The sequence below is a fragment of the Mchenga conophoros genome, linkage group LG19 (assembly GCF_057382185.1).
Source record: "Mchenga conophoros isolate Kocher_MC1m ecotype Shallow Benthic linkage group LG19, M_conophoros_male_GT1.1, whole genome shotgun sequence".
Taxonomy (NCBI): domain Eukaryota; kingdom Metazoa; phylum Chordata; class Actinopteri; order Cichliformes; family Cichlidae; genus Mchenga; species Mchenga conophoros.
In genome coordinates, this window is record NC_140544.1 from 2,804,928 (window position 1) to 2,877,016 (window position 72,089).

At 37.2% G+C, this 72,089-nt stretch overlaps 1 protein-coding gene and 1 long non-coding RNA gene across 2 annotated transcripts; both read left to right on the top strand.

Moving 5' to 3' along the window:
• The first annotated feature begins 22,881 nt into the window (after positions 1-22,881).
• LOC146551463 (uncharacterized) lies at positions 22,882-26,482 on the top strand. The gene is made up of 3 exons (XR_014889953.1): positions 22,882-22,974; positions 23,470-23,508; positions 26,273-26,482. It is a non-coding gene; the product is annotated as an uncharacterized LOC146551463 (long non-coding RNA).
• Positions 26,483-26,659: 177 nt separating this feature from the next.
• On the top strand, positions 26,660-30,207 carry LOC146551464 (uncharacterized). Its single transcript, XM_085257327.1, has 4 exons — positions 26,660-27,310; positions 27,404-27,559; positions 28,914-29,003; positions 29,609-30,207. The coding sequence occupies exons 1-4, from the start codon at positions 26,960-26,962 to the stop codon at positions 29,927-29,929; spliced, it is 918 nt and encodes a 305-aa protein (XP_085113453.1). The 5' UTR covers positions 26,660-26,959; the 3' UTR covers positions 29,930-30,207.
• The last annotated feature ends 41,882 nt before the right edge of the window (positions 30,208-72,089 follow it).

A 72,089-nucleotide genomic window follows, 5' to 3' on the forward strand; every position in this document is an offset into this window, starting at 1 on the left:
TATTCACATAATGAAAACCTATACTTTGTCTCGGGCGAGTTTCCCATTCAAATGCATGTAACAGTGAGAAACACACTGTCTTGGCGAAAGAAAGCGTTTTCGTACAACTTCATATAAATCGCTGTAACTTTTGATAGAGGACTCAGACAAACATGTTTATGGCTTTATCTTATAGAACTCAATATCCCCGTGCTGGGCAAACAGGTTTGGCAGCTGTTTGAGCTAAGATTTCCAAGTTATTCACATAATGAAAACTACTTTGTTTCGGTCGAGTTTCCCATTCAAATGCATGTAACAGTGAGAAACACACTGTCTTGGCGAAAAAAGCGTTTTTGAACAACTTCATATAAATCGCTGTAACTTTTGATAGAAGACTCAGACACACATGTTTATGGCTTTATCTTATAGAACTCAATATCCCCGTGCTGGGCAAACAGGTTTTGCAGCCGTTTGAGCTAAGATTTTAAATTTATTCACATAATGAAAACCTATACTTTGTCTCGGGCGAGTTTCCCATTCAAATGCATGTAACAGTGAGAAACGCATTGTGTTGGCGAAAGAAAGCTTTTGAACAACTTCATATAAATCGCTGTAACTTTTGATAGAAGACTCAGACAAACATGTTTATGGCTTTATCTTATAGAACTCAATATCCCCGTGCTGGGCAAACAGGTTTTGCAGCTGTTTGAGCTAAGATTTTAAAATTATTCACATAATGAAAACTACTTTGTTTCGGTCGAGTTCCCCATTCAAATGCATGTAACAGTGAGAAACACACTGTCTTGGCGAAAGAAAGCGTTTTTGTACAACTTCATATAAATAGCTGTAACTTTTGATAGAAGACTCAGACAAACATGTTTATGGCTTTATCTTATAGAACTCAATATCCCCGTGCTGGGCAAACAGGTTTTGCAGCTGTTTGAGCTAAGATTTCCAAGTTATTCACATAATGAAAACTACTTTGTTTCGGTCGAGTTGCCCATTCAAATGCATGTTACAGTGAGAAACGCACTGTCTTGGCGAAATAAAGCGTTTTTGTACAACTTCATATAAATAGCTGTAACTTTTGATAGAAGACTCGGATACACATGTTTATAGCTTTATCTTATAGAACTCAATATCCCCGTGCTGGGCAAACAGGTCTTTGCAGCCGTTTGAGCTAAGATTTTAAAATGATTCACATAATGAAAACCTATACTTTGTCTCGGGCGAGTTTCCCATTCAAATGCATGTAACAGTGAGAAACACACTGTGTTGGCGAAAAAAGCGTTTTTGAACAACTTCATATAAATCGCTGTAACTTTTGATAGAAGACTCAGACACACATGTTTATGGCTTTATCTTATAGAACTCAATATCCCCGTGCTGGGCAAACAGGTTTTGCAGCCGTTTGAGCTAAGATTTTAAATTTATTCACATAATGAAAACCTATACTTTGTCTCGGGCGAGTTTCCCATTCAAATGCATGTAACAGTGAGAAACGCATTGTGTTGGCGAAAGAAAGCTTTTGAACAACTTCATATAAATCGCTGTAACTTTTGATAGAAGACTCAGACAAACATGTTTATGGCTTTATCTTATAGAACTCAATATCCCCGTGCTGGGCAAACAGGTTTTGCAGCTGTTTGAGCTAAGATTTCCAAGTTATTCACATAATGAAAACCTATACTTTGTCTCGGGCGAGTTTCCCATTCAAATGCATGTAACAGTGAGAAACACACTGTCTTGGCGAAAGAAAGCGTTTTTGAACAACTTCATATAAATCGCTGTAACTTTTGATAGAAGACTCAGACACACATATTTAAGGTTTTATCTTATAGAACTCAATATCCCCGTGCTGGGCAAACAGAACAGGTTTTGCAGCCGTTTGAGCTAAGATTTTAAAATTACTCACATAATGAAAACCTATACTTTGTCTCGGGCGAGTTTCCCATTCAAATGCATGTAACAGTGAGAAACACACTGTCTTGGCGAAAGAAAGCACTTTGGTACAACTTCATATAAATCGATGTAACTTTTGATAGAAGACTCAGAAACACATGTTTATGGCTTTATCTTATAGAACTCAATGTCCCCGTGCTGGGCAAACAGGTTTTGCAGCCGTTTGAGCTAAGATTTTAAAATTATTCACATAATGAAAACTACTTTGTTTCGGTCGAGTTCCCCATTCAAATGCATGTAACAGTGAGAAACACACTGTCTTGGCGAAAGAAAGCGTTTTTGAACAACTTCATATAAATAGCTGTAACTTTTGATAGAAGACTCAGACAAACATGTTTATGGCTTTATCTTATAGAACTCAATATCCCCGTGCTGGGCAAACAGAACAGGTTTTGCAGCCGTTTGAGCTAAGATTTTAAAATTACTCACATAATGAAAACCTATACTTTGTCTCGGGCGAGTTTCCCATTCAAATGCATGTAACAGTAAGAAACACACTGTCTTGGCGAAAGAAAGTACTTTGGTAAAACTTCATATAAATCGATGTAACTTTTGATAGAAGACTCAGAAACACATGTTTATGGCTTTATCTTATAGAACTCAATGTCCCCGTGCTGGGCAAACAGGTTTTGCAGCCGTTTGAGCTAAGATTTTAAAATTATTCACATAATGAAAACCTATACTTTGTCTCGGGCGAGTTTCCCATTCAAATGCATGTAACAGTGAGAAACACACTGTCTTGGCGAAAGAAAGCATTTTGGTCCACTTCATATAAATCGATGTAACTTTTGATAGAAGACTCAGAAACACATGTTTATGGCTTTATCTTATAGAACTCAATGTCCCCGTGCTGTGCAAACAGGTTTTGCAGCTGGGCAAACAGGTTTTGCAGCCGTTTGAGCTAAGATTTTAAAATTATTCACATAATGAAAACTACTTTGTTTCGGTCGAGTTCCCCATTCAAATGCATGTTACAGTGAGAAACGCATTGTGTTGGCGAAAGAAAGCTTTTGAACAACTTCATATAAATCGCTGTAACTTTTGATAGAAGACTCAGACAAACATGTTTATGGCTTTATCTTATAGAACTCAATATCCCCGTGCTGGGCAGCCGTTTGAGCTAAGATTTTAAATTTATTCACATAATGAAAACCTATACTTTGTCTCCGGCGAGTTTCCCATTCAAATGCATGTAACAGTGAGAAACGCATTGTGTTGGCGAAAGAAAGCTTTTGAACAACTTCATATAAATCGCTGTAACTTTTGATAGAAGACTCAGACAAACATGTTTATGGCTTTATCTTATAGAACTCAATATCCCCGTGCTGGGCAAACAGGTTTTGCAGCTGTTTGAGCTAAGATTTTAAAATTATTCACATAATGAAAACTACTTTGTTTCGGTCGAGTTGCCCATTCAAATGCATGTAACAGTGAGAAACACACTGTCTTGGCGAAATAAAGCGTTTTTGTACAACTTCATATAAATAGCTGTAACTTTTGATAGAAGACTCGGATACACATGTTTATAGCTTTATCTTATAGAACTCAATATCCCCGTGCTGGGCAAACAGGTCTTTGCAGCCGTTTGAGCTAAGATTTTAAAATGATTCACATAATGAAAACCTATACTTTGTTTCAGGCGAGTTTCCCATTCAAATGCATGTAACAGTGAGAAACACACTGTGTTGGCGAAAAAAGCGTTTTTGAACAACTTCATATAAATCGCTGTAACTTTTGATAGAAGACTCAGACACACATGTTTATGGCTTTATCTTATAGAACTCAATATCCCCGTGCTGGGCAAACAGGTTTTGCAGCCGTTTGAGCTAAGATTTTAAAATTACTCACATAATGAAAACCTATACTTTGTCTCGGGCGAGTTTCCCATTCAAATGCATGTAACAGTGAGAAACACACTGTCTTGGCGAAAGAAAGCACTTTGGTACAACTTCATATAAATCGATGTAACTTTTGATAGAAGACTCAGAAACACATGTTTATGGCTTTATCTTATAGAACTCAATGTCCCCGTGCTGGGCAAACAGGTTTTGCAGCCGTTTGAGCTAAGATTTTAAAATTATTCACATAATGAAAACTACTTTGTTTCGGTCGAGTTCCCCATTCAAATGCATGTAACAGTGAGAAACACACTGTCTTGGCGAAAGAAAGCGTTTTTGAACAACTTCATATAAATAGCTGTAACTTTTGATAGAAGACTCAGACAAACATGTTTATGGCTTTATCTTATAGAACTCAATATCCCCGTGCTGGGCAAACAGAACAGGTTTTGCAGCCGTTTGAGCTAAGATTTTAAAATTACTCACATAATGAAAACCTATACTTTGTCTCGGGCGAGTTTCCCATTCAAATGCATGTAACAGTAAGAAACACACTGTCTTGGCGAAAGAAAGTACTTTGGTAAAACTTCATATAAATCGATGTAACTTTTGATAGAAGACTCAGAAACACATGTTTATGGCTTTATCTTATAGAACTCAATGTCCCCGTGCTGGGCAAACAGGTTTTGCAGCTGGGCAAACAGGTTTTGCAGCCGTTTGAGCTAAGATTTTAAAATTATTCACATAATGAAAACTACTTTGTTTCGGTCGAGTTCCCCATTCAAATGCATGTTACAGTGAGAAACGCACTGTCTTGGCGAAATAAAGCGTTTTTGTACAACTTCATATAAATAGCTGTAACTTTTGATAGAAGACTCGGAAACACATGTTTATGGCTTTATCTTATAGAACTCAATATCCCCGTGCTGGGCAGCCGTTTGAGCTAAGATTTTAAATTTATTCACATAATGAAAACCTATACTTTGTCTCGGGCGAGTTTCCCATTCAAATGCATGTAACAGTGAGAAACGCATTGTGTTGGCGAAAGAAAGCTTTTGAACAACTTCATATAAATCGCTGTAACTTTTGATAGAATACTCAGACAAACATGTTTATGGCTTTATCTTATAGAACTCAATATCCCCGTGCTGGGCAAACAGGTTTTGCAGCTGTTTGAGCTAAGATTTCCAAGTTATTCACATAATGAAAACCTATACTTTGTCTCGGGCGAGTTTCCCATTCAAATGCATGTAACAGTGAGAAACACACTGTCTTGGCGAAAGAAAGCGTTTTTGAACAACTTCATATAAATCGCTGTAACTTTTGATAGAAGACTCAGACACACATATTTAAGGTTTTATCTTATAGAACTCAATATCCCCGTGCTGGGCAAACAGAACAGGTTTTGCAGCCGTTTGAGCTAAGATTTTAAAATTACTCACATAATGAAAACCTATACTTTGTCTCGGGCGAGTTTCCCATTCAAATGCATGTAACAGTGAGAAACACACTGTCTTGGCGAAAGAAAGCACTTTGGTACAACTTCATATAAATCGATGTAACTTTTGATAGAAGACTCAGAAACACATGTTTATGGCTTTATCTTATAGAACTCAATGTCCCCGTGCTGGGCAAACAGGTTTTGCAGCCGTTTGAGCTAAGATTTTAAAATTATTCACATAATGAAAACCTATACTTTGTCTCGGGCGAGTTTCCCATTCAAATGCATGTAACAGTGAGAAACACACTGTCTTGGCGAAAGAAAGCATTTTGGTACAACTTCATATAAATCGATGTAACTTTTGATAGAAGACTCAGAAACACATGTTTATGGCTTTATCTTATAGAACTCAATGTCCCCGTGCTGGGCAAACAGGTTTTGCAGCTGGGCAAACAGGTTTTGCAGCCGTTTGAGCTAAGATTTTAATATTATTCACATAATGAAAACTACTTTGTTTCGGTCGAGTTCCCCATTCAAATGCATGTTACAGTGAGAAACGCACTGTCTTGGCGAAATAAAGCGTTTTTGTACAACTTCATATAAATAGCTGTAACTTTTGATAGAAGACTCGGAAACACATGTTTATGGCTTTATCTTATAGAACTCAATATCCCCGTGCTGGGCAGCCGTTTGAGCTAAGATTTTAAATTTATTCACATAATGAAAACCTATACTTTGTCTCGGGCGAGTTTCCCATTCAAATGCATGTAACAGTGAGAAACGCATTGTGTTGGCGAAAGAAAGCTTTTGAACAACTTCATATAAATCGCTGTAACTTTTGATAGAAGACTCAGACAAACATGTTTATGGCTTTATCTTATAGAACTCAATATCCCCGTGCTGGGCAAACAGGTTTTGCAGCTGTTTGAGCTAAGATTTCCAAGTTATTCACATAATGAAAACCTATACTTTGTCTCGGGCGAGTTTCCCATTCAAATGCATGTAACAGTGAGAAACACACTGTCTTGGCGAAAGAAAGCGTTTTTGAACAACTTCATATAAATCGCTGTAACTTTTGATAGAAGACTCAGACACACATATTTAAGGTTTTATCTTATAGAACTCAATATCCCCGTGCTGGGCAAACAGAACAGGTTTTGCAGCCGTTTGAGCTAAGATTTTAAAATTACTCACATAATGAAAACCTATACTTTGTCTCGGGCGAGTTTCCCATTCAAATGCATGTAACAGTGAGAAACACACTGTCTTGGCGAAAGAAAGCACTTTGGTACAACTTCATATAAATCGATGTAACTTTTGATAGAAGACTCAGAAACACATGTTTATGGCTTTATCTTATAGAACTCAATGTCCCCGTGCTGGGCAAACAGGTCTTTGCAGCTGTTTGAGCTAAGATTTCCAAGTTATTCACATAATGAAAACTACTTTGTTTCGGTCGAGTTCCCCATTCAAATGCATGTTACAGTGAGAAACGCACTGTCTTGGCGAAAGAAAGCGCTTTTGTACAACTTCATACAAATAGCTGTAACTTTTGATAGAAGACTCAGACAAACATGTTTATGGCTTTATCTTATAGAACTCAATATCCCCGTGCTGGGCAAACAGGTTTTGCAGCCGTTTGCGCTAAGATTTTAAAATTATTCACATAATGAAAACCTATACTTTGTCTCGGGCGAGTTTCCCATTCAAATGCATGTAACAGTGAGAAACGCATTGTCTTGGTGAAATAAAGCGTTTTTGAACAACTTCATATAAATCGCTGTAACTTTTGATAGAAGACTCAGACAAACATGTTTATGGCTTTATCTTATAGAACTCAATATCCCCGTGCTGGGCAAACAGAACAGGTTTTGCAGCCGTTTGAGCTAAGATTTTAAAATTATTCACATAATGAAAACCTATACTTTGTCTCGGGCGAGTTTCCCATTCAAATGCATGTAACAGTGAGAAACGCATTGTCTTGGCGAAATAAAGCGTTTTTGAACAACTTCATATAAATCGCTGTAACTTTTGATAGAAGACTCAGACAAACATGTTTATGGCTTTATCTTATAGAACTCAATATCCCCGTGCTGGGCAAACAGGTTTTGCAGCCGTTTGAGCTAAGATTTTAAAATTATTCACATAATGAAAACCTATACTTTGTTTCAGGCGAGTTTCCCATTCAAATGCATGTAACAGTGAGAAACGCATTGTCTTGGCGAAATAAAGCGTTTTTCAACCACTTCATATAAATCGCTGTAACTTTTGATAGAAGACTCAGACAAACATGTTTATGGCTTTATCTTATAGAACTCAATATCCCCGTGCTGGGCAAACAGGTTTTGCAGCCGTTTGAGCTAAGATTTTAAAATTATTCACATAATGAAAACCTATACTTTGTTTCAGGCGAGTTTCCCATTCAAATGCATGTAACAGTGAGAAACACACTGTCTTGGCGAAATAAAGCGTTTTTGAACAACTTCATATAAATCGCTGTAACTTTTGATAGAAGACTCAGACACACATATTTAAGGTTTTATCTTATAGAACTCAATATCCCCGTGCTGGGCAAACAGAACAGGTTTTGCAGCCGTTTGAGCTAAGATTTTAAAATTATTCACATAATGAAAACCTATACTTTGTCTCGGGCAGGTTTCCCATTCAAATGCATGTAACAGTGAGAAACACACTGTCTTGGCGAAATAAAGCGTTTTTCAACCACTTCATATAAATCGCTGTAACTTTTGATAGAAGACTCAGACAAATATGTTTATGGCTTTATCTTATAGAACTCAATATCCCCGTGCTGGGCAAACAGAACAGGTTTTGCAGCCGTTTGAGCTAAGATTTTAAAATTATTCACATAATGAAAACCTATACTTTGTTTCGGGCGAGTTTCCCATTCAAATGCATGTAACAGTGAGAAACACACTGTCTTGGCGAAATAAAGCGTTTTTCAACCACTTCATATAAATCGCTGTAACTTTTGATAGAAGACTCAGACAAACATGTTTATGGCTTTATCTTATAGAACTCAATATCCCCGTGCTGGGCAAACAGGTCTTTGCAGCCGATTGAGCTAAGATTTTAAAATTATTCACATAATGAAAACCTATACTTAGTTTCAGGCGAGTTTCCCATTCAAATGCATGTAACAGTGAGAAACACACTGTCTTGGCGAAATAAAGCGTTTTTGAACAACTTCATATAAATCGCTGTAACTTTTGATAGAAGACTCAGACAAACATGTTTATGGCTTTATCTTATAGAACTCAATATCCCCGTGCTGGGCAAACAGGTTTTGCAGCCGTTTGAGCTAAGATTTTAAAATTATTCACATAATGAAAACCTATACTTTGTTTCAGGCGAGTTTCCCATTCAAATGCATGTAACAGTGAGAAACACATTGTCTTGGCGAAATAAAGCGTTTTTGAACAACTTCATATAAATCGCTGTAACTTTTGATAGAAGACTCAGACAAACATGTTTATGGCTTTATCTTATAGAACTCAATATCCCCGTGCTGGGCAAACAGAACAGGTCTTTGCAGCCGTTTGAGCTAAGATTTTAAAATTATTCACATAATGAAAACCTATACTTTGTCTCGGGCGAGTTTCCCATTCAAATGCATGTAACAGTGAGAAACACACTGTCTTGGCGAAATAAAGCGTTTTTGAACAACTTCATATAAATCGCTGTAACTTTTGATAGAAGACTCAGAAACACATGTTTATGGCTTTATCTTATAGAACTCAATATCCCCGTGCTGGGCAAACAGGTTTTGCAGCCGTTTGAGCTAAGATTTTAAAATTATTCACATAATGAAAACCTATACTTTGTCTCGGGCGAGTTTCCCATTCAAATGCATGTAACAGTGAGAAACACATTGTCTTGGCGAAATAAAGCGTTTTTGCACAACTTTATATAAATCGGTGTAACTTTTGATAGACGACTCAGACACACATGTCTATGGCTTCATCTTAAAGAATTCAATATCCTCGTGCTGGGCAAACAGGTTTTGCAGCCGTTTGAGCTAAGATTTTAAAATTATTCACATAATGAAAACCTATACTTTGTTTCAGGCGAGTTTCCCATTCAAATGCATGTAACAGTGAGAAACACACTGTCTTGGCGAAATAAAGCGTTTTTGAACAACTTCATATAAATCGCTGTAACTTTTGATAGAAGACTCAGAAACACATGTTTATGGCTTTATCTTATAGAACTCAATATCCCCGTGCTGGGCAAACAGGTTTTGCAGCCGTTTGAGCTAAGATTTTAAAATTATTCACATAATGAAAACCTATACTTTGTCTCGGGCGAGTTTCCCATTCAAATGCATGTAACAGTGAGAAACGCATTGTCTTGGCGAAATAAAGCGTTTTTGAACAACTTCATATAAATCGCTGTAACTTTTGATAGAAGACTCAGTCTAACATGTTTATGGCTTTATCTTATAGAACTCAATATCCCCGTGCTGGGCAAACAGGTTTTGCAGCCGTTTGAGCTAAGATTTTAAAATTATTCACATAATGAAAACCTATACTTTGTCTCGGGCGAGTTTCCCATTCAAATGCATGTAACAGTGAGAAACACATTGTCTTGGCGAAATAAAGCGTTTTTGCACAACTTTATATAAATCGGTGTAACTTTTGATAGACGACTCAGACACACATGTCTATGGCTTCATCTTAAAGAATTCAATATCCTCGTGCTGGGCAAACAGGTTTTGCAGCCGTTTGAGCTAAGATTTTAAAATTATTCACATAATGAAAACCTATACTTTGTTTCAGGCGAGTTTCCCATTCAAATGCATGTAACAGTGAGAAACACACTGTCTTGGCGAAATAAAGCGTTTTTGAACAACTTCATATAAATCGCTGTAACTTTTGATAGAAGACTCAGAAACACATGTTTATGGCTTTATCTTATAGAACTCAATATCCCCGTGCTGGGCAAACAGGTTTTGCAGCCGTTTGAGCTAAGATTTTAAAATTATTCACATAATGAAAACCTATACTTTGTCTCGGGCGAGTTTCCCATTCAAATGCATGTAACAGTGAGAAACACACTGTCTTGGCGAAATAAAGCGTTTTTGAACAACTTCATATAAATCGCTGTAACTTTTGATAGAAGACTCAGTCTAACATGTTTATGGCTTTATCTTATAGAACTCAATATCCCCGTGCTGGGCAAACAGAACAGGTCTTTGCAGCCGTTTGAGCTAAGATTTTAAAATTATTCACATAATGAAAACCTATACTTTGTCTCGGGCGAGTTTCCCATTCAAATGCATGTAACAGTGAGAAACACACTGTCTTGGCGAAATAAAGCGTTTTTGCACAACTTTATATAAATCGGTGCAACTTTTGATAGAAGACTCAGACACACATGTCTATGGCTTCATCTTAAAGAATTCAATATCCTCGTGCTGGGCAAACAGGTTTTGCAGCCGTTTGAGCTAAGATTTTAAAATTATTCACATAATGAAAACCTATACTTTGTTTCAGGCGAGTTTCCCATTCAAATGCATGTAACAGTGAGAAACACACTGTCTTGGCGAAATAAAGCGTTTTTGAACAACTTCATATAAATCGCTGTAACTTTTGATAGAAGACTCAGACAAACATGTTTATGGCTTTATCTTATAGAACTCAATATCCCCGTGCTGGGCAAACAGGTTTTGCAGCCGTTTGAGCTAAGATTTTAAAATTATTCACATAATGAAAACCTATACTTTGTCTCGGGCGAGTTTCCCATTCAAATGCATGTAACAGTGAGAAACACATTGTCTTGGCGAAATAAAGCGTTTTTGCACAACTTTATATAAATCGGTGCAACTTTTGATAGACGACTCAGAAACACATGTCTATGGCTTCATCTTAAAGAATTCAATATCCTCGTGCTGGGCAAACAGGTTTTGCAGCCGTTTGAGCTAAGATTTTAAAATTATTCACATAATGAAAACCTATACTTTGTTTCAGGCGAGTTTCCCATTCAAATGCATGTAACAGTGAGAAACACACTGTCTTGGCGAAATAAAGCGTTTTTGAACAACTTCATATAAATCGCTGTAACTTTTGATAGAAGACTCAGACTAACATGTTTATGGCTTTATCTTATAGAACTCAATATCCCCGTGCTGGGCAAACAGAACAGGTCTTTGCAGCCGTTTGAGCTAAGATTTTAAAATTATTCACATAATGAAAACCTATACTTTGTCTCGGGCGAGTTTCCCATTCAAATGCATGTAACAGTGAGAAACACACTGTCTTGGCGAAATAAAGCGTTTTTGCACAACTTTATATAAATCGGTGCAACTTTTGATAGAAGACTCAGACACACATGTCTATGGCTTCATCTTAAAGAATTCAATATCCTCGTGCTGGGCAAACAGGTTTTGCAGCCGTTTGAGCTAAGATTTTAAAATTATTCACATAATGAAAACCTATACTTTGTTTCAGGCGAGTTTCCCATTCAAATGCATGTAACAGTGAGAAACACACTGTCTTGGCGAAAGAAAGCATTTTCGTACAACTTCATATAAATCGCTGTAACTTTTGATAGAAGACTCAGACACACATGTTTATGGCTTTATCTTATAGAACTCAATATCCCCGTGCTGGGCAAACAGGTTTTGCAGCCGTTTGAGCTAAGATTTTAAAATTATTCACATAATGAAAACCTATACTTTGTCTCGGGCGAGTTTCCCATTCAAATGCATGTAACAGTGAGAAACACATTGTCTTGGCGAAATAAAGCGTTTTTGCACAACTTTATATAAATCGGTGCAACTTTTGATAGACGACTCAGACACACATGTCTATGGCTTCATCTTAAAGAATTCAATATCCTCGTGCTGGGCAAACAGGTTTTGCAGCCGTTTGAGCTAAGATTTTAAAATTATTCACATAATGAAAACCTATACTTTGTTTCAGGCGAGTTTCCCATTCAAATGCATGTAACAGTGAGAAACACACTGTCTTGGCGAAATAAAGCGTTTTTGAACAACTTCATATAAATCGCTGTAACTTTTGATAGAAGACTCAGAAACACATGTTTATGGCTTTATCTTATAGAACTCAATATCCCCGTGCTGGGCAAACAGGTTTTGCAGCCGTTTGAGCTAAGATTTTAAAATTATTCACATAATGAAAACCTACACTTTGTCTCGGGCGAGTTTCCCATTCAAATGCATGTAACAGTGAGAAACACACTGTCTTGGCGAAATAAAGCGTTTTTGAACAACTTCATATAAATCGCTGTAACTTTTGATAGAAGACTCAGACTAACATGTTTATGGCTTTATCTTATAGAACTCAATATCCCCGTGCTGGGCAAACAGAACAGGTCTTTGCAGCCGTTTGAGCTAAGATTTTAAAATTATTCACATAATGAAAACCTATACTTTGTCTCGGGCGAGTTTCCCATTCAAATGCATGTAACAGTGAGAAACACACTGTCTTGGCGAAATAAAGCGTTTTTGCACAACTTTATATAAATCGGTGCAACTTTTGATAGAAGACTCAGACACACATGTCTATGGCTTCATCTTAAAGAATTCAATATCCCCGTGCTGGGCAAACAGGTTTTGCAGCCGTTTGAGCTAAGATTTTAAAATTATTCACATAATGAAAACCTATACTTTGTTTCAGGCGAGTTTCCCATTCAAATGCATGTAACAGTGAGAAACACACTGTCTTGGCGAAATAAAGCGTTTTTGAACAACTTCATATAAATCGCTGTAACTTTTGATAGAAGACTCAGACAAACATGTTTATGGCTTTATCTTATAGAACTCAATATCCCCGTGCTGGGCAAACAGGTTTTGCAGCCGTTTGAGCTAAGATTTTAAAATTATTCACATAATGAAAACCTATACTTTGTCTCGGGCGAGTTTCCCATTCAAATGCATGTAACAGTGAGAAACACACTGTCTTGGCGAAATAAAGCGTTTTTGCACAACTTTATATAAATCGGTGCAACTTTTGATAGAAGACTCAGACACACATGTCTATGGCTTCATCTTAAAGAATTCAATATCCTCGTGCTGGGCAAACAGAACAGGTTTTGCAGCCGTTTGAGCTAAGATTTTAAAATTATTCACATAATGAAAACCTATACTTTGTCTCGGGCGAGTTTCCCATTCAAATGCATGTAACAGTGAGAAACGCATTGTCTTGGCGAAAGAAAGCATTTTCGTACAACTTCATATAAATCGGTGCAACTTTTGATAGACGACTCAGAAACACATGTCTATGGCTTCATCTTAAAGAACTCAATATCCTCGTGTTGGGCAAACAGGTTTTGCAGCCGTTTGAGCTAAGATTTTAAAATTATTCACATAATGAAAACCTATACTTTGTCTCGGGCGAGTTTCCCATTCAAATGCATGTAACAGTGAGAAACACACTGTCTTGGCGAAATAAAGCGTTTTTGCACAACTTTATATAAATCGGTGCAACTTTTGATAGAAGACTCAGACAAACATGTTTATGGCTTTATCTTATAGAACTCAATATCCCCGTGCTGGGCAAACAGGTTTTGCAGCCGTTTGAGCTAAGATTTTAAAATTATTCACATAATGAAAACCTATACTTTGTCTCGGGCGAGTTTCCCATTCAAATGCATGTAACAGTGAGAAACACACTGTCTTGGCGAAATAAAGCGTTTTTGCACAACTTTATATAAATCGGTGCAACTTTTGATAGAAGACTCAGACACACATGTCTATGGCTTCATCTTAAAGAATTCAATATCCTCGTGCTGGGCAAACAGGTTTTGCAGCCGTTTGAGCTAAGATTTTAAAATTATTCACATAATGAAAACCTATACTTTGTTTCAGGCGAGTTTCCCATTCAAATGCATGTAACAGTGAGAAACACACCGTCTTGGCGAAAGAAAGCATTTTCGTACAACTTCATATAAATCGGTGCAACTTTTGATAGACGACTCAGACACACATGTCTATGGCTTCATCTTAAAGAATTCAATATCCTCGTGCTGGGCAAACAGGTTTTGCAGCCGTTTGAGCTAAGATTTTAAAATTATTCACATAATGAAAACCTATACTTTGTCTCGGGCGAGTTTCCCATTCAGATGCATGTAACAGTGAGAAACACACTGTCTTGGCGAAATAAAGCGTTTTTGAACAACTTCATATAAATCGCTGTCACTTTTGATAGAAGACTCAGAAACACATGATCATGGCTTTATCTTATAGAACTCAATATCCCCGTGCTGGGCAAACAGGTTTTGCAGCCGATTGAGCTAAGATTTTAAAATTATTCACATAATGAAAACCTATACTTTGTTTCAGGCGAGTTTCCCATTCAAATGCATGTAACAGTGAGAAACACACCGTCTTGGCGAAAGAAAGCGTTTTCGTACAACTTCATATAAATCGCTGTAACTTTTGATAGAAGACTCAGAAACACATGATCATGGCTTTATCTTATAGAACTCAATATCCCCGTGCTGGGCAAACAGGTTTTGCAGCCGATTGAGCTAAGATTTTAAAATTATTCACATAATGAAAACCTGTACTTTGTCTCGGGCGAGTTTCCCATTCAAATGCATGTAACAGTGAGAAACACATTGTCTTGGCGAAATAAAGCGTTTTTGCACAACTTTATATAAATCGGTGTAACTTTTGATAGACGACTCAGACACACATGTCTATGGCTTCATCTTAAAGAATTCAATATCCTCGTGCTGGGCAAACAGGTTTTGCAGCCGTTTGAGCTAAGATTTTAAAATTATTCACATAATGAAAACCTATACTTTGTTTCAGGCGAGTTTCCCATTCAAATGCATGTAACAGTGAGAAACACACTGTCTTGGCGAAATAAAGCGTTTTTGAACAACTTCATATAAATCGCTGTAACTTTTGATAGAAGACTCAGACAAACATGTTTATGGCTTTATCTTATAGAACTCAATATCCCCGTGCTGGGCAAACAGAACAGGTCTTTGCAGCCGTTTGAGCTAAGATTTTAAAATTATTCACATAATGAAAACCTATACTTTGTCTCGGGCGAGTTTCCCATTCAAATGCATGTAACAGTGAGAAACGCATTGTCTTGGCGAAAGAAAGCATTTTCGTACAACTTCATATAAATCGGTGCAACTTTTGATAGACGACTCAGAAACACATGTCTATGGCTTCATCTTAAAGAACTCAATATCCTCGTGTTGGGCAAACAGGTTTTGCAGCCGTTTGAGCTAAGATTTTAAAATTATTCACATAATGAAAACCTATACTTTGTCTCGGGCGAGTTTCCCATTCAAATGCATGTAACAGTGAGAAACACACTGTCTTGGCGAAATAAAGCGTTTTTGCACAACTTTATATAAATCGGTGCAACTTTTGATAGAAGACTCAGACAAACATGTTTATGGCTTTATCTTATAGAACTCAATATCCCCGTGCTGGGCAAACAGGTTTTGCAGCCGTTTGAGCTAAGATTTTAAAATTATTCACATAATGAAAACCTATACTTTGTCTCGGGCGAGTTTCCCATTCAAATGCATGTAACAGTGAGAAACACACTGTCTTGGCGAAATAAAGCGTTTTTGCACAACTTTATATAAATCGGTGCAACTTTTGATAGAAGACTCAGACACACATGTCTATGGCTTCATCTTAAAGAATTCAATATCCCCGTGCTGGGCAAACAGGTTTTGCAGCCGTTTGAGCTAAGATTTTAAAATTATTCACATAATGAAAACCTATACTTTGTTTCAGGCGAGTTTCCCATTCAAATGCATGTAACAGTGAGAAACACACTGTCTTGGCGAAATAAAGCGTTTTTGAACAACTTCATATAAATCGCTGTAACTTTTGATAGAAGACTCAGACAAACATGTTTATGGCTTTATCTTATAGAACTCAATATCCCCGTGCTGGGCAAACAGGTTTTGCAGCCGTTTGAGCTAAGATTTTAAAATTATTCACATAATGAAAACCTATACTTTGTCTCGGGCGAGTTTCCCATTCAAATGCATGTAACAGTGAGAAACACACTGTCTTGGCGAAATAAAGCGTTTTTGCACAACTTTATATAAATCGGTGCAACTTTTGATAGAAGACTCAGACACACATGTCTATGGCTTCATCTTAAAGAATTCAATATCCTCGTGCTGGGCAAACAGAACAGGTTTTGCAGCCGTTTGAGCTAAGATTTTAAAATTATTCACATAATGAAAACCTATACTTTGTCTCGGGCGAGTTTCCCATTCAAATGCATGTAACAGTGAGAAACGCATTGTCTTGGCGAAAGAAAGCATTTTCGTACAACTTCATATAAATCGGTGCAACTTTTGATAGACGACTCAGAAACACATGTCTATGGCTTCATCTTAAAGAACTCAATATCCTCGTGTTGGGCAAACAGGTTTTGCAGCCGTTTGAGCTAAGATTTTAAAATTATTCACATAATGAAAACCTATACTTTGTCTCGGGCGAGTTTCCCATTCAAATGCATGTAACAGTGAGAAACACACTGTCTTGGCGAAATAAAGCGTTTTTGCACAACTTTATATAAATCGGTGCAACTTTTGATAGAAGACTCAGACAAACATGTTTATGGCTTTATCTTATAGAACTCAATATCCCCGTGCTGGGCAAACAGGTTTTGCAGCCGTTTGAGCTAAGATTTTAAAATTATTCACATAATGAAAACCTATACTTTGTCTCGGGCGAGTTTCCCATTCAAATGCATGTAACAGTGAGAAACACACTGTCTTGGCGAAATAAAGCGTTTTTGCACAACTTTATATAAATCGGTGCAACTTTTGATAGAAGACTCAGACACACATGTCTATGGCTTCATCTTAAAGAATTCAATATCCTCGTGCTGGGCAAACAGGTTTTGCAGCCGTTTGAGCTAAGATTTTAAAATTATTCACATAATGAAAACCTATACTTTGTCTCGGGCGAGTTTCCCATTCAGATGCATGTAACAGTGAGAAACACACTGTCTTGGCGAAATAAAGCGTTTTTGAACAACTTCATATAAATCGCTGTCACTTTTGATAGAAGACTCAGAAACACATGATCATGGCTTTATCTTATAGAACTCAATATCCCCGTGCTGGGCAAACAGGTTTTGCAGCCGATTGAGCTAAGATTTTAAAATTATTCACATAATGAAAACCTATACTTTGTTTCAGGCGAGTTTCCCATTCAAATGCATGTAACAGTGAGAAACACACCGTCTTGGCGAAAGAAAGCGTTTTCGTACAACTTCATATAAATCGCTGTAACTTTTGATAGAAGACTCAGAAACACATGATCATGGCTTTATCTTATAGAACTCAATATCCCCGTGCTGGGCAAACAGGTTTTGCAGCCGATTGAGCTAAGATTTTAAAATTATTCACATAATGAAAACCTGTACTTTGTCTCGGGCGAGTTTCCCATTCAAATGCATGTAACAGTGAGAAACACATTGTCTTGGCGAAATAAAGCGTTTTTGCACAACTTTATATAAATCGGTGTAACTTTTGATAGACGACTCAGACACACATGTCTATGGCTTCATCTTAAAGAATTCAATATCCTCGTGCTGGGCAAACAGGTTTTGCAGCCGTTTGAGCTAAGATTTTAAAATTATTCACATAATGAAAACCTATACTTTGTTTCAGGCGAGTTTCCCATTCAAATGCATGTAACAGTGAGAAACACACTGTCTTGGCGAAATAAAGCGTTTTTGAACAACTTCATATAAATCGCTGTAACTTTTGATAGAAGACTCAGACAAACATGTTTATGGCTTTATCTTATAGAACTCAATATCCCCGTGCTGGGCAAACAGGTTTTGCAGCCGTTTGAGCTAAGATTTTAAAATTATTCACATAATGAAAACCTATACTTTGTCTCGGGCGAGTTTCCCATTCAAATGCATGTAACAGTGAGAAACACACTGTCTTGGCGAAATAAAGCGTTTTTGAACAACTTCATATAAATCGCTGTAACTTTTGATAGAAGACTCAGACAAACATGTTTATGGCTTTATCTTATAGAACTCAATATCCCCGTGCTGGGCAAACAGAACAGGTCTTTGCAGCCGTTTGAGCTAAGATTTTAAAATTATTCACATAATGAAAACCTATACTTTGTCTCGGGCGAGTTTCCCATTCAAATGCATGTAACAGTGAGAAACACACTGTCTTGGCGAAATAAAGCGTTTTTGAACAACTTTATATAAATCGGTGTAACTTTTGATAGAAGACTCAAACAAACATGTTTATGGCTTTATCTTATAGAACTCAATATCCCCGTGCTGGGCAAACAGGTTTTGCAGCCGTTTGAGCTAAGATTTTAAAATTATTCACATAATGAAAACCTATACTTTGTCTCGGGCGAGTTTCCCATTCAAATGCATGTAACAGTGAGAAACACACTGTCTTGGCGAAATAAAGCGTTTTTGAACAACTTCATATAAATCGCTGTAACTTTTGATAGAAGACTCAGACTAACATGTTTATGGCTTTATCTTATAGAACTCAATATCCCCGTGCTGGGCAAACAGAACAGGTCTTTGCAGCCGTTTGAGCTAAGATTTTAAAATTATTCACATAATGAAAACCTATACTTTGTCTCGGGCGAGTTTCCCATTCAAATGCATGTAACAGTGAGAAACACATTGTCTTGGCGAAATAAAGCGTTTTTGTACAACTTTATATAAATCGGTGTAACCTTGGATAGACGACTCAGACACACATGTCTATGGCTTCATCTTAAAGAATTCAATATCCTCGTGCTGGGCAAACAGGTTTTGCAGCCGTTTGAGCTAAGATTTTAAAATTATTCACATAATGAAAACCTATACTTTGTCTCGGGCGAGTTTCCCATTCAAATGCATGTAACAGTGAGAAACACACTGTCTTGGCGAAATAAAGCGTTTTTGAACAACTTCATATAAATCGCTTTCACTTTTGATAGAAGACTCAGACTAACATGTTTATGGCTTTATCTTATAGAACTCAATATCCCCGTGCTGGGCAAACAGAACAGTTCTTTGCAGCCGTTTGAGCTAAGATTTTAAAATTATTCACATAATGAAAACGTATACTTTGTCTCGGGCGAGTTTCCCATTCAAATGCATGTAACAGTGAGAAACACACTGTCTTGGCGAAATAAAGCGTTTTTGAACAACTTTATATAAATCGCTGTAACTTTTGATAGAAGACTCAGACAAACATGTTTATGGCTTTATCTTATAGAACTCAATATCCCCGTGCTGGGCAAACAGAACAGGTCTTTGCAGCCGTTTGAGCTAAGATTTTAAAATTATTCACATAATGAAAACCTATACTTTGTCTCGGGCGAGTTTCCCATTCAAATGCATGTAACAGTGAGAAACACACTGTCTTGGCGAAATAAAGCGTTTTTGAACAACTTTATATAAATCGGTGTAACTTTTGATAGAAGACTCAGACAAACATGTTTATGGCTTTATCTTATAGAACTCAATATCCCCGTGCTGGGCAAACAGGTTTTGCAGCCGTTTGAGCTAAGATTTTAAAATTATTCACATAATGAAAACCTATACTTTGTCTCGGGCGAGTTTCCCATTCAAATGCATGTAACAGTGAGAAACACACTGTCTTGGCGAAATAAAGCGTTTTTGAACAACTTCATATAAATCGCTGTAACTTTTGATAGAAGACTCAGACAAACATGTTTATGGCTTTATCTTATAGAACTCAATATCCCCGTGCTGGGCAAACAGGTTTTGCAGCCGTTTGAGCTAAGATTTTAAAATTATTCACATAATGAAAACCTATACTTTGTTTCAGGCGAGTTTCCCATTCAAATGCATGTAACAGTGAGAAACACATTGTCTTGGCGAAATAAAGCGTTTTTGAACAACTTCATATAAATCGCTGTAACTTTTGATAGAAGACTCAGACAAACATGTTTATGGCTTTATCTTATAGAACTCAATATCCCCGTGCTGGGCAAACAGAACAGGTCTTTGCAGCCGTTTGAGCTAAGATTTTAAAATTATTCACATAATGAAAACCTATACTTTGTCTCGGGCGAGTTTCCCATTCAAATGCATGTAACAGTGAGAAACACACTGTCTTGGCGAAATAAAGCGTTTTTGAACAACTTTATATAAATCGGTGTAACTTTTGATAGAAGACTCAGACAAACATGTTTATGGCTTTATCTTATAGAACTCAATATCCCCGTGCTGGGCAAACAGGTTTTGCAGCCGTTTGAGCTAAGATTTTAAAATTATTCACATAATGAAAACCTATACTTTGTCTCGGGCGAGTTTCCCATTCAAATGCATGTAACAGTGAGAAACACACTGTCTTGGCGAAATAAAGCGTTTTTGAACAACTTCATATAAATCGCTGTAACTTTTGATAGAAGACTCAGAAACACATGTTTATGGCTTTATCTTATATAACTCAATATCCCCGTGCTGGGCAAACAGGTTTTGCAGCCGTTTGAGCTAAGATTTTAAAATTATTCACATAATGAAAACCTATACTTTGTCTCGGGCGAGTTTCCCATTCAAATGCATGTAACAGTGAGAAACACATTGTCTTGGCGAAATAAAGCGTTTTTGCACAACTTTATATAAATCGGTGTAACTTTTGATAGACGACTCAGACACACATGTCTATGGCTTCATCTTAAAGAATTCAATATCCTCGTGCTGGGCAAACAGGTTTTGCAGCCGTTTGAGCTAAGATTTTAAAATTATTCACATAATGAAAACCTATACTTTGTTTCAGGCGAGTTTCCCATTCAAATGCATGTAACAGTGAGAAACACACTGTCTTGGCGAAATAAAGCGTTTTTGAACAACTTCATATAAATCGCTGTAACTTTTGATAGAAGACTCAGAAACACATGTTTATGGCTTTATCTTATAGAACTCAATATCCCCGTGCTGGGCAAACAGGTTTTGCAGCCGTTTGAGCTAAGATTTTAAAATTATTCACATAATGAAAACCTATACTTTGTCTCGGGCGAGTTTCCCATTCAAATGCATGTAACAGTGAGAAACACACTGTCTTGGCGAAATAAAGCGTTTTTGCACAACTTTATATAAATCGGTGCAACTTTTGATAGAAGACTCAGACACACATGTCTATGGCTTCATCTTAAAGAATTCAATATCCTCGTGCTGGGCAAACAGGTTTTGCAGCCGTTTGAGCTAAGATTTTAAAATTATTCACATAATGAAAACCTATACTTTGTTTCAGGCGAGTTTCCCATTCAAATGCATGTAACAGTGAGAAACACACCGTCTTGGCGAAAGAAAGCGTTTTCGTACAACTTCATATAAATCGCTGTAACTTTTGATAGAAGACTCAGAAACACATGATCATGGCTTTATCTTATAGAACTCAATATCCCCGTGCTGGGCAAACAGGTTTTGCAGCCGATTGAGCTAAGATTTTAAAATTATTCACATAATGAAAACCTGTACTTTGTCTCGGGCGAGTTTCCCATTCAAATGCATGTAACAGTGAGAAACACACCGTCTTGGCGAAAGAAAGCATTTTCGTACAACTTCATATAAATCGGTGCAACTTTTGATAGACGACTCAGAAACACATGTCTATGGCTTCATCTTAAAGAATTCAATATCCTCGTGCTGGGCAAACAGGTTTTGCAGCCGTTTGAGCTAAGATTTTAAAATTATTCACATAATGAAAACCTATACTTTGTCTCGGGCGAGTTTCCCATTCAAATGCATGTAACAGTGAGAAACACATTGTCTTGGCGAAATAAAGCGTTTTTGCACAACTTTATATAAATCGGTGCAACTTTTGATAGGCGACTCAGAAACACATGTCTATGGCTTCATCTTAAAGAATTCAATATCCTCGTGCTGGGCAAACAGGTTTTGCAGCCGTTTGAGCTAAGATTTTAAAATTATTCACATAATGAAAACCTATACTTTGTTTCAGGCGAGTTTCCCATTCAAATGCATGTAACAGTAAGAAACACACTGTCTTGGCGAAATAAAGCGTTTTTGAACAACTTCATATAAATCGCTGTAACTTTTGATAGAAGACTCAGAAACACATGATCATGGCTTTATCTTAAAGAACTCAATATCCCCGTGCTGGGCAAACAGGTTTTGCAGCCGATTGAGCTAAGATTTTAAAATTATTCACATAATGAAAACCTGTACTTTGTCTCGGGCGAGTTTCCCATTCAAATGCATGTAACAGTGAGAAACACACTGTCTTGGCGAAATAAAGCGTTTTTGAACAACTTCATATAAATCGCTGTAACTTTTGATAGAAGACTCAGACAAACATGTTTATGGCTTTATCTTATAGAACTCAATATCCCCGTGCTGGGCAAACACACTGAAAAAAATGTTTTTTTGGCCCTGTAATTATTATTTCAATTAGCTATATAAATTTTACAAAAAATTACAAATTCAGTGCTATTACTTTAAAATAGCAGTTTTTCTTGTAGTGCATTACTTGAGGATTGTTTGTAATTATGTGTCCTCAGTTTTGTATGTAAATTGAATCATTCGATCCAAGTAATATTCACTAAACCAATTCATTGGCTTAATTAGTTGATATTTCCAAGTAAAATGTAATGGAGTGACATCAGTGAATATGGCCACCTTCTCTGCATTCGGAGCATGACGTCAAAGCCCCTCCCCACATTTGAGCGGTCTTTCTTCAGACATACCATGGTCCACATTTCGACGGTTGGCAGACTTGACGGAAACGGGAAGAAGTAGAACCATGAATGTAAGTTTTAAGCGGAACAAACTTTGTACGTTCCTGTTGGCTCACCTACTTAAGTCAGTTTCTCCGCACTGAAAGAAGCTGCGCTAGCAAAAAGTCCTGCTAGACTTGCTGACTAACTTTCCTGGCAGGAGGTATGTCCAGAATTTCCCACAGCACTTTACAGCTTAGATGGCCACCTAAACAACACACGCCTGCTGCCTTAACTAACGTCTTTGTGAATAAAACGACCACGGTCCAGTTTAAAATAATTGCTGCACAGCTGCCATGAGGTGTATTTTGAAAAATAACAAAACAAAAAACGATATACGCACTCGATTTCACTCAAGTCTTCATATTGACCTGTTTTAAATTTGCCACCGAACTAACATATGTAAAAAAAATAATAATAATATCAGTGTGCATCCTTGAGTTAGTAGAAATTAGTTGAAAAGCATATAGATAACCTTTTTTCTTTTTTTTTTTCTTTTTTTTTTCTTTTTTCTTTTTTTTTTACAGAACATAGGACCTTCTGACTGCTAATTTGAACTCCACAAGGTAAGATCAAATTAGTAACGATTAGGTTTAACTTGTCACATAATTTGTCTGTTTAAGGTGCCACAACATGAGATGGATGTGTAAGATATGTAGCTTTGAGTCAGAGAAGAGGTTGGGATTGTTAAAACACTACAGACTAAAGCATGGAAATGGTGGTCGCAGCCAGTCAGTCCCTTGTCTTCACACTGATTGCCCTTGCTCGTTTAAAACATTTAATGCCCTTAAGACCCATTTGTCTCGACACCATGTGAAGATGGTCACACAAAGTGGACCTCTTTCATTTACTTGTCTACTTTGCTGCTCTGTTTTTTTTTAATTCAGAGAAGCAGTATTTTGAGCACCTTAACAACCACTTAAGGAAGTTTGAAGTAGTTGCATGTGTCTTCAAAGATTGCAACTTCAGTACAAATATTTATTCCACCTTTGCTACACATAGACACAGAAAACACCAGTCACACACCCTTGAGGATTTTAAAACTGAAGTATTAAAAAGCAAACCTAATGAACCCATGTTTGCTCAGGATGAGACCTATGTGGAAGAGAGCTTAGAGCTTTGGGATGGGGAACCACAGGAGTTGTCTCAAGATATAAAAGAGAAATTTGGCCATCTATTTTTAAAGTTAGAAAGCATGTTCAATGTCCCAAACAAATGCATTGATGAAATAGTAGATGAGCTTCAGTTTATATCCACCTCTGCATCTGGTCCACTTTTAAGAGATGTGGTGGTGTCCACCTTGAAAAGCCATAACTGTGATCTGGATCCAGCCATTATCTCAGATTTAGTGAAAAATCTTTGTGAGACACACCCTATAAGTACTGCCTTGGGGACAGGTGGCCCTTTCACAACTTATTACAAGAGAAGAGAATTTATGAAGAAGCATTTTTCAGTTGTTGAACCAGAAGAACACATACTTGATTAAAAAAAAGGGCAAAACCTTCCAGTATGTCCCAATATTGCCCTCCTTGGTGCAGGTCCTAAGTAAGTCTTTTCAAGAAAACACATTTGAAGGTGAAAAAAAAACTGAAAATGACTTTAAGTACCAGACATTTCGTGATGGATCTCACTATCAAAACAACAAGTTTTTCTCTGTAGAGGAGAACAGAGTGAGTCTCATCCTGTACATTGATGACTTTGAGGTATGTAATCCTCTTGGGACATCTCGAAAAAAGCACAAAGTCACAGCTGTCTATTGGGTGTTGGGAAACATTCCGGTGCAATTACGTTCCACATTGACATCAATCTACCTTGCAATTCTGTGTAAGGCTGAAGACACCAAGCAGTTTGGATTCCAGCGAGTTTTAGAGCCACTGTTAACAGATATCCAAAGCTTGGAGAAAGATGGTCTTTTTGTTCCAGCGTTAGGGAAAGCCATTAAAGGGACTGTGGTCAGTGTGGTGGCAGATAATTTGGGGGCGCACTCTGTGGCAGGATTTGTCGAAAGCTTTGCAGGGTCATACATCTGCCGGTTTGTGTTGGGGAGCGATCCAAGTTTCAGTCCAATGAAGTGAGATCTGGGTCTTTTCATCAAAGAACCAAAGATCAACATACACTGCATGTACAGACAGCTGTGTCTAGTCCAGATCACCCTCATTGTTATGGTGTAAAAAAACAGTGTGCATTGTCAGAAAAACTTGAGCATTTTCATGTTACATCTGGTTACCCTCCAGATGTTTTACATGATCTGCTGGAGGGTATTGTTCCAGTGGAACTGGCTTTGGCATTTGATAACTTGATCAAGAAAAAATATTTTTCTCTCATGGAACTGAATGATGCCATTTCCAATTTCCCATACAAGTGGAGTGATAAAACAAATCGCCCTCATCTCATTCCTGCTAACTTTTCGACTCGAAAATCAGTAGGGGGCAACGCACATGAAAATTGGTGCTTATTACGTCTTTTGCCTCTGATTATAGGTTTAAAAGTACCCCAACAAGAGCCTGTATGGCAGATGCTGATGACACTGAAAGACATTGTGGACCTTGTCATGTCTCGAGCCCATACTGAAGAAAGCATTTGCTATCTTGACAGCATCATTTCAGAACACCAAAGCAGATTCCTTGATGTTTTCCCCCAACATAAGCTCATTCCCAAGCACCATTTCCTTGAGCACTATCCTCAGCTCATTCGGGAATTTGGCCCCCTAGCTGCCCTCTGGACAATGAGATTCGAGGCCAAACACAGCTTTTTCAAGAAGGTGGTAAGACACACTGGTTGTTTCAGGAATATTTTGCTGTCTCTTGCAAATAAGCACCAGCTCATGGTTGCATATCATCAATCACATTCTGTCAAACCATCACTTGCGGTCACAAAAACAACAGAGGTCTCTTTAGATGTGCTTAAGGATGATCTAAAAGACCTGGTGAAATGCAGATTCCCTGCTGTTACAGCTGTGCATGTTGCCAATAATGTGTGCAGTTTAGGCACCAACTATGCAGTGGGAATGTTGTTGTGTTGTGGTTCCACTGCAGGACTGCCTGACTTTTCTGAAGTGTTACAGATAATGGTGATTTGTAACAAACTGACTTTTTTCGTGAGACAACAAAATACATGGTACAATGAACACCTGAGGAGTTATGAGCTGGAGAACACAGGGAGTGTGCAGTTACTTGAGCAAAGAGAGCTTAAAGATTTTTATCCTTTGGCTTCATACACCCTTGCAGGAAGACGCCTGACAACTTTAAAGCACCACATTTGCCTATCTTTTTGAAATGTGAGGAGAGAAGCTTGTGAATAAATGTCTGTATTTCTCTTCTGTTGTTGCAGCTTCTTCCTGTTGATATGGCACCCTCAGCGAAACTGCGGATAATTTTTGGGGAGGATGATGTCCACAAACTACTTTTACCTGCAGGCATCCCAAGCACACTTCAGGACCTCAATGATGTTCTTCGAGAGACATTTGATATTACAGGACCATTCACTGTTATGTACCAGGACATGGATTTCGATGGTCAGTTCTTCACTTTGACCTCGATTGAGGAAGTACAAGATAAAGCTAACCTCAAAGTAGTAAAAACTGAACCAGTAATCTTAAGTCTCACTACTGTGGACATGTTCTGAGTCGAATCTCCAGTTCCACTATCTACAGAAGCAAGCTCCTCCTCATCTGCATGCGACACAATCCTGTTGTCCTCCCCAGATGAGAGTGGACCATCCTACAGGTCTAAGCCATGGCCATTTAAGTTTGAAATACCAGACTTCTCTTATGATATAGACCTTGCACTGGAAGCAGGAAAGCAAGCTTATGAAAATGATGGCACACTTTTGAACAACCCAAGCGTAACTAGTAGCATTCTTGAGAAGCTTGCAGAGACTATATTTGGCTTCACAGCATATCCAACTGGTGTCCAGATTTTAGCTGTTGCTGAAGCCTTGGTAGCAAAATACCCATGCCTCAAAGAGCCAGGTTCTTTTAATGGCCTATATGGTTGGCAACAGAGGATAAAGTATAAAATGGGCAACTACAGGGCAAAGTTAAGAGGTCACCAATTAGCCATTCCAGAGCTCGAGGTGAACACACTGAAGAGACGATGCTCCAGTGAAGAGGGTTCACTTAAAGGCTTTAAAAGGGCCAAAAAAGCTGAAGTCAACTATCTGCCACCACTGCCATTCGGTGAGACTGAGGAAACCTTAGAGATGGATAGACTAGATTTGCTGAAGGAAATGAAGAAGAAGAACAATGAGAGGGCAATTAATGAGAAAATGGAGAAGTCTTTCGCTATGAGAAGAAAAGAGGTTGTCAAGGATTGCCCCGCAATCCAAGACCTCTTAGAGAGGTGGCCTTCTCTGTTCTGTGAAAATCAGGTAAATCCAGTTCTTGTTCATGCAGCAACTAAGTGTATGTGAGATCTCATGAGTCATCTTTGACATGATTTTGTGTTTTATCTCTCATTTCAGATCAAAGAGGAGTTTAAGCGAATAACCACAATTCATCTGGAGCGAACGTTTTTGTCCAGATTGGACAGGTACACCACCAAACTCCTGGAGATATTTCGAAGGAAGGGCGGGACTGCAGGGACCAAAATAAAACCAATGTTGGACTCACTCAATAAGGTAAAATTTTAAATTATTTTAATTACATAATCTAATGGAAAAGATGAGGTCATACACACTGAGAATGTATCACTCTTATTTAAAGGACAAGTTGACAAGTTTGTTATTTTAAACTTAAAGCTTTGTTTTCAGATTGTTTATGATGAAATCGAACGATTTTGATTGAAATTTGGACACATGCTGCTGGCCGGAGCTTTTTTGGTTTCTGTGGTAGCACACCCCCACCTCCACAATGGCTTCATACAAAGACGTGAAACTCACCGAGTGGTCAGGGGTGTTCACTGATATGTTCACACACAAATCGTTGCAAAAATGCTTTCCAACAGGTGTTTTACCATTTGTTGTAAAACTGGACCTATTTTTTCAAACGCCTTACACCTGTACATTCTTCCACCGAGAGCTTGAATAATAGAATGGAATAGCGGCGGACTAATACCGTACATCACAGCACATCTAATACAAGTCAATGGAGTTGGACAAAAACTACAATAAAAACCAGTTGGAAAGTATCTTTTGCAGCGATTTTTGTGTGAACATATCAGTGAACACTTCTGACCACTCGGTGAGTTTCACGTCTTTGTAAACGACAGTTTTATGCATTTTAGGAAGGATTGTTCCAGTGCACCTATGAAGCCATTGTGGAGGTGGGGATGTGCTACCACAGAAACCAAAAAAGCTCGGGCCAGCAGCATGTGTCCAAATTTCAATCAAAATCGTTCGATTTCATCATAAACTGAAAACAGGGCTTTAAGTGTAAAATACTGAACTTGTCCTTTATTCTGATCAGTGTCTGTGTTGGCTGAAACTGTTCTCCTGATCCTGACACTGTGGCCACAATTAACAATTTATGCACATGATTGTCTCTACAAGTGTATACAAACCTGTCATCTCTCCCTTAATATGCGCTCAAAAGCAGAGAAATTTACAGAATTTTCAAAGTGACCCTCTGAGTGCAACGAGATCCCTTCCTGCTGCCCATAGACTCCAATACAATTATTTCCCAAAATATTACTCTTGTGTGTGGGAATTCCTGTCCTTGACTGGTTAATATTGTGATAGGAGGTACTGATATGTTGCAAAAAATTCATTTGCATGTCCAGTGATGAGGCAGAAAACTTTCCTCACTGGGCAGAGACAGTTTCTGGACCCACAGATTATGACATGCACTGGACTCTTGTCACATCGTTGAGAAATTCATGTTAAGTTGTACACTTCACAACGTTAGAATGTAGCTGCAGGCTTACATTCTCCATGGGTAACTTTCTGTTTACATCTGTATGTGCTGTTATGTATGTATGTTACATATGTTATGTTGTGTATTTTCTGCAATAAATTTTCTTTTTGGGTTTAATAGCATCATGTCGATGGCAGAAGGGACATTATCATTCGTTGCTTAGTTGAGTATCTTGGAGAGAGTGGAGAGGAGCTGATCAAAGACCATCAGGTATCTGATGATCATAATGACTGTATTAAAATTGTCTAACCTTATAATCTGGTCTTCACTTGTGATGATATATTGAAGGTCAAAGATTCTCTACACTCGTGATGTTTTTTAAAAAAGACTCAAGATTAATATTTTCAATCAGGCTTTTAACTAATTTCTTAAATCTTTATGCTCTTACCCTTTATTTTTTAAATCATATTTAATCTTTATCTTATCTGCCTTAAACTTTAACTTGCCTTTTGTCTGGTTTTTTTTCTGACTATTTAACGATCACTTATTAACTTTATTTTATGAGCAAAAGAGTATTTAATTTGATTATACCTTTATAACCTATTTTAATGATTTAATGGTTCTGGTCTACCAACACGCGTGCCGTCCCATGGACAGCTCCAGGCTGGATGGCCCCCAAAAGTGATTTTCTTTGTCTCAGGGTCAGCCTCTGTGAAGCACGTTCTGTAACTTTACGTATGAAAAGTGCCATATGAATATTGTTTGATTTGAGTATACTAAATTTTTTATTTTTACATTTTTTTTTTCTCTTAACCTTTTCTTTTACTTGGAATCTATTCTAGTTATTTCTAATTGTGGTTTGTTTGTTTTCACAGGAGGACGTCAGCCAAGAAGCATTGAAAGAGGACTGCAGTAATCACATGATGAAGATCATCGTAATCCATCCCAATGTGGCACAGGAAAACCAAGATCCTGTGAACGTGTCGGTCATCATTGAGGGGACAGAAATTCTGGAGGACTGCAGAAGTGTGACAAACGCTTGCCTCCTGCTCATGGGTGTCATCTATGCTGTCAACTTAAGTTACCCACTGAAACTGAAATATACGTTTGAGGTATTTCAGAAGCTGTTTCTTGAGCTTGACATCCTTAAAATGTCACCAAAGGTCCGGTCTCTCCACAAGAAACTTTTAGTGTGAGTGTTCCAGTGTTATTTGTGCTTTTGTCCAGCACAATTAATTTGTTTGCATTTTGTCTGTTTTCTGACAGTAATTTCAAATGTTGCTCAGTTTTATACAAGTTCTTTCTGTCCTGAACGTTCTGAGAATGTCTGCAAAGGTAGTGATTGCAACTGTTAATGGACAGAGTTGATGTATGTGTTCTGAAAGTTGATTAGAAGAAAGGGGACAGTGCACACTGAGTTTTTGAATACCATGTTGTTGTTTTTTTGTATATGTGTATATGCTCTGTTTTGAAATTTGCGATCAAGAAGTTCTATGGCCATGTTTTTTGTGGTTATAATGTTATGTAGATATTTTAAATATATCTATGCCATTTCAACTGTGAAATAAAAGTGTCTCTTAAGCTGCAAATATTTGTTTTAGAAAATATTGATTTATTATTTAATAGAATAATAAGAATATTTATTCAATTCGATTAATATTAACTAGTACATTCATAATAAATATTACTTAATAATTACATAGAATATAACAAAGAAAAGATGAGTAAGAAACACAAAGAAATATCAGCAATGTTCACTTGGGTTTTGTAATTGGATGCAATGGTATTCTGAGTAAAAGTTACAACCTAAAATTTTTGCTAAAAGATTAGAAAGTATTCTTCCAGTTATTATAGGGGATGATCAAAATGGATTTGTTAAACATAGACAGGGTTTTCATAATGTAAGACGAGTTTTAAACATTCTTCATAATCAAAGTGAGCAGGACGATACAGCCATTCTCTCGCTTGACGCGGAGAAGGCTTTTGACAGAATTGAACGGTCATATCTTTTTGATGTCATTGTTAGATTTGGGTTTGGAAACGTATTTCTGCATTGGATCAAGCTATTACATTGTCATTCTGTGGCTCAGGTTAAGACAAATGAGATAATCTCTGAACAATTTGATATTAAAAGAGGGTGCCCGCAGGGTTCACCCTTATCTCCACTTTTATTCCTTTTAGCTATTGAACCTCTGGCAATAGCTGTTAGAAACAGCGGACAGATACAAGGTGTTAGGATTGGTAGAAAGGAACATAGAATTGCTTTATTTGCTGATGATATCATAATATTTTTAAAGCAATTAAAAAATTCTGTGCCCGCTGTAAAGGATTTATTAGATCAGTTTGGGGTTTTCTCAGGGTATAAAGTTAATGTAACAAAATCGTCATTAATGTTACTTAATCAAGGGTACATTCAAAATGTAAGTCAGAATATATCTGGCTTTACTGTTAACTCTGAATTCATCTATCTAGGTATTAAAATAGTTCCTTCATTAAAAGATGTGGTGGTACTTAACTATAATATAATACTACAGAAAATTTCCAAAGATTTGGAGCGTTGGATAAGTCTACCACTATCTATTATTGGAAGGATAAGCGTTATTAAAATGAATGTATTACCTAGACTGTTGTATATGTTTCAAAATGTCCCACTGGCTCCTCCTGCTGGATTATTTACTAAATTAACATCACTAATCAGAGAGTTTATCTGGAACAAGAAGCAGCCACGTATTCGTTTGTCTTTGTTGTACCTTCCCTTTGATACAGGGGGGTTGAAATGCCCCAACTTTTACTGGTACTATTTGGCTATTCAATTAAGGACAATAAGATTTTATTTTTCATCCCAAAATACCCCGTCATGGGTGGGGATGGAAGCAAATGCTCTTAAAATGCCATTAAATTTGTACTTATATTCTGCGAAATCCAAACAGTTAAAGAAAGAAACAAATAATCCTATAGTTCAAAACATGATTGAAGTCTGGTTTACAATAAAAGAAATGATGAATATTAAGAACAATCTCTCTCAGTTTAGCCCCATCTGGGGAAATGCCTTATTTGTACCAGGAAAGTTGGATGCAGGGTTTCAGGATTGGGCAGTAAAAGGTGTTAAGAAAGTGGGTGATCTGTTTTGTGATGGAGTAATGGTCTCATTTGAGGATTTAGTCTCAAAATTTCAAATCCCCCAAAAACACTTTTTTAAGTATTTACAAATTAGAAGTTTTATTTCATCTATGCAAAATAAATCCCTTAATTTTCCCCAATTAAGTAAGCTAGAGGAGTTTATGGTGAAAAAAGGTGGTAATAAAGGTTTAATTTCAACATTTTATAATTGGATTGTTTCTGCCTCTTCAGAAACATCAGTTTCTAAGTTGGAAGCTTGGAGAAAGGACCTAAATATCAATATTTCTGAGGAGACATGGAAGTTAATTTGCTTAAAAGCACAAAAACAATCGATTAATAGTAATTTAAAATTATTACAATACAATTGGACTATGCAAACATATGTAACACCGGTGAAACTGAATAAATATAATAATAGAATACCAGATACATGTTTTAAATGTGGAGAAGCCCGTGGAACATTTTTTCATTGTATATGGGAATGTAGAATTGTTTGTGCCTTTTGGCAGGAGGTGATGAACAAAATAAACCAAATTTTAAATAAAAAGATCACTTTAGACGTAGAAATGATGCTACTACAAGTGTATCCTAAAAATATTAAATTAACAACCTATCAAATTAAATTTATGGATTACTGTACATTACAGGCAAAACGTATGATTGCAATAAATTGGAAAACATCAGTTCCTCCTGCTATTGGCGCTTGGATAAACTCCTTGACACAGTGTATGGAAATGGAAAGGATTACGTACTTTCTGAAAAATAAGTTAATATATTTTGATGAAATTTGGAAGCCATTTAAACATTTTTTAAAAGTAGTAAATATAGAACAACTTATGTAGGAGAGTGGAGTAGGAGGAAATTGTTAGCATTGTGCATGCTATTTTTGTTTGTTCCTATTGAATATATTTTCTTCTTTCCCTTTTTTTTTCTTTTTCTCTTGAATTATGTATAAATGCCACATATGGCACAATTGTATATATATTTCATTTTGAGCTTGTTTTTTTTTTTTTTTTTTTTTTTTTTTTCTTTGGTCGGAAGAGAGCAGAGCGGGAGGTGAGGGTGGGGGAAAAGGGTTTCTATTACAACAGCATATTATGGGAAACTACCTTTGAATGTTGTTGAAAAAGTAATAAAAATATTTAAAACAAGAAAAAAAAAAAAAAAAAAAAAAGTTACAACCTGTAGATGAGTATTGCCAGTGCAATTTACTTGTGTATTTCACATAAAAAATAGATGGTTCTAGTAAGTAAATATTACTTAGAAATAGCCCGAGTAAAGATTACAAGCACTTTCTGTGTGGAAAAAGTTGCCTAGCTTTTTTTAAGTAAATGTCACTCCAATTTTTTTTCAGTGCAGGTTTTGCAGCCGTTTGAGCTAAGATTTTAAAATTATTCACATAATGAAAACCTATACTTTGTCTCGGGCGAGTTTCCCATTCAAATGCATGTAACAGTGAGAAACGCATTGTCTTGGCGACAGAAAGCGTTTTCGTACAACTTCATATAAATCGCTGTAACTTTTGATAGAAGACTCAGAAACACATGATCATGGCTTTATCTTATAGAACTCAATATCCCCGTGCTGGGCAAACAGGTTTTGCAGCCGATTGAGCTAAGATTTTAAAATTATTCACATAATGAAAACCTGTACTTTGTCTCGGGCGAGTTTCCCATTCAAATGCATGTAACAGTGAGAAACACACCGTCTTGGCGAAAGAAAGCATTTTCGTACAACTTCATATAAATCGGTGCAACTTTTGATAGACGACTCAGAAACACATGTCTATGGCTTCATCTTAAAGAATTCAATATCCTCGTGCTGGGCAAACAGGTTTTGCAGCCGTTTGAGCTAAGATTTTAAAATTATTCACATAATGAAAACCTATACTTTGTCTCGGGCGAGTTTCCCATTCAAATGCATGTAACAGTGAGAAACGCATTGTCTTGGCGACAGAAAGCGTTTTCGTACAACTTCATATAAATCGCTGTAACTTTTGATAGAAGACTCAGAAACACATGATCATGGCTTTATCTTATAGAACTCAATATCCCCGTGCTGGGCAAACAGGTTTTGCAGCCGTTTGAGCTAAGATTTTAAAATTATTCACATAATGAAAACCTGTACTTTGTCTCGGGCGAGTTTCCCATTCAAATGCATGTAACAGTGAGAAACACACTGTCTTGGCGAAATAAAGCGTTTTTGCACAACTTTATATAAATCGGTGCAACTTTTGATAGAAGACTCAGACACACATGTCTATGGCTTCATCTTAAAGAATTCAATATCCTCGTGCTGGGCAAACAGGTTTTGCAGCCGTTTGAGCTAAGATTTTAAAATTATTCACATAATGAAAACCTATACTTTGTTTCAGGCGAGTTTCCCATTCAAATGCATGTAACAGTGAGAAACACACTGTCTTGGCGAAATAAAGCGTTTTTGAACAACTTCATATAAATCGCTGTAACTTTTGATAGAAGACTCAGACAAACATGTTTATGGCTTTATCTTATAGAACTCAATATCCCCGTGCTGGGCAAACAGGTTTTGCAGCCGTTTGAGCTAAGATTTTAAAATTATTCACATAATGAAAACCTATACTTTGTTTCAGGCGAGTTTCCCATTCAAATGCATGTAACAGTGAGAAACACACTGTCTTGGCGAAATAAAGCGTTTTTGAACAACTTCATATAAATCGCTGTAACTTTTGATAGAAGACTCAGACAAACATGTTTATGGCTTTATCTTATAGAACTCAATATCCCCGTGCTGGGCAAACAGGTTTTGCAGCCGTTTGAGCTAAGATTTTAAAATTATTCACATAATGAAAACCTATACTTTGTTTCAGGCGAGTTTCCCATTCAAATGCATGTAACAGTGAGAAACACACTGTCTTGGCGAAATAAAGCGTTTTTGAACAACTTCATATAAATCGCTGTAACTTTTGATAGAAGACTCAGACAAACATGTTTATGGCTTTATCTTATAGAACTCAATATCCCCGTGCTGGGCAAACAGGTTTTGCAGCCGTTTGAGCTAAGATTTTAAAATTATTCACATAATGAAAACCTATACTTTGTCTCGGGCGAGTTTCCCATTCAAATGCATGTAACAGTGAGAAACGCATTGTCTTGGCGAAAGAAAGCATTTTCGTACAACTTCATATAAATCGGTGCAACTTTTGATAGACGACTCAGAAACACATGTCTATGGCTTCATCTTAAAGAACTCAATATCCTCGTGTTGGGCAAACAGGTTTTGCAGCCGTTTGAGCTAAGATTTTAAAATTATTCACATAATGAAAACCTATACTTTGTCTCGGGCGAGTTTCCCATTCAAATGCATGTAACAGTGAGAAACACACTGTCTTGGCGAAATAAAGCGTTTTTGCACAACTTTATATAAATCGGTGCAACTTTTGATAGAAGACTCAGACAAACATGTTTATGGCTTTATCTTATAGAACTCAATATCCCCGTGCTGGGCAAACAGGTTTTGCAGCCGTTTGAGCTAAGATTTTAAAATTATTCACATAATGAAAACCTATACTTTGTTTCAGGCGAGTTTCCCATTCAAATGCATGTAACAGTGAGAAACACACCGTCTTGGCGAAAGAAAGCGTTTTCGTACAACTTCATATAAATCGCTGTAACTTTTGATAGAAGACTCAGAAACACATGATCATGGCTTTATCTTATAGAACTCAATATCCCCGTGCTGGGCAAACAGGTTTTGCAGCCGATTGAGCTAAGATTTTAAAATTATTCACATAATGAAAACCTATACTTTGTCTCGGGCGAGTTTCCCATTCAAATGCATGTAACAGTGAGAAACACATTGTCTTGGCGAAATAAAGCGTTTTTGCACAACTTTATATAAATCGCTGTAACTTTTGATAGAAGACTCAGACACAAATGTCTATGGCTTCATCTTAAAGAATTCAATATCCCCGTGCTGGGCAAACAGGTTTTGCAGCCGTTTAGGCTAAGATTTTAAAATTATTCACATAATGAAAACCTATACTTTGTCTCGGGCGAGTTTCCCATTCAAATGCATGTAACAGTGAGAAACACATTGTCTTGGCGAAATAAAGCGTTTTTGCACAACTTTATATAAATCGGTGCAACTTTTGATAGGCGACTCAGAAACACATGTCTATGGCTTCATCTTAAAGAATTCAATATCCTCGTGCTGGGCAAACAGGTTTTGCAGCCGTTTGAGCTAAGATTTTAAAATTATTCACATAATGAAAACCTATACTTTCTCTCGGGCGAGTTTCCCATTCAAATGCATGTAACAGTGAGAAACACACTGTCTTGGCGAAATAAAGCGTTTTTGAACAACTTCATATAAATCGCTGTAACTTTTGATAGAAGACTCAGACAAACATGTTTATGGCTTTATCTTATAGAACTCAATATCCCCGTGCTGGGCAAACAGGTTTTGCAGCCGTTTGAGCTAAGATTTTAAAATTATTCACATAATGAAAACCTATACTTTGTCTCGGGCGAGTTTCCCATTCAAATGCATGTAACAGTGAGAAACGCATTATCTTGGCGACAGAAAGCGTTTTCGTACAACTTCATATAAATCGCTGTAACTTTTGATAGAAGACTCAGAAACACATGATCATGGCTTTATCTTATAGAACTCAATATCCTCGTGCTGGGCAAACAGGTTTTGCAGCCGTTTGAGCTAAGATTTTAAAATTATTCACATAATGAAAACCTATACTTTGTTTCAGGCGAGTTTCCCATTCAAATGCATGTAACAGTGAGAAACACACCGTCTTGGCGAAAGAAAGCATTTTCGTACAACTTCATATAAATCGGTGCAACTTTTGATAGACGACTCAGAAACACATGTCTATGGCTTCATCTTAAAGAATTCAATATCCTCGTGCTGGGCAAACAGGTTTTGCAGCCGTTTGAGCTAAGATTTTAAAATGATTCACATAATGAAAACCTATACTTTGTCTCGGGCGAGTTTCCCATTCAAATGCATGTAACAGTGAGAAACACATTGTCTTGGCGAAATAAAGCGTTTTTGCACAACTTTATATAAATCGGTGTAACTTTTGATAGACGACTCAGAAACACATGTTTATGGCTTCATCTTAAAGAATTCAATATCCTCGTGTTGGGCAAACAGGTTTTGCAGCCGTTTGAGCTAAGATTTTAAAATTATTCACATAATGAAAACCTATACTTTGTCTCGGGCGAGTTTCCCATTCAAATGCATGTAACAGTGAGAAACGCATTGTCTTGGCGACAGAAAGCGTTTTCGTACAACTTCATATAAATCGCTGTAACTTTTGATAGAAGACTCAGAAACACATGATCATGGCTTTATCTTATAGAACTCAATATCCCCGTGCTGGGCAAACAGGTTTTGCAGCCGTTTGAGCTAAGATTTTAAAATTATTCACATAATGAAAACCTATACTTTGTCTCGGGCGAGTTTCCCATTCAAATGCATGTAACAGTGAGAAACACATTGTCTTGGCGAAATAAAGCGTTTTTGCACAACTTTATATAAATCGGTGCAACTTTTGATAGACGACTCAGAAACACATGTCTATGGCTTCATCTTAAAGAATTCAATATCCTCGTGCTGGGCAAACAGGTTTTGCAGCCGTTTGAGCTAAGATTTTAAAATTATTCACATAATGAAAACCTGTACTTTGTCTCGGGCGAGTTTCCCATTCAAATGCATGTAACAGTGAGAAACACACCGTCTTGGCGAAAGAAAGCATTTTCGTACAACTTCATATAAATCGGTGCAACTTTTGATAGACGACTCAGAAACACATGTCTATGGCTTCATCTTAAAGAATTCAATATCCTCGTGCTGGGCAAACAGGTTTTGCAGCCGTTTGAGCTAAGATTTTAAAATTATTCACATAATGAAAACCTATACTTTGTCTCGGGCGAGTTTCCCATTCAAATGCATGTAACAGTGAGAAACACACTGTCTTGGCGACAGAAAGCGTTTTCGTACAACTTCATATAAATCGCTGTAACTTTTGATAGAAGACTCAGAAACACATGATCATGGCTTTATCTTATAGAACTCAATATCCTCGTGCTGGGCAAACAGGTTTTGCAGCCGTTTGAGCTAAGATTTTAAAATTATTCACATAATGAAAACCTATACTTTGTCTCGGGCGAGTTTCCCATTCAAATGCATGTAACAGTGAGAAACACACTGTCTTGGCGAAATAAAGCGTTTTTGAACAACTTCATATAAATAGCTGTAACTTTTGATAGAAGACTCAGACAAACATGTTCATGGCTTTATCTTATAGAACTCAATATCCCCGTGCTGGGCAAACAGGTTTTGCAGCCGTTTGAGCTAAGATTTTAAAATTATTCACATAATGAAAACCTGTACTTTGTCTCGGGCGAGTTTCCCATTCAAATGCATGTAACAGTGAGAAACGCATTGTCTTGGCGAAATAAAGCGTTTTCGTACAACTTCATATAAATCGCTGTAACTTTTGATAGAAGACTCAGAAACACATGATCATGGCTTTATCTTATAGAACTCAATATCCCCGTGCTGGGCAAACAGGTTTTGCAGCCGATTGAGCTAAGATTTTAAAATTATTCACATAATGAAAACCTATACTTTGTCTCGGGCGAGTTTCCCATTCAAATGCATGTAACAGTGAGAAACACATTGTCTTGGCGAAATAAAGCGTTTTTGCACAACTTTATATAAATCGGTGTAACTTTTGATAGACGACTCAGAAACACATGTCTATGGCTTCATCTTAAAGAACTCAATATCCCCGTGCTGGGCAAACAGGTTTTGCAGCCGTTTGAGCTAAGATTTTAAAATTATTCACATAATGAAAACCTATACTTTGTTTCAGGCGAGTTTCCCATTCAAATGCATGTAACAGTGAGAAACACATTGTCTTGGCGAAATAAAGCGTTTTTGCACAACTTTATATAAATCGGTGCAACTTTTGATAGAAGACTCAGACACAAATGTCTATGGCTTCATCTTAAAGAATTCAATATCCTCGTGCTGGGCAAACAGGTTTTGCAGCCGTTTGAGCTAAGATTTTAAAATTATTCACATAATGAAAACCTGTACTTTGTCTCGGGCGAGTTTCCCATTCAAATGCATGTAACAGTGAGAAACACATTGTCTTGGCGAAATAAAGCGTTTTTGCACAACTTTATATAAATCGGTGCAACTTTTGATAGACGACTCAGAAACACGTCTATGGCTTCATCTTAAAGAATTCAATATCCTCGTGCTGGGCAAACAGGTTTTGCAGCCGTTTGAGCTAAGATTTTAAAATTATTCACATAATGAAAACCTATACTTTGTCTCGGGCGAGTTTCCCATTCAAATGCATGTAACAGTGAGAAACACACTGTCTTGGCGAAATAAAGCGTTTTTGCACAACTTTATATAAATCGGTGCAACTTTTGATAGACGACTCAGAAACACGTCTATGGCTTCATCTTAAAGAATTCAATATCCTCGTGCTGGGCAAACAGGTTTTGCAGCCGTTTGAGCTAAGATTTTAAAATTATTCACATAATGAAAACCTATACTTTGTCTCGGGCGAGTTTCCCATTCAAATGCATGTAACAGTGAGAAACACACTGTCTTGGCGAAATAAAGCGTTTTTGCACAACTTTATATAAATCGGTGCAACTTTTGATAGAAGACTCAGACACACATGTCTATGGCTTCATCTTAAAGAATTCAATATCCTCGTGCTGGGCAAACAGGTTTTGCAGCCGTTTGAGCTAAGATTTTAAAATTATTCACATAATGAAAACCTATACTTTGTCTCGGGCGAGTTTCCCATTCAAATGCATGTAACAGTGAGAAACACATTGTCTTGGCGAAATAAAGCGTTTTTGCACAACTTTATATAAATCGGTGTAACTTTTGATAGAAGACTCAGAAACACATGTTTATGGCTTTATCTTATAGAACTCAATATCCCCGTGCTGGGCAAACAGGTTTTGCAGCCGATTGAGCTAAGATTTTAAAATTATTCACATAATGAAAACCTATACTTTGTCTCGGGCGAGTTTCCCATTCAAATGCATGTAACAGTGAGAAACACATTGTCTTGGCGAAATAAAGCGTTTTTGCACAACTTTATATAAATCGCTGTAACTTTTGATAGACGACTCAGAAACACATGTCTATGGCTTCATCTTATAGAACTCAATATCCCCGTGCTGGGCAAACAGGTTTTGCAGCCGATTGAGCTAAGATTTTAAAATTATTCACATAATGAAAACCTATACTTTGTCTCGGGCGAGTTTCCCATTCAAATGCATGTAACAGTAAGAAACGCATTGTCTTGGCGAAATAAAGCGTTTTTGCACAACTTTATATAAATCGGTGCAACTTTTGATAGACGACTCAGAAACACATGTCTATGGCTTCATCTTAAAGAATTCAATATCCTCGTGCTGGGCAAACAGGTTTTGCAGCCGTTTGAGCTAAGATTTTAAAATTATTCACATAATGAAAACCTATACTTTGTCTCGGGCGAGTTTCCCATTCAAATGCATGTAACAGTGAGAAACACACTGTCTTGGCGAAATAAAGCGTTTTTGAACAACTTCATATAAATCGCTGTAACTTTTGATAGAAGACTCAGACAAACATGTTTATGGCTTTATCTTATAGAACTCAATATCCCCGTGCTGGGCAAACAGGTTTTGCAGCCGTTTGAGCTAAGATTTTAAAATTATTCACATAATGAAAACCTATACTTTGTCTCGGGCGAGTTTCCCATTCAAATGCATGTAACAGTGAGAAACGCATTGTCTTGGCGACAGAAAGCGTTTTCGTACAACTTCATATAAATCGCTGTAACTTTTGATAGAAGACTCAGAAACACATGATCATGGCTTTATCTTATAGAACTCAATATCCTCGTGCTGGGCAAACAGGTTTTGCAGCCGTTTGAGCTAAGATTTTAAAATTATTCACATAATGAAAACCTATACTTTGTTTCAGGCGAGTTTCCCATTCAAATGCATGTAACAGTGAGAAACACACCGTATTGGCGAAAGAAAGCATTTTCGTACAACTTCATATAAATCGGTGCAACTTTTGATAGACGACTCAGAAACACATGTCTATGGCTTCATCTTAAAGAATTCAATATCCTCGTGCTGGGCAAACAGGTTTTGCAGCCGTTTGAGCTAAGATTTTAAAATTATTCACATAATGAAAACCTATACTTTGTCTCGGGCGAGTTTCCCATTCAAATGCATGTAACAGTGAGAAACACATTGTCTTGGCGAAATAAAGCGTTTTTGCACAACTTTATATAAATCGGTGCAACTTTTGATAGAAGACTCAGACACAAATGTCTATGGCTTCATCTTAAAGAATTCAATATCCTCGTGCTGGGCAAACAGGTTTTGCAGCCGTTTGAGCTAAGATTTTAAAATTATTCACATAATGAAAACCTATACTTTGTCTCGGGCGAGTTTCCCATTCAAATGCATGTAACAGTGAGAAACGCATTGTCTAGGCGACAGAAAGCGTTTTCGTACAACTTCATATAAATCGCTGTAACTTTTGATAGAAGACTCAGAAACACATGATCATGGCTTTATCTTATAGAACTCAATATCCTCGTGCTGGGCAAACAGGTTTTGCAGCCGTTTGAGCTAAGATTTTAAAATTATTCACATAATGAAAACCTATACTTTGTTTCAGGCGAGTTTCCCATTCAAATGCATGTAACAGTGAGAAACACACCGTCTTGGCGAAAGAAAGCATTTTCGTACAACTTCATATAAATCGGTGCAACTTTTGATGGACGACTCAGAAACACATGTCTATGGCTTCATCTTAAAGAATTCAATATCCTCGTGCTGGGCAAACAGGTTTTGCAGCCGTTTGAGCTAAGATTTTAAAATTATTCACATAATGAAAACCTATACTTTGTCTCGGGCGAGTTTCCCATTCAAATGCATGTAACAGTGAGAAACACATTGTCTTGGCGAAATAAAGCGTTTTTGCACAACTTTATATAAATCGGTGCAACTTTTGATAGAAGACTCAGACACACATGTCTATGGCTTCATCTTAAAGAATTCAATATCCCCGTGCTGGGCAAACAGGTTTTGCAGCCGTTTGAGCTAAGATTTTAAAATTATTCACATAATGAAAACCTATACTTTGTCTCGGGCGAGTTTCCCATTCAAATGCATGTAACAGTGAGAAACACACTGTCTTGGCGAAATAAAGCGTTTTTGCACAACTTTATATAAATCGGTGCAACTTTTGATAGACGACTCAGACACACATGTCTATGGCTTCATCTTAAAGAATTCAATATCCTCGTGCTGGGCAAACAGGTTTTGCAGCCGTTTGAGCTAAGATTTTAAAATTATTCACATAATGAAAACCTATACTTTGTCTCGGGCGAGTTTCCCATTCAAATGCATGTAACAGTGAGAAACACATTGTCTTGGCGAAATAAAGCGTTTTTGCACAACTTTATATAAATCGGTGCAACTTTTGATAGAAGACTCAGACACACATGTCTATGGCTTCATCTTAAAGAATTCAATATCCCCGTGCTGGGCAAACAGGTTTTGCAGCCGTTTGAGCTAAGATTTTAAAATTATTCACATAATGAAAACCTATACTTTGTCTCGGGCGAGTTTCCCATTCAAATGCATGTAACAGTGAGAAACACACTGTCTTGGCGAAATAAAGCGTTTTTGCACAACTTTATATAAATCGGTGCAACTTTTGATAGACGACTCAGACACACATGTCTATGGCTTCATCTTAAAGAATTCAATATCCTCGTGCTGGGCAAACAGGTTTTGCAGCCGTTTGAGCTAAGATTTTAAAATTATTCACATAATGAAAACCTATACTTTGTCTCGGGCGAGTTTCCCATTCAAATGCATGTAACAGTGAGAAACACATTGTCTTGGCGAAATAAAGCGTTTTTGCACAACTTTATATAAATCGGTGTAACTTTTGATAGAAGACTCAGAAACACATGTTTATGGCTTTATCTTATAGAACTCAATATCCCCGTGCTGGGCAAACAGGTTTTGCAGCCGATTGAGCTAAGATTTTAAAATTATTCACATAATGAAAACCTATACTTTGTCTCGGGCGAGTTTCCCATTCAAATGCATGTAACAGTGAGAAACACATTGTCTTGGCGAAATAAAGCGTTTTTGCACAACTTTATATAAATCGGTGCAACTTTTGATAGAAGACTCAGACACAAATGTCTATGGCTTTATCTTAAAGAATTCAATATCCTCGTGCTGGGCAAACAGGTTTTGCAGCCGTTTGAGCTAAGATTTTAAAATTATTCACATAATGAAAACCTATACTTTGTCTCGGGCGAGTTTCCCATTCAAATGCATGTAACAGTGAGAAACACACTGTCTTGGCGAAATAAAGCGTTTTTGCACAACTTTATATAAATCGGTGCAACTTTTGATAGAAGACTCAGACACACATGTCTATGGCTTCATCTTAAAGAATTCAATATCCCCGTGCTGGGCAAACAGGTTTTGCAGCCGTTTGAGCTAAGATTTTAAAATTATTCACATAATGAAAACCTATACTTTGTCTCGGGCGAGTTTCCCATTCAAATGCATGTAACAGTGAGAAACACACTGTCTTGGCGAAATAAAGCGTTTTTGAACAACTTCATATAAATAGCTGTAACTTTTGATAGAAGACTCAGACAAACATGTTCATGGCTTTATCTTATAGAACTCAATATCCCCGTGCTGGGCAAACAGGTTTTGCAGCCGTTTGAGCTAAGATTTTAAAATTATTCACATAATGAAAACCTATACTTTGTCTCGGGCGAGTTTCCCATTCAAATGCATGTAACAGTGAGAAACGCATTGTCTTGGCGAAATAAAGCTTTTTCGTACAACTTCATATAAATCGCTGTAACTTTTGATAGAAGACTCAGAAACACATGATCATGGCTTTATCTTATAGAACTCAATATCCCCGTGCTGGGCAAACAGGTTTTGCAGCCGATTGAGCTAAGATTTTAAAATTATTCACATAATGAAAACCTGTACTTTGTCTCGGGCGAGTTTCCCATTCAAATGCATGTAACAGTGAGAAACACATTGTCTTGGCGAAATAAAGCGTTTTTGCACAACTTTATATAAATCGGTGCAACTTTTGATAGACGACTCAGAAACACATGTCTATGGCTTCATCTTAAAGAACTCAATATCCCCGTGCTGGGCAAACAGGTTTTGCAGCCGTTTGAGCTAAGATTTTAAAATTATTCACATAATGAAAACCTATACTTTGTTTCAGGCGAGTTTCCCATTCAAATGCATGTAACAGTGAGAAACACATTGTCTTGGCGAAATAAAGCGTTTTTGCACAACTTTATATAAATCGGTGCAACTTTTGATAGAAGACTCAGAAACACATGATCATGGCTTTATCTTATAGAACTCAATATCCTCGTGCTGGGCAAACAGGTTTTGCAGCCGTTTGAGCTAAGATTTTAAAATTATTCACATAATGAAAACCTATACTTTGTTTCAGGCGAGTTTCCCATTCAAATGCATGTAACAGTGAGAAACACACCGTCTTGGCGAAAGAAAGCATTTTCGTACAACTTCATATAAATCGGTGCAACTTTTGATAGACGACTCAGAAACACATGTCTATGGCTTCATCTTAAAGAATTCAATATCCTCGTGCTGGGCAAACAGGTTTTGCAGCCGTTTGAGCTAAGATTTTAAAATTATTCACATAATGAAAACCTATACTTTGTCTCGGGCGAGTTTCCCATTCAAATGCATGTAACAGTGAGAAACACATTGTCTTGGCGAAATAAAGCGTTTTTGCACAACTTTATATAAATCGGTGCAACTTTTGATAGAAGACTCAGACACAAATGTCTATGGCTTCATCTTAAAGAATTCAATATCCTCGTGCTGGGCAAACAGGTTTTGCAGCCGTTTGAGCTAAGATTTTAAAATTATTCACATAATGAAAACCTGTACTTTGTCTCGGGCGAGTTTCCCATTCAAATGCATGTAACAGTGAGAAACACACTGTCTTGGCGAAATAAAGCGTTTTTGCACAACTTTATATAAATCGGTGCAACTTTTGATAGAAGACTCAGACACACATGTCTATGGCTTCATCTTAAAGAATTCAATATCCCCGTGCTGGGCAAACAGGTTTTGCAGCCGTTTGAGCTAAGATTTTAAAATTATTCACATAATGAAAACCTATACTTTGTCTCGGGCGAGTTTCCCATTCAAATGCATGTAACAGTGAGAAACACACTGTCTTGGCGAAATAAAGCGTTTTTGAACAACTTCATATAAATCGCTGTAACTTTTGATAGAAGACTCAGACAAACATGTTCATGGCTTTATCTTATAGAACTCAATATCCCCGTGCTGGGCAAACAGGTTTGTCTCGGGCGAGTTTCCCATTCAAATGCATGTAACAGTGAGAAACACACTGTCTTGGCGAAATAAAGCGTTTTTGAACAACTTCATATAAATCGGTGCAACTTTTGATAGACGACTCAGACACAAATGTCTATGGCTTCATCTTAAAGAATTCAATATCCTCGTGCTGGGCAAACAGGTTTTGCAGCCGTTTGAGCTAAGATTTTAAAATTATTCACATAATGAAAACCTGTACTTTGTCTCGGGCGAGTTTCCCATTCAAATGCATGTAACAGTGAGAAACACACTGTCTTGGCGAAATAAAGCGTTTTTGCACAACTTTATATAAATCGGTGCAACTTTTGATAGAAGACTCAGACACACATGTCTATGGCTTCATCTTAAAGAATTCAATATCCCCGTGCTGGGCAAACAGGTTTTGCAGCCGTTTGAGCTAAGATTTTAAAATTATTCACATAATGAAAACCTGTACTTTGTCTCGGGCGAGTTTCCCATTCAAATGCATGTAACAGTGAGAAACACATTGTCTTGGCGAAATAAAGCGTTTTTGCACAACTTTATATAAATCGGTGCAACTTTTGATAGAAGACTCAGACACAAATGTCTATGGCTTCATCTTAAAGAATTCAATATCCTCGTGCTGGGCAAACAGGTTTTGCAGCCGTTTGAGCTAAGATTTTAAAATTATTCACATAATGAAAACCTATACTTTGTCTCGGGCGAGTTTCCCATTCAAATGCATGTAACAGTGAGAAACACACTGTCTTGGCGAAATAAAGCGTTTTTGAACAACTTCATATAAATCGCTGTAACTTTTGATAGAAGACTCAGACAAACATGTTCATGGCTTTATCTTATAGAACTCAATATCCCCGTGCTGGGCAAACAGGTTTGTCTCGGGCGAGTTTCCCATTCAAATGCATGTAACAGTGAGAAACACACTGTCTTGGCGAAATAAAGCGTTTTTGAACAACTTCATATAAATCGGTGCAACTTTTGATAGACGACTCAGACACACATGTCTATGGCTTCATCTTAAAGAATTCAATATCCTCGTGCTGGGCAAACAGGTTTTGCAGCCGTTTGAGCTAAGATTTTAAAATTATTCACATAATGAAAACCTATACTTTGTCTCGGGCGAGTTTCCCATTCAAATGCATGTAACAGTGAGAAACACACTGTCTTGGCGAAATAAAGCGTTTTTGAACAACTTCATATAAATCGCTGTAACTTTTGATAGAAGACTCAGACAAACATGTTCATGGCTTTATCTTATAGAACTCAATATCCCCGTGCTGGGCAAACAGGTTTGTCTCGGGCGAGTTTCCCATTCAAATGCATGTAACAGTGAGAAACACACTGTCTTGGCGAAATAAAGCGTTTTTGAACAACTTCATATAAATCGGTGCAACTTTTGATAGACGACTCAGACACAAATGTCTATGGCTTCATCTTAAAGAATTCAATATCCTCGTGCTGGGCAAACAGGTTTTGCAGCCGTTTGAGCTAAGATTTTAAAATTATTCACATAATGAAAACCTGTACTTTGTCTCGGGCGAGTTTCCCATTCAAATGCATGTAACAGTGAGAAACACATTGTCTTGGCGAAATAAAGCGTTTTTGCACAACTTTATATAAATCGGTGCAACTTTTGATAGAAGACTCAGACACAAATGTCTATGGCTTCATCTTAAAGAATTCAATATCCTCGTGCTGGGCAAACAGGTTTTGCAGCCGTTTGAGCTAAGATTTTAAAATTATTCACATAATGAAAACCTATACTTTGTTTCAGGCGAGTTTCCCATTCAAATGCATGTAACAGTGAGAAACACACCGTCTTGGCGAAAGAAAGCATTTTCGTACAACTTCATATAAATCGGTGCAACTTTTGATAGAAGACTCAGAAACACATGTTTATGGCTTCATCTTAAAGAATTCAATATCCTCGTGTTGGGCAAACAGGTTTTGCAGCCGTTTGAGCTAAGATTTTAAAATTATTCACATAATGAAAACCTATACTTTGTCTCGGGCGAGTTTCCCATTCAAATGCATGTAACAGTGAGAAACACACTGTCTTGGCGAAATAAAGCGTTTTTGCACAACTTTATATAAATCGGTGCAACTTTTGATAGAAGACTCAGACACACATGTCTATGGCTTCATCTTAAAGAATTCAATATCCCCGTGCTGGGCAAACAGGTTTTGCAGCCGTTTGAGCTAAGATTTTAAAATTATTCACATAATGAAAACCTATACTTTGTCTCGGGCGAGTTTCCCATTCAAATGCATGTAACAGTGAGAAACACACTGTCTTGGCGAAATAAAGCGTTTTTGAACAACTTCATATAAATCGGTGCAACTTTTGATAGACGACTCAGAAACACATGTCTATGGCTTCATCTTAAAGAATTCAATATCCTCGTGCTGGGCAAACAGGTTTTGCAGCCGTTTGAGCTAAGATTTTAAAATTATTCACATAATGAAAACCTGTACTTTGTCTCGGGCGAGTTTCCCATTCAAATGCATGTAACAGTGAGAAACACATTGTCTTGGCGAAATAAAGCGTTTTTGCACAACTTTATATAAATCGGTGCAACTTTTGATAGAAGACTCAGACACAAATGTCTATGGCTTCATCTTAAAGAATTCAATATCCTCGTGCTGGGCAAACAGGTTTTGCAGCCGTTTGAGCTAAGATTTTAAAATTATTCACATAATGAAAACCTGTACTTTGTCTCGGGCGAGTTTCCCATTCAAATGCATGTAACAGTGAGAAACACATTGTCTTGGCGAAATAAAGCATTTTTGCACAACTTTATATAAATCGGTGCAACTTTTGATAGACGACTCAGAAACACATGTCTATGGCTTCATCTTAAAGAATTCAATATCCTCGTGCTGGGCAAACAGGTTTTGCAGCCGTTTGAGCTAAGATTTTAAAATTATTCACATAATGAAAACCTATACTTTGTCTCGGGCGAGTTTCCCATTCAAATGCATGTAACAGTGAGAAACACATTGTCTTGGCGAAATAAAGCGTTTTTGCACAACTTTATATAAATCGGTGTAACTTTTGATAGAAGACTCAGACAAACATGTTTATGGCTTTATCTTATAGAACTCAATATCCCCGTGCTGGGCAAACAGGTTTGTCTCGGGCGAGTTTCCCATTCAAATGCATGTAACAGTGAGAAACACACTGTCTTGGCGAAATAAAGCGTTTTTGAACAACTTCATATAAATCGGTGCAACTTTTGATAGACGACTCAGAAACACATGTCTATGGCTTCATCTTAAAGAATTCAATATCCTCGTGCTGGGCAAACAGGTTTTGCAGCCGTTTGAGCTAAGATTTTAAAATTATTCACATAATGAAAACCTGTACTTTGTCTCGGGCGAGTTTCCCATTCAAATGCATGTAACAGTGAGAAACACATTGTCTTGGCGAAATAAAGCGTTTTTGCACAACTTTATATAAATCGGTGCAACTTTTGATAGACGACTCAGAAACACATGTCTATGGCTTCATCTTAAAGAATTCAATATCCTCGTGCTGGGCAAACAGGTTTTGCAGCCGTTTGAGCTAAGATTTTAAAATTATTCACATAATGAAAACCTATACTTTGTCTCGGGCGAGTTTCCCATTCAAATGCATGTAACAGTGAGAAACACATTGTCTTGGCGAAATAAAGCGTTTTTGCACAACTTTATATAAATCGGTGCAACTTTTGATAGACGACTCAGAAACACATGTCTATGGCTTCATCTTAAAGAATTCAATATCCTCGTGCTGGGCAAACAGGTTTTGCAGCCGTTTGAGCTAAGATTTTAAAATTATTCACATAATGAAAACCTATACTTTGTTTCAGGCGAGTTTCCCATTCAAATGCATGTAACAGTGAGAAACGCATTGTCTTGGCGACAGAAAGCGTTTTCGTACAACTTCATATAAATCGCTGTAACTTTTGATAGAAGACTCAGAAACACATGTTTATGGCTTTATCTTATAGAACTCAATATCCCCGTGCTGGGCAAACAGGTTTGTCTCGGGCGAGTTTCCCATTCAAATGCATGTAACAGTGAGAAACGCATTGTCTTGGCGACAGAAAGCGTTTTCGTACAACTTCATATAAATCGCTGTAACTTTTGATAGAAGACTCAGAAACACATGATCATGGCTTTATCTTAAAGAATTCAATATCCTCGTGCTGGTCAAACAGGTTTTGCAGCCGTTTGAGCTAAGATTTTAAAATTATTCACATAATGAAAACCTATACTTTGTCTCGGGCGAGTTTCCCATTCAAATGCATGTAACAGTGAGAAACACATTGTCTTGGCGAAATAAAGCGTTTTTGCACAACTTTATATAAATCGGTGCAACTTTTGATAGACGACTCAGAAACACATGTCTATGGCTTCATCTTAAAGAATTCAATATCCTCGTGCTGGGCAAACAGGTTTTGCAGCCGTTTGAGCTAAGATTTTAAAATTATTCACATAATGAAAACCTATACTTTGTTTCAGGCGAGTTTCCCATTCAAATGCATGTAACAGTGAGAAACGCATTGTCTTGGCGACAGAAAGCGTTTTCGTACAACTTCATATAAATCGCTGTAACTTTTGATAGAAGACTCAGAAACACATGTTTATGGCTTTATCTTATAGAACTCAATATCCCCGTGCTGGGCAAACAGGTTTGTCTCGGGCGAGTTTCCCATTCAAATGCATGTAACAGTGAGAAACACACTGTCTTGGCGAAATAAAGCGTTTTTGAACAACTTCATATAAATCGGTGCAACTTTTGATAGACGACTCAGAAACACATGTCTATGGCTTCATCTTAAAGAATTCAATATCCTCGTGCTGGGCAAACAGGTTTTGCAGCCGTTTGAGCTAAGATTTTAAAATTATTCACATAATGAAAACCTGTACTTTGTCTCGGGCGAGTTTCCCATTCAAATGCATGTAACAGTGAGAAACACATTGTCTTGGCGAAATAAAGCGTTTTTGCACAACTTTATATAAATCGGTGCAACTTTTGATAGACGACTCAGAAACACATGTCTATGGCTTCATCTTAAAGAATTCAATATCCTCGTGCTGGGCAAACAGGTTTTGCAGCCGTTTGAGCTAAGATTTTAAAATTATTCACATAATGAAAACCTATACTTTGTCTCGGGCGAGTTTCCCATTCAAATGCATGTAACAGTGAGAAACACATTGTCTTGGCGAAATAAAGCGTTTTTGCACAACTTTATATAAATCGGTGCAACTTTTGATAGACGACTCAGAAACACATGTCTATGGCTTCATCTTAAAGAATTCAATATCCTCGTGCTGGGCAAACAGGTTTTGCAGCCGTTTGAGCTAAGATTTTAAAATTATTCACATAATGAAAACCTATACTTTGTTTCAGGCGAGTTTCCCATTCAAATGCATGTAACAGTGAGAAACGCATTGTCTTGGCGACAGAAAGCGTTTTCGTACAACTTCATATAAATCGCTGTAACTTTTGATAGAAGACTCAGAAACACATGTTTATGGCTTTATCTTATAGAACTCAATATCCCCGTGCTGGGCAAACAGGTTTGTCTCGGGCGAGTTTCCCATTCAAATGCATGTAACAGTGAGAAACGCATTGTCTTGGCGACAGAAAGCGTTTTCGTACAACTTCATATAAATCGCTGTAACTTTTGATAGAAGACTCAGACAAATATGTTCATGGCTTTATCTTATAGAACTCAATATCCCCGTGCTGGGCAAACAGGTTTTGCAGCCGTTTGAGCTAAGATTTTAAAATTATTCACATAATGAAAACCTATACTTTGTCTCGGGCGAGTTTCCCATTCAAATGCATGTAACAGTGAGAAACACACTGTCTTGGCGAAATAAAGCTTTTTCGTACAACTTCATATAAATCGCTGTAACTTTTGATAGAAGACTCAGAAACACATGATCATGGCTTTATCTTATAGAACTCAATATCCCCGTGCTGGGCAAACAGGTTTTGCAGCCGTTTGAGCTAAGATTTTAAAATTATTCACATAATGAAAACCTATACTTTGTTTCAGGCGAGTTTCCCATTCAAATGCATGTAACAGTGAGAAACACATTGTCTTGGCGAAATAAAGCGTTTTTGCACAACTTTATATAAATCGGTGCAACTTTTGATAGAAGACTCAGACACAAATGTCTATGGCTTCATCTTAAAGAATTCAATATCCTCGTGCTGGGCAAACAGGTTTTGCAGCCGTTTGAGCTAAGATTTTAAAATTATTCACATAATGAAAACCTGTACTTTGTCTCGGGCGAGTTTCCCATTCAAATGCATGTAACAGTGAGAAACACATTGTCTTGGCGAAATAAAGCGTTTTTGCACAACTTTATATAAATCGGTGTAACTTTTGATAGAAGACTCAGAAACACATGTTTATGGCTTTATCTTATAGAACTCAATATCCCCGTGCTGGGCAAACAGGTTTTGCAGCCGATTGAGCTAAGATTTTAAAATTATTCACATAATGAAAACCTATACTTTGTCTCGGGCGAGTTTCCCATTCAAATGCATGTAACAGTGAGAAACACATTGTCTTGGCGAAATAAAGCGTTTTTGCACAACTTTATATAAATCGGTGCAACTTTTGATAGAAGACTCAGACACAAATGTCTATGGCTTCATCTTAAAGAATTCAATATCCTCGTGCTGGGCAAACAGGTTTTGCAGCCGTTTGAGCTAAGATTTTAAAATTATTCACATAATGAAAACCTATACTTTGTCTCGGGCGAGTTTCCCATTCAAATGCATGTAACAGTGAGAAACACATTGTCTTGGCGAAATAAAGCGTTTTTGCACAACTTTATATAAATCGGTGCAACTTTTGATAGAAGACTCAGACACAAATGTCTATGGCTTTATCTTAAAGAATTCAATATCCTCGTGCTGGGCAAACAGGTTTTGCAGCCGTTTGAGCTAAGATTTTAAAATTATTCACATAATGAAAACCTATACTTTGTCTCGGGCGAGTTTCCCATTCAAATGCATGTAACAGTGAGAAACACACTGTCTTGGCGAAATAAAGCGTTTTTGAACAACTTCATATAAATCGCTGTAACTTTTGATAGAAGACTCAGACAAACATGTTTATGGCTTTATCTTAAAGAATTCAATATCCCCGTGCTGGGCAAACAGGTTTTGCAGCCGTTTGAGCTAAGATTTTAAAATTATTCACATAATGAAAACCTATACTTTGTCTCGGGCGAGTTTCCCATTCAAATGCATGTAACAGTGAGAAACACACTGTCTTGGCGAAATAAAGCGTTTTTGAACAACTTCATATAAATAGCTGTAACTTTTGATAGAAGACTCAGACAAACATGTTCATGGCTTTATCTTATAGAACTCAATATCCCCGTGCTGGGCAAACAGGTTTTGCAGCCGTTTGAGCTAAGATTTTAAAATTATTCACATAATGAAAACCTATACTTTGTCTCGGGCGAGTTTCCCATTCAAATGCATGTAACAGTGAGAAACGCATTGTCTTGGCGAAATAAAGCGTTTTCGTACAACTTCATATAAATCGCTGTAACTTTTGATAGAAGACTCAGAAACACATGTCTATGGCTTCATCTTAAAGAACTCAATATCCCCGTGCTGGGCAAACAGGTTTTGCAGCCGTTTGAGCTAAGATTTTAAAATTATTCACATAATGAAAACCTATACTTTGTTTCAGGCGAGTTTCCCATTCAAATGCATGTAACAGTGAGAAACACATTGTCTTGGCGAAATAAAGCGTTTTTGCACAACTTTATATAAATCGGTGCAACTTTTGATAGAAGACTCAGACACAAATGTCTATGGCTTCATCTTAAAGAATTCAATATCCTCGTGCTGGGCAAACAGGTTTTGCAGCCGTTTGAGCTAAGATTTTAAAATTATTCACATAATGAAAACCTGTACTTTGTCTCGGGCGAGTTTCCCATTCAAATGCATGTAACAGTGAGAAACACATTGTCTTGGCGAAATAAAGCGTTTTTGCACAACTTTATATAAATCGGTGCAACTTTTGATAGAAGACTCAGACACAAATGTCTATGGCTTCATCTTAAAGAATTCAATATCCTCGTGCTGGGCAAACAGGTTTTGCAGCCGTTTGAGCTAAGATTTTAAAATTATTCACATAATGAAAACCTGTACTTTGTCTCGGGCGAGTTTCCCATTCAAATGCATGTAACAGTGAGAAACACATTGTCTTGGCGAAATAAAGCGTTTTTGCACAACTTTATATAAATCGGTGCAACTTTTGATAGACGACTCAGAAACACGTCTATGGCTTCATCTTAAAGAATTCAATATCCTCGTGCTGGGCAAACAGGTTTTGCAGCCGTTTGAGCTAAGATTTAAAAATTATTCACATAATGAAAACCTATACTTTGTTTCAGGCGAGTTTCCCATTCAAATGCATGTAACAGTGAGAAACACACTGTCTTGGCGAAATAAAGCGTTTTTGCACAACTTTATATAAATCGGTGCAACTTTTGATAGACGACTCAGACACACATGTCTATGGCTTCATCTTAAAGAATTCAATATCCTCGTGCTGGGCAAACAGGTTTTGCAGCCGTTTGAGCTAAGATTTTAAAATTATTCACATAATGAAAACCTATACTTTGTCTCGGGCGAGTTTCCCATTCAAATGCATGTAACAGTGAGAAACACATTGTCTTGGCGAAATAAAGCGTTTTTGCACAACTTTATATAAATCGGTGTAACTTTTGATAGAAGACTCAGAAACACATGTTTATGGCTTTATCTTATAGAACTCAATATCCCCGTGCTGGGCAAACAGGTTTTGCAGCCGATTGAGCTAAGATTTTAAAATTATTCACATAATGAAAACCTATACTTTGTCTCGGGCGAGTTTCCCATTCAAATGCATGTAACAGTGAGAAACACATTGTCTTGGCGAAATAAAGCGTTTTTGCACAACTTTATATAAATCGGTGCAACTTTTGATAGAAGACTCAGACACAAATGTCTATGGCTTTATCTTAAAGAATTCAATATCCTCGTGCTGGGCAAACAGGTTTTGCAGCCGTTTGAGCTAAGATTTTAAAATTATTCACATAATGAAAACCTATACTTTGTCTCGGGCGAGTTTCCCATTCAAATGCATGTAACAGTGAGAAACACACTGTCTTGGCGAAATAAAGCGTTTTTGCACAACTTTATATAAATCGGTGCAACTTTTGATAGACGACTCAGACACACATGTCTATGGCTTCATCTTAAAGAATTCAATATCCCCGTGCTGGGCAAACAGGTTTTGCAGCCGTTTGAGCTAAGATTTTAAAATTATTCACATAATGAAAACCTATACTTTGTCTCGGGCGAGTTTCCCATTCAAATGCATGTAACAGTGAGAAACACATTGTCTTGGCGAAATAAAGCGTTTTTGCACAACTTTATATAAATCGGTGTAACTTTTGATAGAAGACTCAGAAACACATGTTTATGGCTTTATCTTATAGAACTCAATATCCCCGTGCTGGGCAAACAGGTTTTGCAGCCGATTGAGCTAAGATTTTAAAATTATTCACATAATGAAAACCTATACTTTGTCTCGGGCGAGTTTCCCATTCAAATGCATGTAACAGTGAGAAACACATTGTCTTGGCGAAATAAAGCGTTTTTGCACAACTTTATATAAATCGGTGCAACTTTTGATAGAAGACTCAGACACAAATGTCTATGGCTTTATCTTAAAGAATTCAATATCCTCGTGCTGGGCAAACAGGTTTTGCAGCCGTTTGAGCTAAGATTTTAAAATTATTCACATAATGAAAACCTATACTTTGTCTCGGGCGAGTTTCCCATTCAAATGCATGTAACAGTGAGAAACACACTGTCTTGGCGAAATAAAGCGTTTTTGCACAACTTTATATAAATCGGTGCAACTTTTGATAGAAGACTCAGACACACATGTCTATGGCTTCATCTTAAAGAATTCAATATCCCCGTGCTGGGCAAACAGGTTTTGCAGCCGTTTGAGCTAAGATTTTAAAATTATTCACATAATGAAAACCTATACTTTGTCTCGGGCGAGTTTCCCATTCAAATGCATGTAACAGTGAGAAACACACTGTCTTGGCGAAATAAAGCGTTTTTGAACAACTTCATATAAATAGCTGTAACTTTTGATAGAAGACTCAGACAAACATGTTCATGGCTTTATCTTATAGAACTCAATATCCCCGTGCTGGGCAAACAGGTTTTGCAGCCGTTTGAGCTAAGATTTTAAAATTATTCACATAATGAAAACCTATACTTTGTCTCGGGCGAGTTTCCCATTCAAATGCATGTAACAGTGAGAAACGCATTGTCTTGGCGAAATAAAGCTTTTTCGTACAACTTCATATAAATCGCTGTAACTTTTGATAGAAGACTCAGAAACACATGATCATGGCTTTATCTTATAGAACTCAATATCCCCGTGCTGGGCAAACAGGTTTTGCAGCCGATTGAGCTAAGATTTTAAAATTATTCACATAATGAAAACCTGTACTTTGTCTCGGGCGAGTTTCCCATTCAAATGCATGTAACAGTGAGAAACACATTGTCTTGGCGAAATAAAGCGTTTTTGCACAACTTTATATAAATCGGTGCAACTTTTGATAGACGACTCAGAAACACATGTCTATGGCTTCATCTTAAAGAATTCAATATCCTCGTGCTGGGCAAACAGGTTTTGCAGCCGTTTGAGCTAAGATTTTAAAATTATTCACATAATGAAAACCTATACTTTGTCTCGGGCGAGTTTCCCATTCAAATGCATGTAACAGTGAGAAACACATTGTCTTGGCGAAATAAAGCGTTTTTGCACAACTTTATATAAATCGGTGTAACTTTTGATAGAAGACTCAGAAACACATGTTTATGGCTTTATCTTATAGAACTCAATATCCCCGTGCTGGGCAAACAGGTTTTGCAGCCGATTGAGCTAAGATTTTAAAATTATTCACATAATGAAAACCTATACTTTGTCTCGGGCGAGTTTCCCATTCAAATGCATGTAACAGTGAGAAACACATTGTCTTGGCGAAATAAAGCGTTTTTGCACAACTTTATATAAATCGCTGTAACTTTTGATAGACGACTCAGAAACACATGTCTATGGCTTCATCTTAAAGAATTCAATATCCTCGTGCTGGGCAAACAGGTTTTGCAGCCGTTTGAGCTAAGATTTTAAAATTATTCACATAATGAAAACCTATACTTTGTCTCGGGCGAGTTTCCCATTCAAATGCATGTAACAGTGAGAAACACATTGTCTTGGCGAAATAAAGCGTTTTTGCACAACTTTATATAAATCGGTGCAACTTTTGATAGAAGACTCAGACACAAATGTCTATGGCTTTATCTTAAAGAATTCAATATCCTCGTGCTGGGCAAACAGGTTTTGCAGCCGTTTGAGCTAAGATTTTAAAATTATTCACATAATGAAAACCTATACTTTGTCTCGGGCGAGTTTCCCATTCAAATGCATGTAACAGTGAGAAACACACTGTCTTGGCGAAATAAAGCGTTTTTGAACAACTTCATATAAATCGCTGTAACTTTTGATAGAAGACTCAGACAAACATGTTTATGGCTTTATCTTAAAGAATTCAATATCCCCGTGCTGGGCAAACAGGTTTTGCAGCCGTTTGAGCTAAGATTTTAAAATTATTCACATAATGAAAACCTATACTTTGTCTCGGGCGAGTTTCCCATTCAAATGCATGTAACAGTGAGAAACACACTGTCTTGGCGAAATAAAGCGTTTTTGAACAACTTCATATAAATAGCTGTAACTTTTGATAGAAGACTCAGACAAACATGTTCATGGCTTTATCTTATAGAACTCAATATCCCCGTGCTGGGCAAACAGGTTTTGCAGCCGTTTGAGCTAAGATTTTAAAATTATTCACATAATGAAAACCTATACTTTGTCTCGGGCGAGTTTCCCATTCAAATGCATGTAACAGTGAGAAACGCATTGTCTTGGCGAAATAAAGCGTTTTCGTACAACTTCATATAAATCGCTGTAACTTTTGATAGAAGACTCAGAAACACATGATCATGGCTTTATCTTATAGAACTCAATATCCCCGTGCTGGGCAAACAGGTTTTGCAGCCGATTGAGCTAAGATTTTAAAATTATTCACATAATGAAAACCTGTACTTTGTCTCGGGCGAGTTTCCCATTCAAATGCATGTAACAGTGAGAAACACATTGTCTTGGCGAAATAAAGCGTTTTTGCACAACTTTATATAAATCGGTGCAACTTTTGATAGACGACTCAGAAACACATGTCTATGGCTTCATCTTAAAGAACTCAATATCCCCGTGCTGGGCAAACAGGTTTTGCAGCCGTTTGAGCTAAGATTTTAAAATTATTCACATAATGAAAACCTATACTTTGTTTCAGGCGAGTTTCCCATTCAAATGCATGTAACAGTGAGAAACACATTGTCTTGGCGAAATAAAGCGTTTTTGCACAACTTTATATAAATCGGTGCAACTTTTGATAGAAGACTCAGACACAAATGTCTATGGCTTCATCTTAAAGAATTCAATATCCTCGTGCTGGGCAAACAGGTTTTGCAGCCGTTTGAGCTAAGATTTTAAAATTATTCACATAATGAAAACCTGTACTTTGTCTCGGGCGAGTTTCCCATTCAAATGCATGTAACAGTGAGAAACACATTGTCTTGGCGAAATAAAGCGTTTTTGCACAACTTTATATAAATCGGTGCAACTTTTGATAGACGACTCAGAAACACGTCTATGGCTTCATCTTAAAGAATTCAATATCCTCGTGCTGGGCAAACAGGTTTTGCAGCCGTTTGAGCTAAGATTTTAAAATTATTCACATAATGAAAACCTATACTTTGTTTCAGGCGAGTTTCCCATTCAAATGCATGTAACAGTGAGAAACACATTGTCTTGGCGAAATAAAGCGTTTTTGCACAACTTTATATAAATCGGTGTAACTTTTGATAGAAGACTCAGAAACACATGTTTATGGCTTTATCTTATAGAACTCAATATCCCCGTGCTGGGCAAACAGGTTTTGCAGCCGATTGAGCTAAGATTTTAAAATTATTCACATAATGAAAACCTATACTTTGTCTCGGGCGAGTTTCCCATTCAAATGCATGTAACAGTGAGAAACACATTGTCTTGGCGAAATAAAGCGTTTTTGCACAACTTTATATAAATCGGTGCAACTTTTGATAGAAGACTCAGACACAAATGTCTATGGCTTTATCTTAAAGAATTCAATATCCTCGTGCTGGGCAAACAGGTTTTGCAGCCGTTTGAGCTAAAATTTTAAAATTATTCACATAATGAAAACCTATACTTTGTCTCGGGCGAGTTTCCCATTCAAATGCATGTAACAGTGAGAAACACACTGTCTTGGCGAAATAAAGCGTTTTTGAACAACTTCATATAAATCGCTGTAACTTTTGATAGAAGACTCAGACAAACATGTTTATGGCTTTATCTTAAAGAATTCAATATCCCCGTGCTGGGCAAACAGGTTTTGCAGCCGTTTGAGCTAAGATTTTAAAATTATTCACATAATGAAAACCTATACTTTGTCTCGGGCGAGTTTCCCATTCAAATGCATGTAACAGTGAGAAACACACTGTCTTGGCGAAATAAAGCGTTTTTGAACAACTTCATATAAATAGCTGTAACTTTTGATAGAAGACTCAGACAAACATGTTCATGGCTTTATCTTATAGAACTCAATATCCCCGTGCTGGGCAAACAGGTTTTGCAGCCGTTTGAGCTAAGATTTTAAAATTATTCACATAATGAAAACCTATACTTTGTCTCGGGCGAGTTTCCCATTCAAATGCATGTAACAGTGAGAAACACATTGTCTTGGCGAAATAAAGCGTTTTTGCACAACTTTATATAAATCGGTGCAACTTTTGATAGACGACTCAGACACAAATGTCTATGGCTTTATCTTAAAGAATTCAATATCCTCGTGCTGGGCAAACAGGTTTTGCAGCCGTTTGAGCTAAGATTTTAAAATTATTCACATAATGAAAACCTATACTTTGTCTCGGGCGAGTTTCCCATTCAAATGCATGTAACAGTGAGAAACACACTGTCTTGGCGAAATAAAGCGTTTTTGAACAACTTCATATAAATCGCTGTAACTTTTGATAGAAGACTCAGACAAACATGTTTATGGCTTTATCTTAAAGAATTCAATATCCCCGTGCTGGGCAAACAGGTTTTGCAGCCGTTTGAGCTAAGATTTTAAAATTATTCACATAATGAAAACCTATACTTTGTCTCGGGCGAGTTTCCCATTCAAATGCATGTAACAGTGAGAAACACACTGTCTTGGCGAAATAAAGCGTTTTTGAACAACTTCATATAAATAGCTGTAACTTTTGATAGAAGACTCAGACAAACATGTTCATGGCTTTATCTTATAGAACTCAATATCCCCGTGCTGGGCAAACAGGTTTTGCAGCCGTTTGAGCTAAGATTTTAAAATTATTCACATAATGAAAACCTATACTTTGTCTCGGGCGAGTTTCCCATTCAAATGCATGTAACAGTGAGAAACGCATTGTCTTGGCGAAATAAAGCGTTTTCGTACAACTTCATATAAATCGCTGTAACTTTTGATAGAAGACTCAGAAACACATGATCATGGCTTTATCTTATAGAACTCAATATCCCCGTGCTGGGCAAACAGGTTTTGCAGCCGATTGAGCTAAGATTTTAAAATTATTCACATAATGAAAACCTGTACTTTGTCTCGGGCGAGTTTCCCATTCAAATGCATGTAACAGTGAGAAACACATTGTCTTGGCGAAATAAAGCGTTTTTGCACAACTTTATATAAATCGGTGCAACTTTTGATAGACGACTCAGAAACACATGTCTATGGCTTCATCTTAAAGAACTCAATATCCCCGTGCTGGGCAAACAGGTTTTGCAGCCGTTTGAGCTAAGATTTTAAAATTATTCACATAATGAAAACCTATACTTTGTTTCAGGCGAGTTTCCCATTCAAATGCATGTAACAGTGAGAAACACATTGTCTTGGCGAAATAAAGCGTTTTTGCACAACTTTATATAAATCGGTGCAACTTTTGATAGAAGACTCAGACACAAATGTCTATGGCTTCATCTTAAAGAATTCAATATCCTCGTGCTGGGCAAACAGGTTTTGCAGCCGTTTGAGCTAAGATTTTAAAATTATTCACATAATGAAAACCTGTACTTTGTCTCGGGCGAGTTTCCCATTCAAATGCATGTAACAGTGAGAAACACATTGTCTTGGCGAAATAAAGCGTTTTTGCACAACTTTATATAAATCGGTGCAACTTTTGATAGACGACTCAGAAACACGTCTATGGCTTCATCTTAAAGAATTCAATATCCTCGTGCTGGGCAAACAGGTTTTGCAGCCGTTTGAGCTAAGATTTTAAAATTATTCACATAATGAAAACCTATACTTTGTTTCAGGCGAGTTTCCCATTCAAATGCATGTAACAGTGAGAAACACATTGTCTTGGCGAAATAAAGCGTTTTTGCACAACTTTATATAAATCGGTGTAACTTTTGATAGAAGACTCAGAAACACATGTTTATGGCTTTATCTTATAGAACTCAATATCCCCGTGCTGGGCAAACAGGTTTTGCAGCCGATTGAGCTAAGATTTTAAAATTATTCACATAATGAAAACCTATACTTTGTCTCGGGCGAGTTTCCCATTCAAATGCATGTAACAGTGAGAAACACATTGTCTTGGCGAAATAAAGCGTTTTTGCACAACTTTATATAAATCGGTGCAACTTTTGATAGAAGACTCAGACACAAATGTCTATGGCTTTATCTTAAAGAATTCAATATCCTCGTGCTGGGCAAACAGGTTTTGCAGCCGTTTGAGCTAAAATTTTAAAATTATTCACATAATGAAAACCTATACTTTGTCTCGGGCGAGTTTCCCATTCAAATGCATGTAACAGTGAGAAACACACTGTCTTGGCGAAATAAAGCGTTTTTGAACAACTTCATATAAATCGCTGTAACTTTTGATAGAAGACTCAGACAAACATGTTTATGGCTTTATCTTAAAGAATTCAATATCCCCGTGCTGGGCAAACAGGTTTTGCAGCCGTTTGAGCTAAGATTTTAAAATTATTCACATAATGAAAACCTATACTTTGTCTCGGGCGAGTTTCCCATTCAAATGCATGTAACAGTGAGAAACACACTGTCTTGGCGAAATAAAGCGTTTTTGAACAACTTCATATAAATAGCTGTAACTTTTGATAGAAGACTCAGACAAACATGTTCATGGCTTTATCTTATAGAACTCAATATCCCCGTGCTGGGCAAACAGGTTTTGCAGCCGTTTGAGCTAAGATTTTAAAATTATTCACATAATGAAAACCTATACTTTGTCTCGGGCGAGTTTCCCATTCAAATGCATGTAACAGTGAGAAACACATTGTCTTGGCGAAATAAAGCGTTTTTGCACAACTTTATATAAATCGGTGCAACTTTTGATAGACGACTCAGAAACACATGTCTATGGCTTCATCTTAAAGAACTCAATATCCCCGTGCTGGGCAAACAGGTTTTGCAGCCGTTTGAGCTAAGATTTTAAAATTATTCACATAATGAAAACCTATACTTTGTTTCAGGCGAGTTTCCCATTCAAATGCATGTAACAGTGAGAAACACATTGTCTTGGCGAAATAAAGCGTTTTTGCACAACTTTATATAAATCGGTGCAACTTTTGATAGAAGACTCAGACACAAATGTCTATGGCTTCATCTTAAAGAATTCAATATCCTCGTGCTGGGCAAACAGGTTTTGCAGCCGTTTGAGCTAAGATTTTAAAATTATTCACATAATGAAAACCTGTACTTTGTCTCGGGCGAGTTTCCCATTCAAATGCATGTAACAGTGAGAAACACATTGTCTTGGCGAAATAAAGCGTTTTTGCACAACTTTATATAAATCGGTGCAACTTTTGATAGAAGACTCAGACACAAATGTCTATGGCTTCATCTTAAAGAATTCAATATCCTCGTGCTGGGCAAACAGGTTTTGCAGCCGTTTGAGCTAAGATTTTAAAATTATTCACATAATGAAAACCTGTACTTTGTCTCGGGCGAGTTTCCCATTCAAATGCATGTAACAGTGAGAAACACATTGTCTTGGCGAAATAAAGCGTTTTTGCACAACTTTATATAAATCGGTGCAACTTTTGATAGACGACTCAGAAACACGTCTATGGCTTCATCTTAAAGAATTCAATATCCTCGTGCTGGGCAAACAGGTTTTGCAGCCGTTTGAGCTAAGATTTAAAAATTATTCACATAATGAAAACCTATACTTTGTTTCAGGCGAGTTTCCCATTCAAATGCATGTAACAGTGAGAAACACACTGTCTTGGCGAAATAAAGCGTTTTTGCACAACTTTATATAAATCGGTGCAACTTTTGATAGACGACTCAGACACACATGTCTATGGCTTCATCTTAAAGAATTCAATATCCTCGTGCTGGGCAAACAGGTTTTGCAGCCGTTTGAGCTAAGATTTTAAAATTATTCACATAATGAAAACCTATACTTTGTCTCGGGCGAGTTTCCCATTCAAATGCATGTAACAGTGAGAAACACATTGTCTTGGCGAAATAAAGCGTTTTTGCACAACTTTATATAAATCGGTGTAACTTTTGATAGAAGACTCAGAAACACATGTTTATGGCTTTATCTTATAGAACTCAATATCCCCGTGCTGGGCAAACAGGTTTTGCAGCCGATTGAGCTAAGATTTTAAAATTATTCACATAATGAAAACCTATACTTTGTCTCGGGCGAGTTTCCCATTCAAATGCATGTAACAGTGAGAAACACATTGTCTTGGCGAAATAAAGCGTTTTTGCACAACTTTATATAAATCGGTGCAACTTTTGATAGAAGACTCAGACACAAATGTCTATGGCTTTATCTTAAAGAATTCAATATCCTCGTGCTGGGCAAACAGGTTTTGCAGCCGTTTGAGCTAAGATTTTAAAATTATTCACATAATGAAAACCTATACTTTGTCTCGGGCGAGTTTCCCATTCAAATGCATGTAACAGTGAGAAACACACTGTCTTGGCGAAATAAAGCGTTTTTGCACAACTTTATATAAATCGGTGCAACTTTTGATAGACGACTCAGACACACATGTCTATGGCTTCATCTTAAAGAATTCAATATCCCCGTGCTGGGCAAACAGGTTTTGCAGCCGTTTGAGCTAAGATTTTAAAATTATTCACATAATGAAAACCTATACTTTGTCTCGGGCGAGTTTCCCATTCAAATGCATGTAACAGTGAGAAACACATTGTCTTGGCGAAATAAAGCGTTTTTGCACAACTTTATATAAATCGGTGTAACTTTTGATAGAAGACTCAGAAACACATGTTTATGGCTTTATCTTATAGAACTCAATATCCCCGTGCTGGGCAAACAGGTTTTGCAGCCGATTGAGCTAAGATTTTAAAATTATTCACATAATGAAAACCTATACTTTGTCTCGGGCGAGTTTCCCATTCAAATGCATGTAACAGTGAGAAACACATTGTCTTGGCGAAATAAAGCGTTTTTGCACAACTTTATATAAATCGGTGCAACTTTTGATAGAAGACTCAGACACAAATGTCTATGGCTTTATCTTAAAGAATTCAATATCCTCGTGCTGGGCAAACAGGTTTTGCAGCCGTTTGAGCTAAGATTTTAAAATTATTCACATAATGAAAACCTATACTTTGTCTCGGGCGAGTTTCCCATTCAAATGCATGTAACAGTGAGAAACACACTGTCTTGGCGAAATAAAGCGTTTTTGCACAACTTTATATAAATCGGTGCAACTTTTGATAGAAGACTCAGACACACATGTCTATGGCTTCATCTTAAAGAATTCAATATCCCCGTGCTGGGCAAACAGGTTTTGCAGCCGTTTGAGCTAAGATTTTAAAATTATTCACATAATGAAAACCTATACTTTGTCTCGGGCGAGTTTCCCATTCAAATGCATGTAACAGTGAGAAACACACTGTCTTGGCGAAATAAAGCGTTTTTGAACAACTTCATATAAATAGCTGTAACTTTTGATAGAAGACTCAGACAAACATGTTCATGGCTTTATCTTATAGAACTCAATATCCCCGTGCTGGGCAAACAGGTTTTGCAGCCGTTTGAGCTAAGATTTTAAAATTATTCACATAATGAAAACCTATACTTTGTCTCGGGCGAGTTTCCCATTCAAATGCATGTAACAGTGAGAAACGCATTGTCTTGGCGAAATAAAGCTTTTTCGTACAACTTCATATAAATCGCTGTAACTTTTGATAGAAGACTCAGAAACACATGATCATGGCTTTATCTTATAGAACTCAATATCCCCGTGCTGGGCAAACAGGTTTTGCAGCCGTTTGAGCTAAGATTTTAAAATTATTCACATAATGAAAACCTATACTTTGTCTCGGGCGAGTTTCCCATTCAAATGCATGTAACAGTGAGAAACACACTGTCTTGGCGAAATAAAGCGTTTTTGCACAACTTTATATAAATCGGTGCAACTTTTGATAGAAGACTCAGACACACATGTCTATGGCTTCATCTTAAAGAATTCAATATCCCCGTGCTGGGCAAACAGGTTTTGCAGCCGTTTGAGCTAAGATTTTAAAATTATTCACATAATGAAAACCTATACTTTGTCTCGGGCGAGTTTCCCATTCAAATGCATGTAACAGTGAGAAACACACTGTCTTGGCGAAATAAAGCGTTTTTGAACAACTTCATATAAATAGCTGTAACTTTTGATAGAAGACTCAGACAAACATGTTCATGGCTTTATCTTATAGAACTCAATATCCCCGTGCTGGGCAAACAGGTTTTGCAGCCGTTTGAGCTAAGATTTTAAAATTATTCACATAATGAAAACCTATACTTTGTCTCGGGCGAGTTTCCCATTCAAATGCATGTAACAGTGAGAAACGCATTGTCTTGGCGAAATAAAGCTTTTTCGTACAACTTCATATAAATCGCTGTAACTTTTGATAGAAGACTCAGAAACACATGATCATGGCTTTATCTTATAGAACTCAATATCCCCGTGCTGGGCAAACAGGTTTTGCAGCCGATTGAGCTAAGATTTTAAAATTATTCACATAATGAAAACCTGTACTTTGTCTCGGGCGAGTTTCCCATTCAAATGCATGTAACAGTGAGAAACACATTGTCTTGGCGAAATAAAGCGTTTTTGCACAACTTTATATAAATCGGTGCAACTTTTGATAGACGACTCAGAAACACATGTCTATGGCTTCATCTTAAAGAACTCAATATCCCCGTGCTGGGCAAACAGGTTTTGCAGCCGTTTGAGCTAAGATTTTAAAATTATTCACATAATGAAAACCTATACTTTGTTTCAGGCGAGTTTCCCATTCAAATGCATGTAACAGTGAGAAACACATTGTCTTGGCGAAATAAAGCGTTTTTGCACAACTTTATATAAATCGGTGCAACTTTTGATAGAAGACTCAGACACAAATGTCTATGGCTTCATCTTAAAGAATTCAATATCCTCGTGCTGGGCAAACAGGTTTTGCAGCCGTTTGAGCTAAGATTTTAAAATTATTCACATAATGAAAACCTATACTTTGTTTCGGTCGAGTTCTCCATTCAAATGCATGTAACAGTGAGAAACGCACTGTCTTGGCGAAAGAAAGCGTTTTTGTACAACTTCATATAAATAGCTGTAACTTTTGATAGAAGACTCGGACAAACATGTTTATGGCTTGATCTTTTAGAACTCAAGGTCCCCATGCTGGGAAAACAGGTTTCACAGTTGTTTGAGCTAAGATTTCCAACTTATTCACATAATGAAAACCTATACTTTGTTTCGGTCGAGTTCTCCATTCAAATGCATGTAACAGTGAGAAACGCACTGTCTTGGCGAAAGAAAGCGTTTTTGTACAACTTCATATAAATAGCTGTAACTTTTGATAGAAGACTCAGACAAACATGTTTATGGCTTGATCTTTTAGAACTCAAGGTCCCCGTGCTGGGAAAACAGGTTTCACAGTTGTTTGAGCTAAGATTTCCAAGTTATTCACATAATGAAAACCTATACTTTGTTTCGGTCAACTTCGCCATTCAAAATGTATGTAACATTGATAAACGCACTGTCTTAGCGAAAGAAAGCGTTTTTGTACAACTTCATATAAATAGCTGTAACTTTTGATAGAAGACTCAGATACATATGTTTATGGCTGTATCTTATAGAACTCAAGGTCCCCGTGCTGGGAAAACAGGTTTTGCAGCTGTTTGAGCTAAGATTTCCAAGTTATTCAAATAATGAAAACCTATACTTTGTTTCGGTCGAGTTCCCCATTCAAATGCATGTAACAGTGAGAAACGCACTGTCTTGGCGAAAGAAAGCGTTTTTGTACAACTTCATAGAAATAGCTGTAACTTTTGATAGAAGACTCGGACAAACATGTTTATGGCTTGATCTTTTAGAAGTCAAGGTCCCCGTGCTGGGCAAACAGGTTTCACAGCCGTTTGAGCTAAGATTTCCAAGTTATTCACATATTGAAAACCTATACTTTGTTTCGGTCAAGTTCCCCATTCAAATGCATGTAACAGTGAGAAACGCACTGTCTTGGCGAAAGAAAGCGTTTTTGTACAACTTCATATAAATAGCTGTAACTTTTGATAGAAGACTCGGACAAACATGTTTATGGCTTTATCTTATAGAACTCAATATCCCCGTGCTGGGCAAACAGGTTTCACAGCCGTTTGAGCTAAGATTTCCAACTTATTCACATAATGAAAACCTATACTTTGTTTCGGTCGGGTTCTCCATTCAAATGCATGTAACAGTGAGAAACGCACTGTCTTGGCGAGAGAAAGCGTTTTTGTACAACTTCATATAAATAGCTGTAACTTTTGATAGAAGACTCGGACAAACATGTTTATGGCTTTATCTTATAGAACTCAATATCCCCGTGCTGGGCAAACAGGTTTCACAGCCGTTTGAGCTAAGATTTCCAACTTATTCACATAATGAAAACCTATACTTTGTTTCGGTTGAGTTCCCCATTCAAATGCATGTAACAGTGAGAAACGTACTGTCTTGGCGAAAGAAAGCATTTTTGTACAACTTCATATAAATAGCTGTAACTTTAAATAGAAGACTCAGACAAACATGTTTATGGCTTGATCTTTTAGAACTCAAGGTCCCCGTGCTGGGCAAACAGGTTTTGCAGCTGTTTGAGCTAAGATTTCCAAGTTATTCACATAATGAAAACCTATACTTTGTTTCGGTCAACTTCGCCATTCAAAATGTATGTAACATTGATAAACGCACTGTCTTAGCGAAAGAAAGCGTTTTTGTACAACTTCATATAAATAGCTGTAACTTTTGATAGAAGACTCGGACAAACATGTTTATGGCTTGATCTTTTAGAACTCAAGGTCCCCGTGCTGGGCAAACAGGTTTCACAGTTGTTTGAGCTAAGATTTCCAACTTATTCACATAATGAAAACCTATACTTTGTTTCGGTCGGGTTCTCCATTCAAATGCATGTAACAGTGAGAAACGCACTGTCTTGGCGAGAGAAAGCGTTTTTGTACAACTTCATATAAATAGCTGTAACTTTTGATAGAAGACTCAGACAAACATGTTTATGGCTTTATCTTATAGAACTCAATATCCCCGTGCTGGGCAAACAGGTTTCACAGCCGTTTGAGCTAAGATTTCCAAGTTATTCACATAATGAAAACCTATACTTTGTTTCGGTCGAGTTCTCCATTCAAATGCATGTAACAGTGAGAAACGCACTGTCTTGGCGAAAGAAAGCGTTTTTGTACAACTTCATATAAATAGCTGTAACTTTTGATAGAAGACTCGGACAAACATGTTTATGGCTTGATCTTTTAGAACTCAAGGTCCCCATGCTGGGAAAACAGGTTTCACAGTTGTTTGAGCTAAGATTTCCAACTTATTCACATAATGAAAACCTATACTTTGTTTCGGTCGAGTTCTCCATTCAAATGCATGTAACAGTGAGAAACGCACTGTCTTGGCGAAAGAAAGCGTTTTTGTACAACTTCATAGAAATAGCTGTAACTTTTGATAGAAGACTCGGATACACATGTTTATGGCTTTATCTTATAGAACTCAAGGTTCCCGTGCTGGGAAAACAGGTTTTGCAGCTGTTTGAGCTAAGATTTCCAAGTTATTCACATAATGAAAACCTATACTTTGTTTCGGTCGAGTTCCCCATTCAAATGCATGTAACAGTGAGAAACGCACTGTCTTGGCGAAAGAAAGCGTTTTTGTACAACTTCATAGAAATAGCTGTAACTTTTGATAGAAGACTCGGATACACATGTTTATGGCTTTATCTTATAGAACTCAAGGTTCCCGTGCTGGGAAAACAGGTTTTGCAGCTGTTTGAGCTAAGATTTCCAAGTTATTCACATAATGAAAACCTATACTTTGTTTCGGTCGAGTTCCCCATTCAAATGCATGTAACAGTGAGAAACGCACTGTCTTGGCGAAAGAAAGCGTTTTTGTACAACTTCATAGAAATAGCTGTAACTTTTGATAGAAGACTCGGATACACATGTTTATGGCTTTATCTTATAGAACTCAAGGTTCCCGTGCTGGGAAAACAGGTTTTGCAGCTGTTTGAGCTAAGATTTCCAAGTTATTCACATAATGAAAACCTATACTTTGTTTCGGTCGAGTTCCCCATTCAAATGCATGTAACAGTGAGAAACGCACTGTCTTGGTGAAAGAAAGCGTTTTTGTACAACTTCATAGAAATAGCTGTAACTTTTGATAGAAGACTCGGATACACATGTTTATGGCTTTATCTTATAGAACTCAAGGTTCCCGTGCTGGGAAAACAGGTTTTGCAGCTGTTTGAGCTAAGATTTCCAAGTTATTCACATAATGAAAACCTATACTTTGTTTCGGTCGAGTTCCCCATTCAAATGCATGTAACAGTGAGAAACGCACTGTCTTGGCGAAAGAAAGCGTTTTTGTACAACTTCATAGAAATAGCTGTAACTTTTGATAGAAGACTCGGATACACATGTTTATGGCTTTATCTTATAGAACTCAAGGTCTCCGTGCTGGGAAAACAGGTTTTGCAGCTGTTTGAGCTAAGATTTCCAAGTTATTCACATAATGAAAACCTATACTTTGTTTCGGTCGAGTTCCCCATTCAAATGCATGTAACAGTGAGAAACGCACTGTCTTGGCGAAAGAAAGCGTTTTTGTACAACTTCATAGAAATAGCTGTAACTTTTGATAGAAGACTCGGATACACATGTTTATGGCTTTATCTTATAGAACTCAAGGTTCCCGTGCTGGGAAAACAGGTTTTGCAGCTGTTTGAGCTAAGATTTCCAAGTTATTCACATAATGAAAACCTATACTTTGTTTCGGTCGAGTTCCCCATTCAAATGCATGTAACAGTGAGAAACGCACTGTCTTGGCGAAAGAAAGCGTTTTTGTACAACTTCATAGAAATAGCTGTAACTTTTGATAGAAGACTCGGATACACATGTTTATGGCTTTATCTTATAGAACTCAAGGTTCCCGTGCTGGGAAAACAGGTTTTGCAGCTGTTTGAGCTAAGATTTCCAAGTTATTCACATAATGAAAACCTATACTTTGTTTCGGTCGAGTTCCCCATTCAAATTCATGTAACAGTGAGAAACGCACTGTCTTGGCGAAAGAAAGCGTTTTTGTACAACTTCATATAAATAGCTTTAACTTTTGATAGAAGACTCGGATACACATGTTTATGGCTTTATCTTATAGAACTCAAGGTTCCCGTGCTGGGAAAACAGGTTTTGCAGCTGTTTGAGCTAAGATTTCCAAGTTATTCACATAATGAAAACCTATACTTTGTTTCGGTCGAGTTCCCCATTCAAATGCATGTAACAGTGAGAAACGCACTGTCTTGGCGAAAGAAAGCGTTTTTGTACAACTTCATAGAAATAGCTGTAACTTTTGATAGAAGACTCGGATACACATGTTTATGGCTTTATCTTATAGAACTCAAGGTTCCCGTGCTGGGAAAACAGGTTTTGCAGCTGTTTGAGCTAAGATTTCCAAGTTATTCACATAATGAAAACCTATACTTTGTTTCGGTCGAGTTCCCCATTCAAATTCATGTAACAGTGAGAAACGCACTGTCTTGGCGAAAGAAAACGTTTTTGTACAACTTCATAGAAATAGCTGTAACTTTTGATAGAAGACTCGGATACACATGTTTATGGCTTTATCTTATAGAACTCAAGGTTCCCGTGCTGGGAAAACAGGTTTTGCAGCTGTTTGAGCTAAGATTTCCAAGTTATTCACATAATGAAAACCTATACTTTGTTTCGGTCGAGTTCCCCATTCAAATGCATGTAACAGTGAGAAACGCACTGTCTTGGCGAAAGAAAGCGTTTTTGTACAACTTCATAGAAATAGCTGTAACTTTTGATAGAAGACTCGGATACACATGTTTATGGCTTTATCTTATAGAACTCAAGGTTCCCGTGCTGGGAAAACAGGTTTTGCAGCTGTTTGAGCTAAGATTTCCAAGTTATTCACATAATGAAAACCTATACTTTGTTTCGGTCGAGTTCCCCATTCAAATGCATGTAACAGTGAGAAACGCACTGTCTTGGCGAAAGAAAGCGTTTTTGTACAACTTCATAGAAATAGCTGTAACTTTTGATAGAAGACTCGGATACACATGTTTATGGCTTTATCTTATAGAACTCAAGGTTCCCGTGCTGGGAAAACAGGTTTTGCAGCTGTTTGAGCTAAGATTTCCAAGTTATTCACATAATGAAAACCTATACTTTGTTTCGGTCGAGTTCCCCATTCAAATTCATGTAACAGTGAGAAACGCACTGTCTTGGCGAAAGAAAGCGTTTTTGTACAACTTCATATAAATAGCTGTAACTTTTGATAGAAGACTCGGATACACATGTTTATGGCTTTATCTTATAGAACTCAAGGTTCCCGTGCTGGGAAAACAGGTTTTTGCAGCTGTTTGAGCTAAGATTTCCAAGTTATTCACATAATGAAAACCTATACTTTGTTTCGGTCGAGTTCCCCATTCAAATGCATGTAACAGTGAGAAACGCACTGTCTTGGCGAAAGAAAGCGTTTTTGTACAACTTCATAGAAATAGCTGTAACTTTTGATAGAAGACTCGGATACACATGTTTATGGCTTTATCTTATAGAACTCAAGGTTCCCGTGCTGGGAAAACAGGTTTTGCAGCTGTTTGAGCTAAGATTTCCAAGTTATTCACATAATGAAAACCTATACTTTGTTTCGGTCGAGTTCCCCATTCAAATTCATGTAACAGTGAGAAACGCACTGTCTTGGCGAAAGAAAACGTTTTTGTACAACTTCATAGAAATAGCTGTAACTTTTGATAGAAGACTCGGATACACATGTTTATGGCTTTATCTTATAGAACTCAAGGTTCCCGTGCTGGGAAAACAGGTTTTGCAGCTGTTTGAGCTAAGATTTCCAAGTTATTCACATAATGAAAACCTATACTTTGTTTCGGTCGAGTTCCCCATTCAAATGCATGTAACAGTGAGAAACGCACTGTCTTGGCGAAAGAAAGCGTTTTTGTACAACTTCATAGAAATAGCTGTAACTTTTGATAGAAG

Bases quoted from the DNA above. Each gene is read 5' to 3' on its own strand.
- LOC146551464 (XM_085257327.1), top strand. From the start codon at position 26,960: ATGGGCAACTACAGGGCAAAGTTAAGAGGTCACCAATTAGCCATTCCA. The intron at 27,311-27,403 runs GTAAATCCAGTT...CTCTCATTTCAG, and splicing joins CTCTGTTCTGTGAAAATCAG to ATCAAAGAGGAGTTTAAGCG. The intron at 29,004-29,608 runs GTATCTGATGAT...TTGTTTTCACAG, and splicing joins AGCTGATCAAAGACCATCAG to GAGGACGTCAGCCAAGAAGC.